We start from the raw sequence: 72,089 nt of genomic DNA on the forward strand, positions 1-72,089 counted from the left end.
CTTGTCTTTCTACTAATGGTGTGGTAGTTTTCAAACTTGTCAGCATCTGCATTTTGATACATAGGGATAAGTGGACAACATTTCCGTTTTCCCTTAAATTACTTGGCTTCCTCTTACACATTACACTGTATTTAATATCTGTTATATCTCTGTTTTGTCTTCTTTTCTTAGAAGTGGTGTTCTTTCTCAGCTTTAAATATTCATTCAACTATATTTTCTTACCTTTCTTCAAAAGTTTCTTTGATTTTCGTATTGCAACATCTCTCTTTCCTTCAACATCTGAACATTGCTCTTTAAGTTATTTCTCCTTATCTATCTTGTATTCTCCGTCAACTCCATTCTTTAGCGGCTGTTCTCCTATTTGCTCTCTGCACATTTTGCACTGTACTTCCGTTACGCACCAATCAAGTCTAGTATATCGTGAAGTTAACCATTGACTCCAAGTTGATACTGCCTCAGTACCTATTTTTCATCAGCTTCCTTACTGATCTCTTTCTTTAAGACTGCCCATTCTTCGTTAACGGGCTGCCTGGCCGAGGCGGTAAAGGCGTGCTCGGTTCGCCCGGAAGGACGTGGGTTCGAATCCCCGTCAGGAGGTCGTAAAATTTAAGAAATGAGATTTCCACTTCCGGAGGTGCTTATGGCCGTGAGGTTCACTCAGCCTACACCAAAAATGAGTACCACTCTACCCCATCAAGTGCCGAGGTTACGGATAATGGAAGTCTTTACCTTCCACACCTCCCAGGGCCTTCATGGCCTGTACGGAGAAGACATTGCTTCTTTGCTTTGCATTCTTCACTAACAGTGCTTCATACACACTATTTAGTAGATGAACAACGTGTTCCTTGAAATTTCCCCCACCTCCTGGTTTTTAAACTAATCAACATCCTACCTCCTTGCTTCTAGCAGCCGACTTCTTTATTCATTCCTACGTCCAGTTCCATAATTTTCCATTACATTTTCCTCCTCCTTCTTGGCTTGTTTATGCATTTGTGTCTCCTATCGCGATTAGGATTTCATCTCAATTTAACTTAACCTATATGATGTAATAAATCATCTCTCTCTCTCTCTCTCTCTCTCTCTCTCTCTCTCTCTCTCTCTGTACATCCATTCCGTTTGTTCACCATCTACTGAAATGGTGAAGTCCGGCTCCATGGCTAAATGGTTAGCGTGCTGGTCTTTGATCACGGGGGTCCCGGGTTCGATTCCCGGCAGGGTCAGGAATTTTAACCATCATTGGTTAATTTCGCTCGCACGCCGGGGGCTGGGTGTATGTGTTGTCTTCATCATCATTTCATCCTCATCGCGACGCGCAGGTCACCTACGGGAGTCAAATCAAAAAAGACCTGCACCTGGCGAGCCGAACTTGTCCTCGGACACTCCCGGCACTAAAAGGCATACGACATTTCATTTCATGAACTGGTGAACAAGTAGATCTGTATTATTGTGAAGGGTATTTCCTTGGCAACTGTCTTGACAACAACGCTCCGTTTGATATATTGGTCATAGTAATTTGCCCGCAGTCCCATTTTATTACTCATTATTAAAGCAGCTAGGGCGTTTCTCCAACAATATTTTGTGATAATTCCATAGTCATCCAACCAGAATTCCTATTCTTCCTACAACGCACCGCGCGTATACCGACTATATCTACAATATTCATCTTGTTGATGGTCACCTTCTCTCGTGTAGTCCTCGCGGGGATATTAGACTGGGTGATTACTCTACCTCCGATAAATTGTATCTGGGAGGAAGCCAACACCAGTATATAAACGATCGTACAGCGAGAGATTACTCGGGAGATTTTTTGTATTTTCCCATTGCTTTCAGCTGTACAATATTTGTATTAACATAACAAAGTCACTTTGGGTGATATTACAAGGTCCTTTTATTTAATTATCCAGACCGCCACTCTAGCACGTGTTCGCTTTGCTAGTGTTGTTCGTTAGTCTGGTATCTTCAACAAATACCCATCCCACAGCTCGATAACATGCTTGAGATCTGGAATAATCTCCACACTAACGAACAGCTAATAATCCTACAATATGCATAACATTCTGTATAACGTATGCCCTTTTCGTAATGAAGTAGTGAAAATACAGCCTTTCTGACACTCCATATGAAATAAGCACATTCTAAAAACAAACAAGCAAATGGCTCTATTTATTCTTTATGACATGAGATGTGAAAGAGGTACATGTAGTTAACGACCGAACGTTGGTGAGAAGTACCTTATGTAACGGGTTTTGCGACGTAATACAGTAGATCAGGCGAGCGGACACATCCGGCAGACATTAGTTAAAATAAGAGACCAGAGGTTTAAGTCTAGATTGTTCACTTTACTCTAACCATCTTAATACTCTTGAAAATCAGCAAACAAGGAATAAGGCGTTGCCTGCGACAATTACATTTTTTGTAGTTTTGGGGCCTGTAAAAGTGCATGGCACGGGGTTTCATTGACAATAAAGTGCTCAAATATTCACAACGAAGACCACCTGCATCCTGTGAGAAAAAGAATCTGCGAAGTGGGCAATATTATGACCATTTCAGTCTCGCCCAGCCCGGAAGCTATTATTTTCACATCATTCATTCTGTTTCTGATACATGTTTTCATTGAATTTGAGATCACGGGCAGACTAAGATCAGTTTGTTCTGCAAATATCCTTGCATCATCACAAACTCATCACTGAACGCACTCCAGGTCGTCCTTTCGTAAATTCTTCTCATAGAAATGCCTTACCGGTACTTCATTTCTACTTCACGCAACATTACTAATTTCATAGAGACGTACAACATGATCAAGATTCTTAGGCCTTGTCTTCGTGAAAAATGCCTCAGTAGTACTTCCATTCTGTATTCTGTACTCATCAATGAGAACCTGAATTTGTGTTCCTCAATTCACTCACAGCTCTGCAGCAGGCCGATAATCTCAAATCGTTACACTTTAATTGTTAGATCCTACTTCATATATCTCCCCTCACTATTTACGTCCAATAATTTCCTTTCACCATACTTATCTGATGCTCACTGATATTTTCAATCCCTTCTCTATGGGATTATAGTCATAAGTTTACTAGTTCATAAAATTCGTTACATAACAGTAGGTTGATCGAGTGCGATAATTTACCGTTTTCCTGCTTAGGATTAATCAGACTATGCGAAATTTGGCGGTATTTTAACTAGGATCAATATATTTAGGAAATAATTTCCAGATTATTAGTTTTGAAATTGAACTTTAAATTATAAAGTAATGGACGTACTTACAATAATACTGGGGGGGGGGGTTTCATCCCAGGATGAATTACATTCTGTTAACTTATCTCACGTGGATTAGTGATGGTTTACATTCGGGAACAGAGAAAAGAATATTGTATTGAATCGTTCTTAATAATGCAAAACTTAACACAAGCTGCATTTAACAAACTTTCGTTGGGTAATCTGAAACAAATTGTATTTTTAACAATATCATACCCTTCCATTTTAATTTTCTTTAAATACAAAGAATATTATAATATTATCATTATTAAATCACCTCACTTTGAAAAATATGTGAAGAGTACGTTGCAATGCAACATAGTTCCTTAGTAAGCAGGGCAATGTATGTTTCTGCTGCAGCCGATCTTTCATTTATGATAACAAGATGTTCTTTGGAAGAAAACAAGTTCCTATAATCTGCGTTGGATCAAATTTTTGGTTTAGTCAATTATGATAAGTAGTATTAAACGCAATATACCACTGGCAACCACGATGCCTTTAGTCAAAGTTAAACACTTTTTTTTTACTAAGCGGAAGGATGATGAACTTAACTCTCGGTCTTAAAAATCATATTTATTAAAATATCGTACTCGGCTTGCTTTACAAATTATGTAAATATATTGATTCAAATTTGAATTATTAGACAAATATATTGTGCGAGTAATGTCCGATGAGAATGAGAAATTTTCACAGTGGTTATGAGTGTGTTTTATACACTCCCGTTTTCCCCATTTCGAAACTATTATCATGTAATTAACTTTTCACATGAAGTATCCATACCACGTGCTAAGTCATGAGGAAAGGCGTCAACTTTCTGTATGAGTTACTCCATGCCTTGTTCGTATATAAAGGCTACTGACTGCAGTTAGTTACGGCAGCAAAATTGAATCATTCTGTGTAAAGCATTTCAAACTACCGGGTTACCTGGCATTAATGTCAATGTATTAACACAATTCATTTATTCCTGCAACTCTCACTGTCATTTATGCTAGATCTGAGAGGTCCATGCTCCGCTTCACATAGAAATCTGATATTCAATTTTTAGATGGTGGTTGCACTATATCTGTTTTATTTGTTATCATGCACATACGTTATATATTCATTACACAGATTTGATGTAGTGCTCGTACATTACTGAACCTTCATTTCATTCTGTTATGATATGGTGTGTTCGTTTAGACATATTTAGAACTATCAAGAAAGGAAGTATGATGAGTTAGGTGATTAATTGATTAATTGATTCATTGGTGGATGGATAGGTAGATAAATAAAAACATAGACACACAAGCCTTTTGCAGAGTTTTTATAATACCGTAATGAAAGTAGGTTTGAGGTTAAACATTGGGTAACCCAGCTCTGAATTATCTTCATTGTCACCATGTCTAGAAACAATAACATTATCTTCATAGATTTTATTTTTCAGGATAGCTCACCAACTTATGCAGTCCGTCAACTGCAGAAAACTGGTTGAGGATTTGTTTCTATCTTCTTATAGCCAAACTTGGATAAGTTTTACCATTAATTGGAAAATAACTTCGTATATTCCCTTCATGTATTCAAATATATAAGCTATCCAAAATATTTAGATATATCAGACCAAAAAGCATGCAAGGAGAAAGCAAATAACTCCTTATCAATCAATTAAACTGTGCACTGTATTTCCCATCATTTCATCACCACAGCTCCGTACGTAGACTTTATGTGACCTAGTCGAGTTTATTTACCTTTTAGCCGTATTACGATATTATTTCCTTACTCGCTAGCAGTTCCGATTGATAACATTAAAATTGCACGATCTTTCGTTTCAAAAATTCCCGCCTGGCCATATTTTATATCCGCCATGCAATGGAACAGAAATTCGCACGGCTAAGCTCAGTAGTAAATATATTGTCTTTATTTCTTTACTTATTGTTTCCTAACTTTGATTATTTCCTTCTGAAACCATTGTCACTTACTAATATAAAATAATATGCTTACAACTTGTACTAAAGTTTATTGTAGTTGTTTAACGTATTATGCTATTCTGGCTTGTTTCTACTAACCCTTCATGCGCTCTCTTCTAGAAAGCAGCAGACCAGTACAATACGAGTTGGACCAACGGGAACACTTGGTGGAGGCGCCCCTGTTAAAGCCTCACCCGAAGCCCTGTCCACGAACTGTTCCCAAATCTGATCTCCTCCATGACCAACAACCACTCCCTCCTCATGAACCTACATTACCCGAGGAACAATTTCCTCCATCCGATGTTTCTTCAGAGACTGTAACAGAAGTTCATGTCCAAATATCGAAATCAAGTACACATATCAGGTCAGACGATAAGAAGAGAGATGAACCTATCGAAGAAGATATTCAAAGCTACTCAGACAGAAAGAAATTTTGGGAGCAAATGACCACAGTGCAAGCTAAACCTGTAAGTAGTTCTAGTCAGGTTCAAAGTGATGTTGTTCTGAAGCGCACTGCTGTTTCCGAAAGTCCTACACCAGTACCTCGCCCGCGATCAACTGTGAGTACATCATCAGCACCACTGATTTCCGTCCTCCAAGAGACCCTTGTAACAAAATCAGAAACAGAAAGTGATACAGAAACAACTACATTTAGTGATTCAACTATTCGTATGCACCCTCCCCCAGCATCTGTAAGCAAACAGTCGACATTCACGGGCTCTTCTGACACTTCGGATCGTGAAGGTTCAGAAACAGAAGCTACAGATACTGCACCAGCGATTGCAACAGGTGTTCCGACTACAGTGAAATCTGCAGTCGTTGTTTTCACCCAACAGCAGCAATTACAGATGGATAAACAGATGACACGGACTGAAAGCAGTGATTCTGAGGCTGAGTATCTCGCCAAACATGACGAAGAAGCAATGGCTTTTGAAAACACAGGTTTTGTTAGCGATGAAGAAACAGACGAAACTCCCGTCAAATTAGAAGCAACTCATGATGAAGATAAGCATCCACTACCCCATGAAGGTAGGTTAGAAATGAAAGAACTAATTTCCCAAACAGAACATCCTCCTTTTGTGAGGAAATCTGTATATGAGCGATCAGTTTCCTTGCCCACAGAAGATCTCGTTCCCTTAGATCAGACAGGAACCGTACGCGCCAAAAAGCGGTACTTCGAAGCACAAATCAAAAAGGAGATGGTTGTCGAGCAGTTGATGACACAATTAGAAGAAGAATCACTGCCAGAATACAAATCAATCCATGAACACACTGGCACTGCAGATGAGTTAGATGGAAGTGAGGAAGTAGTGACTCTGAAAATTCAAAGTGATGAAGCAGATAAATCTTTAGAGTATTCGACATCAGAAGAGAAAGAAACTGCTGTGGTTAGACCACAGCCGTCTTCCGTAAAAGATCTAGCAAGGGGATTTGAAAAAGATGTTTACTCAGAAACGGTAGATAAGATGAAACCAATTCCAAAGGATATTAAAAAGGAAGAAGATGAGTCAAAACCAAAGAGAATCGTTACGGAAATGCTGGAGCACGAAGAGCTTAGTGAAGATCATGTTGCTTTGTCTGTTGTAAATAAAGTTCTCTCTGACGAAAAAGAATCAGAGCAGGAGGATGATGCTGCAGAATGTGATTTGAAACCTATCACAGTTAGAGACATTGCAAAGGAATTTGAGAGAGATTCATTACATTTAATTACTCAAGATTCGTCTAACATAAAAGGTGTTGATGAAATGAAATTTAAAGATTCTAGAACTACAAAACCTGAAGCAGTAAGAAGCTTAGCAAAAGGCTTTGAACCATTGATAAAGAGTACAGATGCAAAAGAAGACACTAAAGAACTAATTACCGGTACTGGATCACCGTACGTGCAAGAAGATTACCAAAGTGATACAAAACCAAGTCCCACTGGCGAGCGAAAGGCAGTAAGAGATATATGTAGCGTGTTTGAAACAAAAGCTCAAGAACAACCACCACAAATACCAGATAAGAGTGCAGATTCTGACACTATCTCTGAAGATATAAGATATGTACAAAAACCATTTGTAGCAGGACTCAAAGAAGAAGAATCAACAGAATCAAAATCAGTAGAAGAAGGGGTTATTCCTCAAGAATACGGCATTGAAAGTGAGGACACTGGAGATCTCCTATCAGGACAGCAAGGAGAATTAAGTGATGAAATAGCTGAAGTTATGCAGTATAAGGCAGAAGCTATAAGCAAGCCTTCTGATTCCTTAGAAGTTCACGTGGACAAAAGTGAAACCGAAGAAACTGAGAAAGCTATAGATGAGGAAATCACTGATATAGAAACCCGCGATGAAAAGCAAGCTACAGAGGAAGCTAGTCGACTCGATTCTTGCCCAGAAGACATAATACCATCAATCACAGTAACATTTTCTGGAAAGCAAAGGACTGAAAGCTATAGTCAAGGAGAAAGTGAAGACACTGCGTCTGAGTCTGACGTTACACCAGAAGATGCACGTGGGGAAGAACACCCCCTGTACCAGCCTGAGGAGCATATCCATGACACTGTATGGGAGGTGCCAGTTCAGGAGCAGGCAGTAGCAGACGAGATGGTGCAGGAGATACCTATCGAGAAACAAGTAATTATTGAAAAGGATGAAGAGGAAGAAAAAGAAAAGGATGTGAAAGAGTTACAGTTAACAGAAGAAGAAGCAAGGTTAATGGCTGAAGAAGTCATTGAAAGTATTGAAGCAGAGGTTGCCAAGCGGACAGATTTAACTCACGGCATCCTTATGCCTAGTTCTCCCCCTGTGCCTCCCCCTGAAATGGCAGAAAGTCAAGTTACTGAGTACCTTAGACAGTTGGTTGGGAAAGAAGACTTAGAGCCACGAGAAATGCAAATAATGGAGTCAGTTCTAGCCAGAAAACATCGCGAAGAAATGAAGAAGTTGTCACGTACAGATACCACCACATCGAGTATGGAGATAACAGATGAAGACTTAAGGAGCAGCGGAGTTGAAACAGATTTATCACCGCTAGAAAGTCAAGCAGGGAAACTCCTCGCTGCTGAAGACCACACATTATCATGCGAACATTTAACTGATATTATTGCTGATGAGCAAGAGAAAGGTGAGATTGATTCAGATCAAGTTACATTGAAGGACAAAGAAGCTGTCGAAAAAACTCTTGCCGAAGTACGCGAATCATTGGAAGCAGCACAAGAGGAGCTCATTGAAGAGCGCATGAAGAAAGAAGAATTAGTTCAAAAGAAAGAATCACCATCAGAATTCGAATTCAAAGTGTTGACGTTTGAAACAAAATTTGATGAGAGCATACAAGAATCGTATACAGAAGAGATTAAAGCCTCTGCTGATTATGCAAGCATTGATGAAGATGGCAAGATATCTAGCCAGTATACTGATATCGATGTGAAGGAAAGGGATGAGATCTCTGGAGAACGCAGAAAGATCGAAATGGAAGAGCTTAAGTTCTCCAAGGATGGTGTAGAACAGAAAGATATGCGAGCTGAAACAATACAAGAACGAGATTTGAAAACTAAGCAGACAAATATCGAAGACATTATCGTGGAGAAGGATGCATCTGCAGGGCATATCTCTGAGAAACGAATATCAGGAACCTTCTCAGATGAAGATGATAGATCAATTGAAGTTAATGTGACAGAAACTGGAAAGAAAACTAAGGAAGGTATCTTTTCTGTCAAAGTAACAGAGGGAAGAGAAAAACTAGAGAGTTTATCTGAGGACAAAATTGTGATTGGTAGGAAATTGGAACAAAAGTCAGAAGGAGCCCTGTTAGAAGAGGAAGATATGAGAAAAGTTGAAAAAGCTGTAAGCAAACTTGAGGAAAAGGAGAGCAAAATTTCAGAAAGTAAATCAACACAAGACGAAGCCCATAAAATAGAGGAAGTATTCATGGAGCAGCAAACTGGTACAAAGGTCATAGAAGAATCTCGTACAGAAACAGTAAGAAGTTCAAAATCTTTTGCTATGCAAGATATGCATGAACCCACTTCTTCTTTAAAAGATTTTATGACAAAGGCTGGTGAGTTTCCAGACGTATCAAAACAGCGGTATTATCAAGACACTTTTGAAACTACCGCGACTTCAAAGACAGAGATGAAAACTGAAGAGGCTACTAAGACAGAGCGAAAAGTGGAAGTTAAGAAGGTTTTTAAAGTGGATTCAGGCATACTAGAGTCCATGATGTCCGAACAAGTAACGCCAACTTTAACAGAAGATAAAAAACTTAAGGAAACTTCACAGGAGTTAGTTCGGTCGATAGGAAAAGAGGAGATAAAAAGAACATCCAGTGAAGAGTCACAGCGATCTCTTTCTCAAGATGAGTCGATGAAGTCACCAGTTGAGACAATTTCCTCGTCCTCATCAGCATCTGGACGTCGTGAGGAAGCTGAAACTGTGCGGGTTGTTGAAAGACCAGACGGTACTGAAGCTACTGTTGTTATCCTACGACATCCTCGACCTCCAAGAACGGGTGACGCAGAGTCTTCTAGTTCTGGAGAGCGTAGTGCTAGTGCTAATTTACGTGCAGATAGACGTTCTGGAGCAGATTTTGAAGCTTGGTCCAGTTCTGGAGAAAGTCACTATCAGTCCTTCGAACAAATTTCTGACAGTGGGCGAACATATAGTCGTCCATGTTCATCAGATATAGAAGCCTTAATGGCTGGTGTAGGAGGTACAGCTGGTTCTTCAGAGTACGAGTCCGCCTTAACATCACAAGAATTTTCAAGTCGATCTGCTGCAACCTCACATGAATATCATACAGCTGTCAGCTCACTTAGCTCAAGAGAATCCATGAAATCTCTTGATTCAGAGAGCTCTGGACATTTAGCGAGTGTTGAAGTGTCAAGCGAAGCATCTGAAACATTAGTCCCTTCAGCTCTGGAGCTTGAAAGAGATATGGATGGTATAGTTGGAACAGTTATAGACGATGACGATCTTGAACGTCGCGAATTAGTTTCTTCCATGGATAAACGTTCAGAACGCCAGGTAATTGAACCATATGATACTGATATACCAGCTCATGTGATAAGAGGTGAATCTTTGGTGTATGACACCTCTTTGGCTAGTGACAGAGATAAAATAGCTTTCAGACATCCTGAGGGAGTTGCCAGCCCTTTTGAAGTAATCAGTGAGTCAGATATTATGGGATTCTCTTCTAAAGAAATAGTATCTGACGATGATATAGACACTGCTGCAGCTGCTGCTACTAAGGATCATCATACAGCTTCATCACTTGATGAGGATAGACCCCACTGTATGAAACGTTCACACGAAATGATATTTCAGCCAGAACCGAGACGAATAATAACTGATAGCCCTTTGTCAGAATCACCTGGTGATTTGCAGGACGAAAAACTAGGTTCTAGTTTAGAAGACGGAAGTATTCTAAGTATGTCAAGTGCATCAGAGACAGCTGCGCTCAGAACAGTTATCGAATTGTCTCGTGCAGATTCAGACCGGATGGATGAACAATTAAGTCTGACTGTATCTGGAACATCAGAACATCTTAGTCTAGATGATATAGAGACAACTACAATTGGAACGACTCATCATCAATTGGTAGATTCAGGAACTTGCACCTACTCTTCACCTGCCTCGTCTCATGATATGCAGTTATCTTCCGTAACTATAACCACTTCATCTGTAGATGAGCACGGTATCCAAAGCGTGTGTACGCAGGTAACGTCTCAATCTCATACTCCAGTACCTGAAGAGAGGGATGGCTATAATTCTGAAGAGGACATTCAACGATCATCTGATTCTGTCCAAAGTAACGGTCCAACACAAGTTGAATACGTTCCAGAATATGACGATTTTGAAGAAGCTCGGAAACGTCCCACAGGACACCGACGCAAAGAGAGCACTAGTAATTTTGTTCCATTGCAAACCTATACCGACAAATCATTTGAACCAATAAGCATCCCAGAAATAAGCAAGATGGAAGTAGAAGGGCTTGAAGACATGGCAGAAAGTGATAAATATGCTGAAACTGGACCTCTCACTCTTAAAGAAGTTCGTAGTGATGAAAAGAAAGATATCGATGAAGCAGAGAAGCTAGACGAAGAATCGTACCAAACGGAAGCTGACCAAGGCTTCCATCGTGATTTGAGGGAGGGGAGAGTATTATTAGAAGAAATTGCTAGTGTGGAGGAAGATACAGAGGTAGAGTTGCGAGAGCTGGACAGCAGTAGACCACAATCACAAGTCAGCAAATCGGATTCCGAGGGAGGACACAGGCCGATGTCATCCGGCTTTTCAGATGATAGGCCTGATTCTGAACTGGCAGAGCTATTGAAACAGTGTTCGTCAGATGGAGGTAGGGACCTCGAAGATCCTATTGAAAGACCACTTTCTCCTGAGCCTGCAGATGAATGTGAACTTAAGGATGATACCCCGGAATTCTCATCTGAAGCTCAAGCTAGTATCGCAGAACTTGAAATAGAGTACTCAGGAGCATTTAGCCGGTCGATGGAATATGCATCTCACGTAAGTCCCATTTGTGAGGAAAGAATAAGTACTCAATATGATGAAGCTTGCAGTATTGAGGAAACGGAGCAATCTGGTTGGGAACAGCATATTTCAGAACGAGAAGATGACATGGCAGAAGCAGAAGCTGCATTTCAAATGGCTCCACATGCCTTTCCAGCAATACAGGTTGCTTTACCTGCCACAATACCAGAAGATGATGCAGCTGAAAAACATGAGCTTGAAACAAGGGAGCTAGTCCTTAAGGAAGGAAAGCGGCATGCACAGGAAGTAATTGTTTCTTCACCGACAGCAATTCCAGATATAATGGTAACTCAGCATATGACACCGTTGGTTGACCGAGGATTTCATTATCCTGATTTAGAATTAGAAGAAGTAGCCCGTTCTGCCCCTCAAACTCCAGCCTCGGTTTCTAGTCGGGCATCATCAGAAACTGAAACAGATCAAGGCAGGGAGTACGTTCTGGAAGAGGAAGACATAGGGGATTTAATTTCAGAAGAACCGGAGATTGAAGGTACTCAAGAGGAAAAAGCGACGGAAACACGATCCGTGGAAGAAGTTTCAGTTGCCGATGAGCGAACTGTTTATGAATCTCATGACCAGGGAGATGCGAAAGAAGATATATCGTCTCCAGCAACAGAATCACCGACCAGTGACTCCTTTGAAATGCTCGAAAAACCCGATATAACTGATGAGTACGTTGTGGTTGAGGAAGTTGGAAAGGAAGCCGAAGAACATGATAGTGAAGGTAAAAGTGTTCACATTGAGAAAAAATCGAGATCATCAAAAAAGAAACTTCCTCCTCAAGAGGATGAGGTACTTATACCTTCGCCTCCAGCACCAACAACACGAATGACAGATCTCAAATATTATCCTGATGCTGGTCCTGGTGAGGACGTTGGACCTTTTCCATTCGAATCAGATAGCCCACCCACTACAACAGCTACAACAACAACTTCAGCAACAGCAGTCACAAAAAAATCCGTCGGTGTACGAACTCAGGATGGCAGTAAAGGCTTTGGTTATGAACAAGAAGAGGGGGGTTACGATCGTGATGTTGAAGCTGGGAAGAAATGGATTGAAATGCAATTTCAGGCAGATCATGTTAGTGGATCAGCTGCTGGGTATGGGTATGAAATGGAATTTGAGAGAATACCCTTGGAGGATATAAAGGAGGAGGAAGTTAATGACTTTGATCAGAGTAGTAGTAAAGTTGGGAGTATTGGCAGTTACCAGGCATCAATCGGAAGTTTCGGGAGTATCAAAGAGTCACTTAGTAGTACACCTGAATATGATGTTCTCGCTGGACGTAAATTTTTCACCCGTTCTGGGGAGCATGACGATGTTTCCATGAGCTCACTGCAAGAATTTGAACATCTAGAAAAACAAATTGCCCTTGAGAATGCACGCAAAAGGTCACACGGATCACAAGATTCGCTGAATGGCAACAACAAACGATATGCGCACAGTCGGAGCGGACAAGGTGATGATATTTCACTATCTTCGTTGAAAGAGTTTGAAGGTCTAGAAACTGCATGCATTGAAGCAGCAAAGATAGAAACACGAGCGAAGGAAGAAGAGGCATTATTGTCAGAGATAGAGGAAGGACATGAAAGTCAAGTATCGGAATCAGAGAGCTGTGAAACAATGTCTGGTGCAGGTGCAAGAGGTGGTGGTGGTGAATCTGTCGATTCTGATGATTATGAGAAGAGAATGTTTGAAATTGACGAAATAATTCGACAAGCTCAATCGAATGTTGAACGATTTGTAGAAACCAAGGATAGAGTGATAGGCGACGAAGGAACGGAAAGTAGTGTCCTAGATAGAACCGAATCAGTGGGACGAGGGGATTCTCTGGAAGAAGTAGCTCGTGTACCAGAATTAGATCTTGATCAGCCATTATACACACAGTCCGTTATCACAAGTTCAAAAATTACCTCATATTCTCCACATTCCTGGCGTGAGCCAGAAAGCGATGTAATGAAAACTAGTACTGATTCGCTTGAATCCAAGTTAGCGTCCGGTGTACAAGATCCTATACATGGTAGTACAGATTCTCTGGACTTAAAGACAGTTGCAGATAAATCTGGAGATATTATGACAGCAAGTGCTGATTCTATAGAATTCCAAATGCATCTCTCGACAGGTGGACGAGCTGATCCCATGACAGATTCTATTGAACTACCTGCTGACGTTGGAACTATGGCTGCCATGGCAACGTCAACTGATTCCTTGGATCTGGCTGCCCCATTAACTGGAACTGCTACTACAACAATGACCGATTCTATTGAAGAGGAAGAAGAGGTATCAATGTTGGGCCAAGGGGAAGGGCAAGGTTCCGGAGGCCAAGACCAAAGCAGTTCGAGTGGACGTGAAGGTGATTTGAGTTCATCTGGAGCAGAACAAGGAGGAGCACCTCCTCCTGGGGCTGATCTAATGCTTGGCAGTACTGACTCCTTGGAACCTTCAAGCTCAACGGCTACGCACGCCACATATCAATATGAAACCGATTCCGTTATGTCTTCGAGTTTCACTAGCGGTGGTTCTAATACTATGGTATCAAGCACAGATACCTTGGATCCAACAGGGGCAGTAGCTGGAGGTCTTGATAGCATGGATTTAGTTGCTGCAGCTGCACGATCCGGCATATGGTTTGAGGATGCAAACAACAGTGGAAGACCTTTTGTGACAGAGGTTATAGAACCCTGTGAAGAAGATGAATTTTCTCACACAGTACGCAGAACAGTAGAATTGCCACCAGAAGTGCGCAAGGTTGCTTTCCGAGGTCCAGATGCAGAAAGAGCATTGCAGGAATATATTGAACGTTTTGCTCCTGGTGAGGATGTTTCCGAAACACAGGAAATAGACGATGAAGGAAATATTCACATAAAACGCGTGGTGCAGCGGCGAGTTGTGGTGAGATCTGAAGATGTCGGAGAAACTCACTTGTCTGGCCCTGAATTGGAAGAATACTTCAGAGATATTTCCCAGGAATCAGGAATAACCGAACCTACTTTAGGGCATCAGACGTCAGCAGTCTCTGATTCTGATTATAGTCACCTTTTATCCTCAATTTCTGGCAGTGAAACAGCATCCTTTCCTTCCCCTCCTCATTCAACTGAGGTCGTAACTCATCGCACATATGTTACACGCCATGTGATCCCTCCTTCCCATGGGGCTGTTGTAGAAACCCAGCAAGGACTAACCACTCCCCACCTAACAGGTAGACATCCCCACTAACTGCTGCAGTAGACAGCATTAGTGTGATATAATGGCCTTTTTTTTATCTTGTTCATGTGTATGAAAATGTAGTCAGAGTAAAATGGCATTACATAAGGTCAGGCTCTAGCTTACGGTATTATCAATGTACGTATGTTTGTATGTATGTATTGTACCTAGGTACGTGTGTATTTGTATGTACGGATGTGTGTAAGTGGTAGAATAGATATTCATAGATTGATATGTTTAAATCTTCAGAATAACTTTACATTGGACGGAATATTTAATATTTTTTGTAATGTAGCTTCTACGCCCTCTTGCATTCAGAACTCTGTCTCCAAGCACTTTCATAAAGCATGGAAACAAAGTACATCGTTTATACACTCTGTAATTCAAATTATACTATATAACATATGGGTTGCAAATGAATATGTTGGCTCTAACATCTATTTTTCCTCATTTTTCTCTTTTACAGCCTCCAGTTTCCTTCAGTTCGAAATTCAAATATAATTTTATTTCAAATTTGTTCATCACCACGGATTGTTATAAATGAATAAAAAATACTTATTCTACTTTTTCTGAGAATTCTTATATCTATAAATATCAGCATCCTCTCAAATGACAGGAAAACCTCCTGTAAGAAGAATGTCATCGTTCTTTTTTCAACAAAGCAGCACAATGCATTGGTACATCTGTGGTTTTTGTTCATTTTTAATATCATCCACTCTTCTAAAATTCATATTAGAATGGAGCTGTTTTCATGCAGAGTTACATAATATTGGACTCTATGCTTGGTCTGCTTCCACAGGACAACTTATGCATAGGGAGTTTGAGATTGCTTTTCTTACATTAATCAACCTATGGGTTCCTTTCTATCTAAAAACTTAATATGTTCATAAGATTTTTATTATAAACATATCATTTAGTGCAAGAAGCATTCCATGCTCTTAGGTACTTTACATAACCCTCTCCATAAGAAGTTCATCCCTAGATATGTTTCCATTTCAGTGAAGAATTGGTGTATTATCATATTGGTCACACTTATTTAACAGCTGTCTTTCTTTATCTATTGCATCACCAAAAGCTTATAGTGACTTGAGAACTATATGCACTTGTTTTAGTGTTTTCCTAATGAAAATATTATTACTTCTCATTTGGTAGAACTGAAATTAATTATTTAAATGTTGCTTCATTTTGCTCTGTAGTACATTATTAGCATGCTGAAAAAAGTCCTTAACAGAATACAGACAACTTTTAATAATGGAAATGTGAAATACTCATTTTGAAAACAAGGACATTGTGAAGTAATATGTTCCTATAGATAAATGCATGCTTAATATTTAAAAACAATATATCATGATTTTTTCCATGCAAGCCTTTGCTATGGATACAGTCTAATTATTAATGCATGGCATCCTTTAACTGACATTCAGTACACTGTATGATACATATCTTTCTGTGCTTTTATTTTTCCACTGCATGGTATAATAAGTTTGATATATTAAGTTTGATAATTAATTTTCACCATATTTGTAACTAACAATTTTCAGCACTAAGTGAAAGAAGTTCTGTGACAAATTTTGAGAAATCTTAATTTGAATACTTGCAATAAAATCAAGATAATTTGTTTATATATGTATATGCATGTGTATGTTATACATGCAAGTAGCCATGAACTTTCCATTGTCAATATGCCTCTATTATGTATACTTCGCCTGCGTACTCTACTTCAGTGATATCATAGATATCATTTTCAAAGATCATACCAGAGATTATTCATTACATTTGTCTTTTCATTTGTAATGTATTATGGTATTCATTTCTAGATCCTTCTGGTTATGAACATTTTGATTATGTATACTGAGTCATCATATCTCACTTAATCTTAAATCTGCTATTGGTTTATCCAAAATCATACAACCTTTCAGCAACTGACACGTTCTCTATCCAAAACAAGAACGAAATTTGATTAATTAACCAACAAAACTTTTGAACAAATGAATTATCAAATTGTGAGGTACCTGAATTTCTTTTCAAAATTTCACTGTGAGAAAGTTTGAATATGGTACCTATGTACATTAGCACTTATTTTAACTATATTAATATCTCACTGGGAAAATTATAGTTGTTGACATAAGAGGTCCTTAAATTCCTCAAAATATATCTTCTCTCATCTAATAAACTAGTTTGTTATTTTTAATGATGTCATGAGCTTACCTGACAACACAGTGACCCATTGGTAACATGCTGATAATTTTAGTGTAATGATCTTTTACCAAATTTTGTTGAAACAGTATCAGTCATTGATATTCAATTTTAGACTGCTCTGATACCAGTATCTTCAATTATTTGCAGTTTTGGTATTAACAATGGCTGTCACAAGACAGTTGACTTAGTGTCTAGGAGAGATTGAATACAAACAGTAGTTCTCGATGTAATATTCAGAGGGTCTAAATAGTACCAGTTTACTGCGCTTCAGTATCATGAAACCAGAGAGTTCTCATAGAATATTTTTATCAGACAATGACATCATACTGAATTACATAATGCATCAGTATTAATGAACCAAATGTGCCATTTTGCAAAGGGAATATCTTTCTTTCAAAATTGTGCATTTTTTTATATTTATCAGATAACCTTTTTAAGGTACTCAACTCTATGTTATGTATCTTCATGGACAATATAGAGTAGTTGTATCCAAATGCTTGTCACATCTTTCAATAGTTATTCCAGTGTTTGGCAAGATGAATATTATGATAACTTCTAAGTTACAGTTAAAATTAAAATTTATTTACACTTACAATTGTTCATATTATCAAGTTTTAAGTCAAAAAGGGATCTAAAGGACATTACTTCTTATTACTGGTACAATGTAGATGTGTAGTTCTTGTACTGTGATTCCACCATACCAGTAATACTCTCTTAAATATCAGGGTTTAAGTTTTTACAAATAAGTACTTGTTTAGTTATATTTGTAGGCCTATATCTAAATATATCTAAATATAAACAATAGGGTATATATATGCCTGAGGATTGGAGAAGTTATACTTAGGAAACATAGAAGTCAAAGAGAAGATCATATTGCTGTTAAAAGTTGCCTACAAGTAATCCGAAATGAGTCTTCTCTTAGAACAATGTCCAGTCCCATGTGATAATTTAAATGATATAGTTACATGTATTGGAAGAATGAACCTCTTTTACTAAGTAAATCAAGTCCAAGATCGCATTAGCTCCTCTTTCAGACAAACATGTTTAAAAGTTTTGCTATATCTAAGTGTCCCTTTCTGCTCTCCCCCACTATCAGTTGTATAGTTCAGATTTCTAATATTAAGTGAATGTCTCCAGAGGGATGTATGTTCCTTTTTTGCAGATGTTTATTTACTAATTTTTTATCTTCATTTTTCATCATTGTTCACATCAATTTCTCTTTTATCAGCTTACTGGGTTCCACTTGTCCAGCTGAACACATCCAGTCCCCAAATCTTGATAATGAGAATGATGATGTATAATATAAAGGGTGAAAGAATGTTGACTATTAGACCTAAGTGAAAAATACTAGGTACATGAAACAAAAGAAGGTTTGCCTGCTTCATAGATTACTGGAGGTTAAGGCCAGCACCAACCTTTCATACAGATATTATGAAAGAAGGAATATGCGCAAAAATATTTCAATTTTTCTATATCACAAAATAATTTCAAACATGCAAAACTGCTACAAAATCTCTGGGAATATTACATGAAACAAAAGAAGGTTTGCCTGCTTCATAGATTACTGTAGGTTAAGGCCAGCACCTACCTTTCATACAGATATTATAAAAGAAGAAATATGCTCAAAAATATTTCAATTTTTCTATATCACAAAATAATTTCAAACATGCAAAACTGCTACAAGATCTCTGGGAATATATTGAAGATAATGTGTTAGGATATAGTAACATATTTGAAGTACTTATTTGATAACTTTTTGCATGAAGGAGCTATACCAAATGAATGTAGTTGCTATAGTAGCCCCTGTGTATAAAGGAAAGTGTGATAAATATAAAGCCAAAAATTACAGGCCAGTCAATTTGACATGTGTAGCATGTAAGCTTTGGAAAAGCATTCTTTCTGATTATATTAGACTATTTGTGAGATTAATAACTGGTTCGATACAAGGCAGTTCACGTTTAGAAAAGTTTATTCCACTGAAGCTCAACTTGTAGGATTAGCAAGATATAGCAGATATCTTGGATTCAGGAGGTCAAATGGACTGTATAATGATTGACATATCTAAGGTGTTTGGTAGGGTAGGTCATGGGAGACTACTGGCAAAATGAGTGCAGTTGGACTAGACAAAAGAGTGACTGTCTAGAAAATAGAACTCAGAGAATTACAGTAGGAGAAGCATTATGCTATACTGAAATCATTAAGAGAGGAATTTCTCAAAGCAGTATTATTGGACATTTATATTTTCTTATATAAATAAATGATACAAATAAAGAACAGGAATCATAGATAAGGCTTTTTCAGATGATGTTACACTGGATAGAGTAATAAATTACAAAAATGTAAGCGTCTGAAAAAGATATCCGCAATATTGTGAGATTGACAGTAGGCAATAATTTGGTGATAAATAGGGTTAAACGTGAGGTTGTGATTTTCACTAATTGGAAAAATCCTCTCATTTTAAATTACTGCATTGATGGGGTGAAAGTTCCTTGTGGGGAGCTCTGTAAGTACCTAGGTGTGAATAAGCTCACCGGACAAAAAATTAGTCACCCCTGGAAAAAACATTACAAGCATCATTTAACACCGTGTAACTCCGCCTGGATTCGGTTAGGAAGTCAGTCCATAAGGTTGTGCAGGCACGTCCTATCCAGGTTAAGCCACTCACTGAGGAGTTGATCACGCTATTCCATCAAATTGTGGGGATTCTTGTGTCGGCGTTTTACCTGCTGTTCCAATATGCTCCACAGATATTTCAATGGGATTCAAGTCAGATGATTTGTCAAGTCAATCGAGATGTAATAGGGTGGGGAACTGTTCATAAAACCAGCCACATACATGTCCAACCCGATGAACTTTATTGTTGTCATCATGAAAAATTGGGGTACCAATAGCATACTTATCATGCAGATGTTGACTGAAAGGCAACACCTGATCATCCAGAATATTAAAATAAACATGCTTGTTGATGTTAGTGGTCACTTCAATGAGCGAGCCCAATCCATGATGCGAAAAACACTCCCCAAAACTTCTCAGACCCACCTTCGGCTTGAACTTGACCTTGCACACATCCAGGATGAAATGCTTCGTTTGGCCTTCGGTGCACTCGCCGACGTGCGTCATTGGAATACAGGCAAAAACGTGATTTGTCAGACCACATTACGTTCCGCCCGTCAGCTACTGTCCACGTTTGATGATTTCTATACCACTGAAGACGCACGCAGCTTTATGCGCCTGTGTGAGCAATGGCCTCTTGCGAGGTGACCGACTCGGAATGTTGATTGCATTAGCTCCCGTCGCAATTTTCTCTCGCTAACAGGTTGGAATGGACTTTCAATTACTGACTGCAGCAATTCCTGTCGGTTTTGGAAGCGATTTTAATTCACAAGCCGTGAAACGCGTCTCCGGTCCCTCTCGGTCAGGATAATTTTCCGACCAAAATATTATTCTGACGTCGTGTTTCGTGGCCACATGTAGTACACCACTGGTTGTAGACACGTTGAACAATCCGCTGCGAAACACCAAGAAATCCAGCAACTTCACACACCGTACGGCCATGGGCACTGACAAACACGATTGCTCCTTTTAGCCACTCTTTCACATCCTTTCATCTATCCATGTTGGCGTACACTGTCCGCTTGAAACATGAACGTCTCATTGATCTCTACTGCCTCATGCTCACGTAAGGGCAGTGTGCGTGCGGTTGAGCAGGACTCGTTCGCTGCTCCATCTGTACAGGCTTAACGATCTATCTGTGCGTGCGCACTAGGGTGACTCATTTTTTGTCCGGTGAGCTTATAAGGGAAGATCTTCATTGGGGTGATCACATAAATGGGTACAGATCTCTTCACATGGTAATGAGGGTAATTAGGGGTTGTAGTAAGTATGTAAAGGAGAGAGAATATGAGTATCTGGTAAGACTTCAACTAGATTATGGTTCCGGTGTATCCCTCACCAGTATTACTTGATTCGAGAACTGGAAAGAATTTAGAGAAAAACAGCTCGATTTGTTCTGAATGATTTCCGACAAAAGAGTAACGTTACGAAACTGTTGAAAAGATTGGGCTGGGAAGACATGGCAGAAAGGAGACGAACTAATCTACTAAGCGGTATGTTCCGAGATGTCAGTGGATAGACTGCGTGGAATGATATTAGTAGAAGAATAAGTTTGAGGAGTGTTTTTAAAAGGAGGGTAGATCACAATATGAAGATAAAGTTGGAATTCAGGAGGACAAATTGCGGAGGGAGAATATTTGTTTATAGGAAGAGGCGTAAGGGACTGGAATAATTTATCAAGGGAGATATTCAATATATTTCCAAATTCCTTGTAATTATTTAAGAAAAGGCTAGGTAAAGAACAGATAGGGAATCTGCTACTTGGGTGACTGTCCTAAATGCAGATCAGTGGTGAAGAAGATTATAAACTGAATAAATATGCAGTGATTGTACATTGGATTGCTCCTAAATTCTTCAGCAGGACACGTCGTTCAAAGATCCAGAAATAGTTTATATAACTCCTCTTTAAGTTGTGCCTGTAAAATGTTTCAAATCTGTACATACTGATGAGTTATAGGAAAAGGGTCCCTTAGCAATAAGTTAATAGTACTGATAAGAGTAAATTTACCTGAAAAGTAAATATATTTCCTAAGCCATGTGAAATGTGGAGTTGAGAAATAAAGTTGTACTTTTCATATCAAGCTGAGTGTGATTTTTAAGTACTCAGGTGAACTTCAGTAGCATTTTCACTCTTAATGACAAACATGTATTCTCATTTCTTTAGTTTCATTTGCATTAATTTACTGATATGCATGCAGGAGAACAGTCAGAATACTGATAGCACAACATTATAGTAATTAGAGCAATGAAAAATGAAATAGCGTATGGCTTTTAGTGCCGGGAGTGTCCGAGGACATGTTCGGCTCGCCAGGTGCAGGTCTTTCGATTTGACACCCGTAGGTGACCTGCGCGTCGGGATGAGGATGAAATGATGATGAAGACGACACATACACCCAGCCCCAGTGCCAGTGAAATTAACCAATGATGGTTAAAATTCCCGACCCTGCCGGGAATCGAACCCGGGACCTCTCTGACCAAAGGCCAGCACGCTAACCATTTAGCCATGGAGCCGGATTAGAGCAATTATAACATGTAACATCACAAAGTGATGTAAACTTTACATGACTGAGTAAACATTAACCGTATTAGTGAGTCTGAAATGGAAATAAAATATGTTTGTATGCATGAACTTTACCTTGTGCCTGTTAAATAGGAATCAGCACTCTAGAAGTTATAGTATCCATTTTACAGAAGGAATATGTGTAAAAATCGAAAAGTTCACTCAGGTGAAGGAAAATGACTGAAATAAAAAGACAACATAGGTAATAAATAGCAAGTTTAAAGAGCTATGAAACCGTTTAAAAAGCACTGCTTTCTTTCAAAATGTCCCTGCATTTATATTTTGTTATTTGTGTATACTTTATTTGTTTATTTCTGAATCAGTGGCTTTTGATGGCCACTTTAATTCCTTCTTACCTACGTTTCGCCTAGCCACACTTGGGAAATAAATGTAGTAATATTAATTACATTTCACATCAGTAATCACGCTCTAATTAGACAACCTCACCAAATAAAATTTCGTCACTTATGGTATGCAAGAACTTCAATTCAGAGCGTTCGCAAAAGCTAAGGGGGTCCTTTTTATAAAAGAACGAACTCTAAAGCAGGACATAATTGTACAAGTGTTACCATATCAATTTATCATTAAGGAGCAGGGTTAAATTCAGCACTGGTTTCCTTCACTCTCAATATGGTATATCCATAGCAATTACTTTTTCCTTTCACTTCCCAGCATAAGTTCAATCATTACTGATCTTTGTTGTTAGATGCCACCACATTTTACACATTAGTTACACAAGTGCTTCAGTTAAACATCATGTGCTTTTTACTTCCATGTTTCCAATCTTCGCTCTCTGAAGAGTGCCATGGCACCCTCCACTTAGTAACAAAGAAATTCAGCCCTGCTTTTCACTTATCCATTGTGTATTATATTTAATCACTAGATAGTCTTTTTCCTAAACTATAAATGATGAAGTAAATACTGACCTATTCAACTTGTCACAATCCCATCTCTTCCAATGTCTAAAATGTGATATGACCGGGCGAGTTGGCCGTGCGCGTAGAGGCGTGCGGCTGTGTGCTTGCATCCGGGAGATAGTAGGTTCGAATCCCACTATCGGCAGCCCTGAAGATGGTTTTCCGTGGTTTCCCATTTTCACACCAGGCAAATGCTGGGGCTGTACCTTAATTAAGGCCACGGCCGCTTCCTTCCAACTCCTAGGCCTTTCCTATCCCATCGTCGCCATAAGACCTATCTGTGTCGGTGCGACGTAAAGCCCCTAGCAAAAAAAAAAAAAATGTGATATGAAGTTCCTTTGTGCCATGCTGAGTGGCTCAGACGGTTGAGGCGCTGGCATTCTTACCCCAGTATGCAGGTCCGATCCTGGCTCAGTCCGGTGGTATTTGAAGGTGCTCAAATACGTCAGCCTGGTTTCTTTAGACTTACTGGCACGTAAAGGTACACCAGCGTGAATCAACTCCAGCACCTCGGCGTCTCCGAAAATCGTAAAAGTAGTTAGTGAGACGTAAAGCCAATAACATTATTATTATTATTATTATTATTATTATTATTATTATTAATATGTATTAGTTTCTTTCTGCTTGTTTGATTCAACCAGTCAGCAAGCTGCTAAATTATACAGCCATCAATATTTTGGTTTCTGTGAAATTAAATTGTAATCATTAGGAAATTATGTTGATGCTTGCTTGCTTGCTTGCTTGCTTGTTGTTTAAAGGATCCTAACATCTAAGGTCATCGGCCCGATGGAAATTATTTTCGTTTACTATTGAGTTATACCCATTCGTCTATAATTTGAATTTTGTGGCATAGATTTTATTCACTCATTGATAGAGCAAAAGAAGCCTACGTGGCTCAGTAAGTAGTACCACGGTCTTCTTTAACTAAAATACCACAACATTTAAGGGTGTCTCAATGCAATACCGGTACGTAGTTTTTGCCTAGTAAATGCACTAAAACAATAAAATGACTCCTGCTGGCATAACATTTTGGCATCTCAGGAACCCAGGTATCTCTGAGCATATAGTTATTAAATTATATTTATAAATAAAGCTATATTTCAGGGCCTCTCAAACGCCCAAAATCTCACGCGTGCAAATCGAGGCGCAAGAGCTCCGTGCACTGTGCATCGTTCCCGCTCGGTTCGACTCGGACCAACGCTTCGTATCTAGGCTACTCGGCTAAGCTCGCCTAAGCTCGGCTCTACTCGACGCAACTAAGCTCCAATTTGGAGCACGACGTAGCAGGTGTGGAAGAGGGAGACAGGGGGAGCGAGCGAGATAGGCGTGAGGAAAGAGAGAGTAAGCGCTATTGCTCCAAATCGAGGAGTGGGGGTCTGTACTCTGGTCAACCAAGCCAAGTAGGGAAGGACTAATGGTGTAGAGATAATATATAATGGCGTATGGCCTCCGGAGAGGCCTGGTGCAGGTCTTTTTCTAGTAGACGGCCTATTAGGCGACCTGCATGTCTATGAAGATGAGGGCCCTACCTAGGATGATTTCTAATGTTGAATACGCCACACACACCCAGCCCCGAGCCATTGGAATTAACCAATTAAGGTTAAAATCCCCGACCCGGCCGGAATCGAACCCGTGACCCTCTGAACCGAAGGTCAGTACGCTGACCATTCAGCCAACGAGTCGGACAGGTATAGAGATAAAGCCAAGTAAGAAATGAGCATATAGCATTTTGCTGAGTGAAGAAGTCTGCTTAGATGTTGCAGCAATTTAGCATAAATAGACAACAGAAATTTTCATGGAGAATAATTGTCAGGTGATAAGGGTAAAAGAGGAATACTTATCTGATTATTGTTGGGTACAATTCCCAATAATTTCTGGTCAGCAGTGAAGTATAGGTGTTTGTGTCCTGCGCTCAAGGTTGTAGAACTGAGTTCTGGTACAGTCAACTGATATAAGAAAAGAAAGGCAGAAAAGTTAGCCTACTAATGTATTAAAGAACACATTCTTAGGACAAAATTATAGCATATCTTTAAATTCTTATTATTAGGAGCTGAATGGGCCATTATTATTATTATTATTATTATTATTATTATTATTATTATTATTATTATTATTATTATTATTATTATTATTATTATTATTATTGCTGTTGTTGTTGAACGCATATTTATCCCTTAGTCCCGTGTACTGGTACGGGATCGGGGATGAGGCGTAATTTTATGACCGGTTGCCCTTCCTGACGCCAACCTCAGTTGAGCAGCTAATGAAGATGAAATTAATAATGGTGAATGAAAATGGGTAAGGATGTGGAAGGAATCGGCTGTGACCTTTGAATAGGGACTGCCCCGGCATTTGCCTGCAAGTGAAAATGGAATACCACAAAAACCATTCTCAGGGGGATCGAAGCCACTCGGTTCTCGAATGCAGAGCCTGGTTTGATGCAGCTTCCATACCACCTTGTTCTGTGCTAATCTTTTCATTTCTACGTTACTGCTGCATCCTACGTCTGCTTTAATCTGCTTGCCATATTCATACCGTGCTCTACCCTACCGTTCTTCCCCCCTTCAATTCCCTCAAAAACCAACTGAACAAGTCCTGGGTGTCTTAAGATGTGTCCTATCAGCCTATTCCTTCTTTTTGTTAAATTTAACCAAATCGATCTCTTTTAACCAATTCGATTCAGTGTCCCTTAATTCGCGATTCGATCTACACATCTCACCTTCGACATTCAATTCGACATTCCATACAATGCCACGCTCCAAACGAAAGTTTTTAAAAACATCTTTCTAATTCCTACACCAATGTTCGAAGTGAGCAAATTTCTTTTCTTACGAAAGGCCTTCTTTGCTTATGCTAGTCTGTATTTTATGTCCTCCTTACTCGGTCATCGTTAGTTATTTTACTACCCATTTAACAATATTCATCTACTTCCTTTGAGACTACATTTCCTAATCTAATATTACCTGCATCGCCTGTCTTCGTTCGACTGCACTCCATTACTTTTGGTTTGGACTTAATTATTTTCATGTTGTACTTCTTACCCAAGACTCCGTCCATACTATTCAGCAATTTCTCCAGATCTTCTGCAGTCTCAGATAACATAACAATATCATCGGCAAATGTCAGGGTTTTGATTCCCTCTCTCCAGATTGTGATTCCGTTTCCAAATTCCACTTTTCTTTCCTTCACTGCATGTTCTATATGATTATAATATAAAAACCAAACCCCACGGCACTTACGCCCTTGAAAGGGCCTTGGCCTGCCCAGCGACCACTGCTCAGCCCGAAGGCCTGCAGATTACGATGGGCCGTGTGGTCAGCACGACGCATCCTCTCGGCTGTAATTCTGAGCTTTCGAGACCTCGGTCGCCATCTCACCGTCAAATAGCTCCTCAATTCTAATCACGTAGGCTGTGTGGACCTCCAACCAGCCCTCAGGTCGAGAGAAAACTCCCTGACCTGGCCGGGAATCGAACCCGGGGCCTCCGGGTGAGAGGCAGGCACGCTACACCTACACCACGGGGCCGGCGATTATAATATAAACATATATTTATATATACGTTTACGATCATCAGAGACCACAGTAAGCAACTGTAAAATATTTTTAGAGGCCTTCTTTGCAGCCCAGTATGGTTGCATTTTCTCTCTGGCAACCTGTCTCATTTTCGCTGTCCACCCGCTGTTCTGCTGTTCTTCTTCACGAAACCCCTAGAAGTTACTGATCTACTGCCGGAATTGCTTCTGTTAGCAATGTCTTCACGATTTAGTCTTTCTTTTTTTTTCTGATCTTTCCTGACCTTTCCTGACCTCCCTGAACCACTTATCATGTGTTAGGTTTACTATCGAGTATGGTAAAAAGTATCTTAGCCAACCGCTTGTCAACCATTCTAAATAGGTGATCATTGAACTTCAGCCGTCGCTTCTTGGCGGATTCCATCAGCCGTTCGTTTTTTTATACAGTTCCCCTCGTCCTTGCAACCTATATTGTCCAGCCACAATCTTTGGGCCCATATCTTTCGACAGATCTTTCTCCCAAACTTCTCAGCTTCTCTCAGACCAGCCTTTCCATTAACTCGGAGGTATTCACTCCCATAAAGACCCATAGAGACATTCGGTTTTAATCACCGTATTGTAATGTCTGAGTTGAGCTTGCGTTGACATTGCCGTTTTTGTACAAGTTATGAGTTCTGCGAAACGCTGCGGCTATTCTATCTCGTCTACTGTTGTTAGCTTCCCTTTCATTGGATCCCATCTGCACAATCTCATAGAGATACTTGAAGTTGTTAATTCTTTCAGTCTTACCATACCTTGTATTTAGTTATCGTGGAGCTGTGAGGATGTTAGTCAAATGTTCTTTGAACCTCCAATATACTTGATTCAGTAAACCTCTTTTTTTAGGTTCTTTTTCCCATTCACGGATACAGTAGCCTTCTCTAACACGTAATTAGAGTCGGTAACAGTCCATCCCGCCTTTGCTGGCAGGACCTAGTGTTTACAGTGCACTATGTCTTCTGGTATAGGCTAGAGCAATTTTGTTACTTTCATAGACTTGTCTCTGTCTTATCCTTGGCTTTGACAATATGAAAGTGACTGAGGTATGAGCGATGCTGGTAATGCCAATCCTTATGCAGCCAGTCCCTGCTATGAATGGTGTGAAAATGTTGCTCATAGGGCCGGTTGGTGTATGCATTTCATTGGGCTTCGCAGACTGATATGTAATAGCAACTCTGGCTCGGTGAGGAAAGCAACGGGAAACTACCTCACTCCTCATTTCCCTAGTACGCCTCTTCAGTGATGCCTAGGTCATCTATGACAGCTGATGGCAGAGCTGTTGAGGATCCCACCAGCGGCATCGCTGACGGACTGAGCATACATACAACAGTCCATCGCCCTGCCTTACTCCTGTTTTTATGTCAAACTCTTTGGATAATTCACCCATGAATTTTACCTTAGAGCGGGTAGAGTTAGGATCTGTTTCATGATTTTGTCGTTTCGTCTTTCACTCAATATGCCAATTAACACTTCGCAGTCGACTGTACTGTCATTATTAACAATAAGAAGCAGAAAAAGGAGAACTCTTTTGATGCGCAATTCCTTGAAGATTAAGACAGATTACCTCTTGTTAAAGAAATTATGGTGCAGACCTATGTGATATTATTTTATAGATCTATCAATATGAAACGAAGTTCTTATTCAATCAGCTCAATGTAACATCCAATTCAAGTCTACAACTATAAATAAACTTAATCACTATGCAATATACCCTTAATTGAGAATGAGAACAGTATCACCATGGTATTAGCTATCACCAGTGCGTTACATATATATGGGAGATAAAGACATTAAGATGACAGTACTTTTGAAATACGGAAGCTGTAATTGTGTACCAGTATATCAGATATACTTCAAAGACAGTTTCATTTCAATCAAAGTATGTGCCACACCACTGTAGACTTCAGAAAAGGAACTCTTGGGGTCTGCATACAGCTTGTAGACAATAAATCCCTACTCTAAAAATTACCTACTTACGACATTGCAAGAATGTCCCTATGTCATTCAAAGACACAAAACATGTAAACTGTGAAATCCAATAGGGACTTCTTCGTAAATATCTCTTATCTGCTGTTTTAAACTGCATTAAAATATGTGTTGATCCAGGGAAATAATGCAAATATTTTGCCTTAAATGACATTGAAAGGTGAACTGTACAATTTTCTGAAGCTTTTGTGGCTTGGTGACTCATTGATAATTAGATTGAGTTTGACTTGCAGATGTAGGCACAGCTTATCCTGAAAGTAAGGAATATTTCTGAGGTGTCTGAGATGATAAAACAATGAATTTTGTAATATATTCATGATCAGCATGTATTCATTTGCATACACCAATATTATTCTAAAATTCAAATTGAAACCAAGAGGATATATTCAGTAAACATGTATGTTGTCATTCAGAAATCTACTTATTGTAAGTTTCTTGAGTGCACATGATTGTTTAGTACATATAAAAGTTGTCCTGTAACTGGCCAAAATAGTACAACGAGTTTACTAAAATTCCACTGTGATTACCAACAGCAGTTCTTATCTCAAATATTAGAGGATGTGTAATTCTGCACTTTCTAAATTGGTTATTAATATTTTTAATTTATATTAATTCTTGTGACATTTTTGGCCATCAAGTATTTTCACATTTTGTGGAGTGCCATTTACCTTTGTTTTACTACACCATGCATATTACTTCTTTCATTTGAGCCACGTACAGTCAATGTGCTTCTAAATATGGTGTGACAAGTGAGAAAATTTTTATTTGAAAACTTGTAATGTATTATTTCGTCTGTAACTTATGTTGGAATGTATATGACTTTTTTTTTGCCACTTAGCATGCCCAAGATGAGAATGTTCAACCCTTAAGTATTTCTTAGAATAGTTTTCTCAATTATTGGTGAGCTTCATATTTAATTCTCACATTCTGAGATTTGATATGCATGTTCCCATACACTTGATTTGTCATTTTGGTCTTGCTTCCCCAAATTTTAAATTAGACAAAGTTTATCAATATCACTATTAGTTCATGCTTCACGATGTAGTGTAGTGTCATAGTTCAATGAATGCCCTCTCTATAAAGGATTCTAATCTTAGTGATTTACGGTACTTTAATTGCATGATTTCTATTGGCAATAAAAAGTGTTATTCAGGAGAATAAATCATGCACTGAGACACATTAGAAAATTAACTAGTGTGCCAGTTAAAGTAGTTTAGATTACTTAGTCTTGATTTGCATATCTCAGGAAATGCAAGTGGTTGAGGCGACCATCTTTAAATAGACTCTCGTTGAACAACGTGCATTTTTACATATAATTATTCAATATAATTTGATTCCTAGCGTGGAAAAAATGGAAAAATGTCACTATATAACAGCATTGTCTTTTTACTCTTCTCACTGCCGGATGTTACATAGGTGTTTCAAAAGTAGTACTGTTTAAGTTATTGTGTTAACCTTCTAGTCCAAAATAAAACTATATTCGCAGCTTTTATATTAATCATTTAATTAGTAATTCTTTTCTGCTATTTTCTTCCTTGCTTTTCACATAGATGAAATAGCAGCTGTTGGCAGAGAGCAGCAACATTCACTGTACCAAGAAGCACCAAACCGAGGTTACTATACTTCTCTATCAATTGTTGTTCATGATGTCATGTTGGAAATGTAGTTGTTCTCATTTTTATATACCTATTTTCTATATTTCTAAATGTCCTTTGACTTCTGAAGACAGTAGATGTGCTGAGACGTTTCAACAATAATGATATATCTGTTAAAATTACTTTTCTAGGAAGCTGTTGTCACTTACTTATGCACCAGTATACAAAGATATTAGTAGTAGTTCAATGTTGTCTCCTTTCCTTAACCAACACATAAACAGCGATTTAGAATGCTGATATAGGATTCTTTAGCCGGCCCTGTGGTGTAGGGGTAGCGTGATTGCCTCTTACCCGTAGGCCCCAGTTTCGATACCAGGCCAGGTCAGGGATTTTTATCTGGAACTGAGGGCTGGTTCGAGGTCCACCCAGCCTACGTGATTAGAATTGAGGAGCTACCTGACGGTGAGATTGCGGCCCCGGTCTAGAAAGCCGAGAATAACGGCCAAGAGGATTCGTCGTGCTGACCACACGACACCTCGTAATCTTTTTGCTAGTGGCTTTACGTCGCACCGACACAGATAGGTCTTATGGCGACGATGGGTAGGAAAGGCCTAGGAGTGGAAGGGAAGCGGCCGTGGCCTTAATTAAGGTACAGCCCCAGAATTTGCCTGCTGTGAAAATGGGAAACTACAGAAAATCATCATCAGGGCTGCCGACAGTGGGATTGGAACCCACTACCTCCCGCATGCAAGGTCACAGCCGAGCGCTCCTAACCGCATGGCCAACTCGCCCGGTAACTCGTAATCTAGTCTTTCGTGCTGAGCAGCGGTCGCTTGGTAGGCCAAGGACTTTCAAGGGCTGTGGTGCCATGGGGTTTGGTTTGGTTTGGTTTGGTTTGGATATAGGATTCTTTAATTTTTTCTGACATGGGAAGAAAAATGAATGAGTCTGTGATAAAATAGGCTACAGGAACACTTAAAATACAGCTTGAAAGCCATACACAAAGAATCACAGTGCCTACAACTGCAAAATTAATACAGCATCTCTAAGTCCTGATCACATTGCAAAACCTTATTTTATGATGTATTTTAAAATAATACCTAACTTCTATTATTGTGATCCTTCCTGTGTTCCTCTTTGAGAATGTGGAAATGTTCGGATGCAAGTTGTTCTATGATATATAAAGAATTCATTGATAAGGGTGACCATATCGTTATTAATAATCTGTAGATAACGGAAAATATGTTTAAAATTTGTTGAATTGTCAGCTGCTATTAACAACGACAATATCACCTGTACAACACTTACTCTACTGCTTGCAGACAAGATCTGTAGATCTCTAAAATTTACTCTGCATAAAATTATGACCCTCAGTCTATATCATATGTAAAATACACTTTACAACACAATTGCTTATAGTGGTTCATCTTATATTCTATCACATGTTTCCTTATAAAGTGTATAACATGGTAGTTACTGAAAACTGAAATGAGAGAAATTCCCTATTGAGTTTAACATAAAACATTTTTAATAATATGGAATTTCATGTTAGGCATTAATTGTTTGATTAGGCTACTCGATTCCCAAAGAAGAGGAAGCAGGAGTTCCCAGAACCCCAGGAGTTCTAGCACATTCTGAACCATCAATGATGCATCTAGGTCTGAACTTAAAAAGATAATTTCAAAAGAACTTTAAGTTATTTTAAAACCATAATTCATTCTCCTGTTCTAAGATTAGAAAATTGAAATAGTTTCCTACTTTCTTGATCAAGGTGACTAACACCATCGAAAATTATTTTCTCTCACGTACTGGCATCTTCATTAGAAATTTCAATGAACTATTTCCTCTTTATGATAAAAAATGTCTTGGGTTTCTTCATTAAATATTGAAATTTCACGACCGCATTGTCATTACTGATGACACTGACATGAAACAAAATGTAATATCTAGATACAGTATGCTACAAACAGGTAGCCATTATTATGGAATTAATTCCCATACTAAGTGTGAATGGTTCATTAGTCAGTGCTATGTTGTCTGGGTCATCATTCCATAGACTGATTAGGCTACGAAACTTCTACATTCTACATCTACGTGAATTTGTTTGTCATAGTTATGCCTTGGTATACCCCTACCGCTCATACCGCCTACACTTCCCTCAAAACTAACTGAACAAATCCTTCGTGTTTCATGATGTGTCTAATCATTCTATCGCTTCTTCTGGTCAAACTGTTTAGTTCTGACAATTCAATTCAGCACCTCTTCATTGATGATTCAGTCGAATCCATATCACCTTTAGTATTCTTCTATAGCACCCTATTTCAAAAGCTTCTATTTTCTTTCTTACTGAGATAGTTAATGTCCGAGTTTCACTTCCGTACAATGCCACGCTCCAGACGAAAGTCTTCAAAAACCTTTTCCCACTATTCCTGTACCAATGATCAAAGTGAGCATATATATTTTTTCTTTAAGACAGGCCTTGCTTGCTTGTGCTAATCTGCATATTGCGTCCTACTCACTTCTGTCATCGTCAGCTATTCCACTGCCCAAATCAAAATATTCATCTACTTCCTTTAAGACTTCATTTCCTTATCAAATATTTCCTCCATCACCTGTCTTCGTTCGACTGCACTCCATCACTTTTGTATGGGATTTATTTATCATCATCTTGTACTCCTTCCCCAACACTGTGTTCATACCATTCAGAAATATCTCCAAATTATCTGCAGACTGAGATAAAATAACAATATCATCGACAAATATCAGAGTTTTGATTTCCTCTCCTTGGATTGTGATTCCCTTTCCAAATTCCTCTTTAGATTCATTTACCGCTTGTTCTATATAAGCAATGAGAAGGAAAGAGTCTAAACCTTGCCTCACTCGTTTCTGGATTGCTGCTTATGTTTCCTAGAACACGTTTCTTATAATTGCACACTGCCAGGTTGGTGAAGGTGTAGTCAGTCCTCCGTAAGATAACTGATGAAACCCTGAAGGTGGTGTGAGTAGTTATGTGGCATAAAAGTGCTAAGAGTGTTAAGTCATAATCAGCTGTCCATTTCACATGTGTCATTATACTCATTGTCAAATTGACTTTAGCTCAAGACTCCAGAAAACATTCATTCTATTTCAAAATTAAAATAGATTTCTTGGATTTCTCCATGCTGGCAGTTAGCTGCTCTTTTTGAAGTTGATTTAGCTGCTGTTTGAAACCCAAAATTTCATGTCTGTCCTTTATACATTGCTCTCTTAGCCTTCAATTTCATTCTAAAATAATATTCTACTTTTAAATCAGAATTTCATACCTGCTTTCTTTGGTTTGTGTGTGTGAGTGTCATTGAATTTATTTCTAGCCCACGGTGCCTTGTCGTCTGATTCTTACAAGAGGTCACAAATCATTGCTATTTGATTTCGCTTCTTTAGCTTCAAGGAAAAACTTAATCCGAATGAGTATCATCGGGCAGCAAGTTGAAAGCTCACACAGCTGAGGCGCATTCATAAGAGATTTGTATATTTTCATATCTAGGGAGATCTTGTTACTAAAAACAAGTACTTTACTTGAAAGTTTGCTTTTAAAAAATGGGACTTTAATATGAGATGCTACTCTACTGTATATTTCTCAATGAACAGCTACCTTAATAGACATTCTTTGGTGCCCTACACTTAACCACCCTCTATTTGGAATTTTTTTTTACCGCGCTCAAAACATAGTTGCACACTGTCATATTGCAAACATCAGGCAACATTTTTTGTCAGATAATGGTTTTTTGCTAGTATTTTTAACATCGTACTAACGATTTCTGTACCGGGCGAATTGGCCGTGCGGTTAGGAACGCGCAGCTGTGAGCTCGCACCCGGGAGATAGTGGGTTCGAATCCCACTGTCGGCAGCCCTGAAGATGGTTTTCCGTCGTTTCCCATTTTCACACCAGGCAAATGCTAGTGCTGTACCTTAATTAAGACCACGGCCGCTTCTTTCCCACTCCTAGGCCTTTCCCGTCCCATCGTCTCCATAAGACCTATATGTATCGGTGCGACGTAAAGCAAAATGGCAAAAACCAAAAAAAAAACAAAAGATTTCGACGGTTGTTGGCGACAATGGAGTGCGAGAGAACCATGACTGGAAAAGTAGCGTCCGCGGACTTACATAAGGTGACAACGCGGCATTTACCTGCTGTGTAGATAGAAAATAATAGCAAATTATCGTCAGGGTTTTTGACTGGGATTCGAACACACCATCACCTGAACGCAAACTTACAGCTACGTGACCCAAGCCATAAGTTCGGTATATCAAAGAATAGACCTATTAAAGGGAAAGATAATAAATATCGAATTCCAAAAAAGAGAGTATTTAAAATAATTGTACTATTTGCGTCAGTACATGTCTGAAATTTCCTTGCACGCTATACAATCGTAAATCTTCCAATATATTTAATGATACTCCTGTTATTTATTAATATACTTTACTACTACCGAAAGACTCCAAAATCCGCAAAAGTAGTTAGACGTAAAACCAGCAACATCACTGTCAATGTAGGTCTTAATTTTCTTGGTCTCCTTGGTTCGATTTTAAGAAGCTGAGTTCTGTAGTCAACTTCAAATCGTCCTCTTTAAAGTTAAGAGGGCATACTCTTCTGTCTGGGTTGAAATGTGCTTTTCCTGCTTAGGGGGATAATCCATTTCTTACGTATTTCTTTCGCTTTTGGTACCATGAAAAATGGAACATTTTGTTTTTTGTCTTTCTTTTTATTATAGGAAATCCCACAGACAGCCATCGCGCACCTTTGACCTGGCATATCCTTCACGAGTATGTCAGTACTCAACTAAAGGCGAATTCTCATAACTTTTAAAATCTCTCATTTAGGGAAAGTTTCTTTCGTGGCTGTTAATTGAAACTGTGGTTATGAGTGAGAGGAACAATCTTATAGAAGCCTGAGAACCTCCGTTTTAAAGCATACAATGTCATCACAGTGTATTTATGGACACAGTAGAACGACTACCTATTCAGAAGAAAGTAAAGGAACTCTGCATCTAGCGCGTGCTTTGGTTTCCTGGTTAGTGATTCATTCAAATGTCCGGCTCCATGGCTAAATGGTTAGCGTGCTGGCCTTTTGTCACAGGGGTCCCGGGTTCGATTTCCGGCAGGGTCGGGAATTTTAACCATAAATGGTTAATTTCGCTGGCACGGGGACTGGGTGTATGTGTCGTCTTCATCATCATTTCATCCTCATCACGACCCGCAGGTCGCCTACGGGTGTCAAATCGAAAGACCTGCATCTAGCAAGCCGAACTTGCCCTCGGACTCTTCCGGAACTAAAATCCATACGCCATTTCATTCATTCAAATAGGCCCCATGGCTGGCGAACGAAGCACGTTTAAAGGCATTCATTTTCTCGAGAAGTAGTTGGGTTTTGAAGATAATTACACCATTGAATGTGTAATACCCATAACTCTAATGTTAGGTGTAGTAAACAGTGTAGTTCCATTTTAGGAGACAAAGTTGGTACCGTGATCTCAGCAGGTACCAACAGGTCGATAGGAGAAACATATGGGAATTTTTTAAAGGCAATTATGATCGAAATAAAATGGTATATAAAAATGTAAACACCCTATGCAATGGGTTTAGAGTTATTTTGAGGAGTGTGAAAACAGGTGTGTACCTTTAGAAGTGGTAAGGAATTGTAAAAATGAAAAGGCGTATGGCTTTTAGTGCCAGGAGTGTCCGAGGACATGTTCGGCTCGTCAGGTGCAGGTCGTTTGATTCGACTCCCGTAGGCGACCTGCCCGTCATGATGAGGATGAAATGATGATGAAGACGACACACACACACAGCCCCCGTACCAGAGGAATTAACCAATGAAGGTTAAAATTCCTGACCCTGCCGGGAATCGAACCCGGGACCCCTGTTACCGAAGGCCAGGACGCTAACCATTTAGCCATGGAGCCGGACGGTAAGGAATGGTAAGCGCCCATTATATTATAAGATGAAAACAAAGAGATTAAGAAGGAGGTGCAGATTAGAAAGAAATAGAGTGTGCGTTAGGAATGGTTGCCGGAGTAAGGAGTGATTGAAGGAACTTACTAGGAATTTCAATTTAGCAAAACAAATCAGCTAAAGATAACATGATGGCAAACATAACTGTCAGCCATATGAATTTTAGGGAGCAATGGAAGGATATGTACAGATACTTTAAGGCAGAAACAGGTTCCAGGAAGGACATTCCAGGGATCCATGGGAGTGTATATGTGAGGACTTACAGATGGGAGAAGTATTCAGTCAGCGGTATGTAGGCCTAAAGGTAGTTGGATATAAGGATAACATCCATATAGACAAGGTGACTAATACTGGCTAATTACTGAAAGTTATCTGTGGTAATAAAGACATTTAAAAACGATACAAAAGTTGAAAGCTAGAAAAGCAGCTGTGATTGATAATATTTCTGGAGATATACCATATTAAAGGCAGTAGATTGGGAGATAACTGTCATTTCTGAAATACTTACTGTATTTGATTACTGTTTGCATGAAGAAGCGATATCAAATGAATGGAGAGTTGCAATAGCAGCTCCAGTGTACAAGGGAAAGGGTGATAAACATAAAGCGGATAATTAGAGGCCAGTCGCTTGATTTGCGTTTTCTGTAAACTCTGGGAAAGCATTCCTTCTGATTTTATTAGACACGGTAGCAAAATTACTAACTGGTTTGATAGGAGGTATTTCAGGGTTAGGAAAGTTTATTCCAGTGAAGTTCAACTTGTAGGGTTCCAGCAAGGTATAGCAGATATTTTAGATTTGGGAGGTTAAATGGGCTGTATCGCCATTGACCTGTCCAACGTTTTGATAGGGTAGATTACGGGAGATTACTACTAATAATGATGTTATTGGCTTTACGTCCCACTAACTACATTTTACGGTTTTCGGAGACGCCGAGGTGCCGAAATTTTGTCCCGCAGTAGTTCTTTTACGTGCCAGTAAATCTACCGACAGGAGGCTGACGTATCTTAGCACCTTCAAATACCACCGGACTGAGCCAGGATTGAACCTTCCAAGTTGGGGTCAGAAGGCCAGTGCCTCAACCGTCTGAGCCACTCAACCCGGCCGCGGGAGATTACTGTCAAACATGAGGGCTACTGGATCAGACAAAAGAGCGGCTGAATGGGTGGCTAAATTTCTAGAAAATAGAACTCAGAGAATTAGAGTAGGTGAACTGTTATCTGATCCTTTTGTGATAAAGAGTGGTTCCCACAGAGCAGTATTATTGGACCTTTATGTTTTCCGGAATCACAGATAAGGCTAATTGCCGATAATGTTACAACCTGTGACAATAAAGTTCGGTGAATGAAGTCAGAACGGTCAATCCGGCAACACTGACGACACACAACGCTGCACCTGCGTAGCAGCAGGTTTTAACCACCTGCTCCCAACGTTGTTCAGTTGAACATCGTGTGTGTATCGTGTAAGACCTGTTTGACACAGTGCGTGTTTAGTGCGTTGGTTCTGAACTGCGAACAGGAACATGAACGACCAAAAGATCAATGTACAGTTTTGTTTTAAGCTTGGCAAGATACCGTAAAAAACGCATGTGATGCTGGTACGTGTTTATGAAGATCAAGCACTGTCCTTGAAGTGTGTGTACGAGTGGTTCGCCCGTTTTCGAGGAAAGTGTTTCTGACAACCCCCGTAGCGGAAGACCGGCGACCGCCGTCAGTGACGAAAACATTGAGAAGGTGAGGACATTAATCACGAACGATCGGCGATTAACTGTGCGCATGATAGCGGGTGAACTGCAGATTAACCGTGAATCCGTGCGACAAATCGTTACCCAGAAGTTAGAGAAGAGGAAAACGTGTTCTCGTCTGGCAAAAAAGGGGGTGGTGCAACTTGAACATCCCCCATACTAACCAGATCTCAATCTCCAGGCTTCTTCCTATTCCCACGACTCAAACTCGCTTTGAAAGGAAAGAGATTTGACGATATTCCTGACATTCAACGAAACGTGGACGAGGCTTTTGAACACCATCCCAAAGCAAGCCTTCTTGCGAAGTTCCCAGGACATGTATCGCCGATCTCAGCAGTGCATAGTTATGGGAGGGGACTATTTCGAAGGACAGTAAGGTCACTACCGTGCATTGTTCATCTATGTTGATAGTACAGGACTATTCACCGAACATTATTGTCAGAGGCTGTATAATATATAGAGTAGTAAACAAACGGTGAATTCAGAACCAACGCACTAAACACGCACTGTGTCAAACAGGTCTTACACGGCACACACACGATGTTCAACTGAACAACGTTGGGAGCAGGTGGTCAAAACCTGCTGCTACGCAGGTGCAGCGTTGCGTGTGAGCGACTGCAAAAAAGACCTCGACAATGTTGTGAGATGGGCAGCAAACAATGGTATGATGGCAAACGGGATGAAAAGTCAGCTTCACCAAGCGGAAAAGTCCTCTCAGTTTTAATGACTGTGTTGATGGGGTGAGACTACGTCATATGGATCACTGTAAGCACCTAGGTGTTAATATACGAATGATCTTCATTGGGGTAATCACATTAACGATGTTGTAAAGAAATGGTTATGAGAGTATTTAGGGGTTACAGTAAGGATATAAAGGAGAGAGCGTGACTTATAAGTCTCTGGTAAGCCCCCAATCAGGGTATGGTTCCAGTGTATGGGACCCACACCAAGATTACTTGATACGAAAATTGGAAAAGATCCAAAAGAAATCAGCATGATTTGTTCTTGGCGATTTCCGACAAAAGAGTAGTGTTCCGAAAATGTTGCAAACTTTGGGCAGGGATGACTTTTTTTTAATGACTGATTGGGTACTGACACCTTAGAAGAGTACTGCAAGTCCCTTAATAACATTACTGATAGTAAATTTTTTTTGCTAGGGGCTTTACGTCGCACCGACACAGATAGGTCTCATGGCGACGATGGGATAGGAAAGGCCTAGGAGTTGGAAGGAAGCGGCCGTGGCCTTAATTAAGGTACAGCCCCAGCATTTGCCTGATGTGAAATGGGAAACCACGGAAAACCATTTTCAGGGCTGCCGATAGTGGGATTCGAACCTACTATCTCCCGGATGCAAGCTCACAGCCGCGCGCCTCTACGCGCACGGCCAACTCGCCCGGTACTGATAGTAAAAAACAGATGTTCGATATCTTTAACTGTAGACAAGTAATCCGAGGTGAACATTTTAACTGTATGATGTCAGTTGCTGGGATCTTTGGCCGTGTAGAAAGCTAGACAAGTGGTGGCGACAATGCCGCTCCGTACTCGAGCATGGTACTGTTCCAAGCGATCACATAACTCGAGTCTTCACAAGCAACATACCGTACTCCTGATCACACTCTAACACGGTGGCTTCCGAACAGCGCATAGCCACGCTGACACTAGCAGATAAGCTGCCTCTCTCTCCCCACGGGAGATGGTATGACCCATCTAGCACAGCCAAGAACCCAGCAAGTGACAGTACGTATAGCAGCAAACTGACACTTCTCAAATACAGCAATAATATTCCATTATAACTGTTAATCATTTGACTTAAAATAATTTCCAATTTTCAAAATATTACTCAGAACTACAGTTAGAGTTCAGCCGAAGGTTCTTATTTAATAACTTACATTATTCCCACGCCTCTTCACTTACGTTTTACAATTAATAAAACGCATCTTACAAAGGAATCTTGTCGTTCATGAGATACCGTAAATAATACGATTGGTTTCCCTATTTCGATATAACTTTTAGTGTTGCTGTTTGGGGATCCAACCAACCTTTCTAGCTGGTGACCTAACAGACAGACAAATGAGTAATTATACACCATAATTACTCTCAGTGATATAACGACTTAGACCAGAGTTGCACAGCAGGACGCTCGTCGAGACTAACCCAATGTCGCTGGGCAGGCTTGACGTAACTGTGGGCAGCTTACGTATCAACGTATTAAGCGTACGTCACAGTCAAGGGAGAGAGCGAACGACAAAGGAAGAGTGCCGTTCGATTTTGACTACAGAGCTTTCCTCGCACTTTTTTTGCTAGTGGTTTTACGTAGCACCGACACAGATAGGTCTTATGGCGACGATGGGACAGGAAAGGCCTACGAGTTGGAAGGAAGCGGCCGTGGCCTTAATTAAGGTACAGCCCCAGCATTTGCCTGGTGTGAAATGGGAAACCACGGAAAACCATCTTCAGGGCGCCGGCAGTGGGATTCGAACCCACTATCTCCCGGATGCAAGCTCACAGCCGCGCGCCTCTAACCGCACGGCCAACTAGCCCGGTCCTCGCACCTTTCAACGAAATGTTGATTACAGTACAGCATAAAGAAAGTGACTATAATCGCAAGAAAACCCTTTTTTAATATTCGTATGCGATTTATACCGCGCTCGTTATTAACAGACATGGTTTTATTTTCCTATATTTGCACATTCAAAGAAAGCTGGCACGTTACAACTTTTGTTACAACGCACAGTCAATCGAAAAGAGAATGAGCGCATGGTATTTTACATTTAATATTTTATCAGACTTAATTTTAATTATTATCATAGTATAATTCGTCTACCGTGTAGATAAAGAATGACTGTGCAAAGATAGAGGGTTGAAGGGTGCAAGCTACGAGTTACAATATTTTAGATGGAAATGACAAAATTTCCACTAAGAAAAGTTATAATAATAATAATAATAATAATAATAATAATAATAATAATAATAATAATAATAATAATAATAATAATAATACTTTTGGTTTTACATCCCTCTAACTACGTCTACAGTTTTCGGAGAGGCCGAGGTGTCGGAATTTTGTCTTACAAGTGTTCTTTAATGTGCCAGTAAATCTACCGACACGAGGCTGACCTATTTGAGCATCTTGAAATACCACAGGACTGAGCCAGGATCGAACTCACCAACTTAAACTAAGAAGGTCAGCACTCTACCGCCTGAACTACTCAGCCCGGCACTAAGAAAAGCAAAATCTCTATTCTCCATTCAGTAAAACGTAATGTATCATTCAGAAAGTTTCATGCTTGATTTTGTGCAGTGTTCTAGTGTTTTGTGCCTTTCCCTGTTCGTTGAATTTCTACAAATAGTATTTAAAATCTATCTTCAACCAATGTTATTACAACATGCCCTACAACAGCATCATGCGAATGAGCATGTTTCGCTTTGTGGTAGCGTTCTACATTATACCGTTTCGATATAACAGACTGCCCTCATAGCAGGCATTTTGCACGGTCCACTGTTAGCACAAACAAAAATACGAAGAAATGCTGTTCTTACCACTGGCTCTCTGCAGTGAGATTCGGCAAGACCCTTCATTTTCCATTAGATGCTTCCACCATTTCGAACTCTGGGTTGCGCCGCAATGATCGAGTCTGACTAGCACATCGTGGCCTGTGACGTAACCACAACGTCACTGTGGCTGATCACCTGCTCGCCCGTGTGCCCGTGGGACGAAATATCCAGCGTGAACACCTCTGTCGTAGACCATAAGCATATTTCAGTTTTTATTTACAAATTATTTTACTTTATATAATATACATCCTTTCAATTAAAACTTGCTCTTGAAATACCGTACACATAAATAAAAGATTAACATTTTATTATACCATCCTTCAAAAAGAAGCTGTTTTTGTATGAGGTAGATAATCTGTGGAGTACCAGCAATATGCTTCAGAATTCTGTAGACGAACATTTACACAAACTATTTAAAATCATCATTTGTACCATACCTCCATCATGCAGGGAGAAAAATTCTCCACAAATGAAAAATATGACTTTAAATCTGTTCTCATTTTCGCAGACATAAACATTACCATTTCTGATATTCTCACAACAGTTACGAATTTCATAATCAACTGCCAATATCGTTATCAAGTCTATGCACAATTCTCTTTCTACCGAAGTTACTATGGTGCATTCTGATTAACTATACACCAGGTCGTTAGAACAGTACGTGCCAAACTTACTGCGTGTTTTTACTTTTGTATTACACACGTAGGCCTATGAGTCATTCTCTTAAAGTGACTAAAATATGCAACAAATACGTACCTAAATAAATAACTTCTTTCCCTTATTTATTGGGGTCAGCGCTTGTGGATTTGTCCCAATTTCACGGTCGAATGCCCTTCCTCATCCCAACCCTATTCGTAGCGATGTATTCATAAATGCGTGTTTCTGTGGTGGTTGGTAATGTGATGAAATGAAATGTATGGCTTTTAGTGCCGGGATGTCCCAGGACGGGTTCGGCTCGCCAGGTGCAGGTCTTTCTATTTGACTCCCGTAGGCGACCTGCACGTCATGATGATGAGGTAATGATGATGAAGACAACACATACACCCAGCCCTCGTGCCATTGCAATTATTAAGAAAAACACAAACACCAGTCTCCGAGACAGATGAATTAACCATAAACAGTTAAAATCGTCGGCCCGGCTGGTAACCGAAAGCCAATACGTTGACCATTCAGCCAAGAGTCACGTGAATAAATAACTCATTCGATGTATTTGGTTATCACTCAGTACATTAGAACAAGCTTATCGAGGACGCTGGAAACTACGAGCGGGTTGCTGCAATCATGGCAGTCATGGCAAACAGCTGCTGGTGATGTATCATGAAAACCTCGCCTCACGCCACTACTTTCCAGCGGTAGCTCGGTGTCTATTAGCGACTTATAGGATTTACTACCTCTACTGCAGCCAGAGTTGCCAAATCGGCTACTGCTCTCTACACGAAGAAAGGGTAAATACTACAGAGAGTGAGGAAGGAAGTGATTTGGCAGCCTCTCCAAAACAAACAAGGATCACTTAGAACTCGTTAACTCAGCAGGTTGCAGGGTGTGATTGACTACTAGCTTCCAGCTCGCTTTTAGAAACTGAGGCCGTCATGTTTGTCTCCAACTATACTTGTATAGGTCAGTGTGCTACACGCACAGCCGTCTCTACCGCATAGAGAACATTATAACCTTGGAATATTTGTAAATGAAATTTCTTACGTTTTATACAAATTGTACGTAAAATGAAAGTCAATGATAAGAAACATCTTCACCTGCCCCAAAAATTTACGATAGCATTTAAATAGTAATTGGAACGAAAGATGGTGCGGGGGACGTGTGTAAACCGATTCATATTTAATATTTGAAATTATATTGATATCATAAATAGCATACTGTAATTATTTTCTTTGACGCATAATCACAAGAAAATATCTAGGTTGCCAGGAAAAACGAGAATATATCCACAGCCTGTCTCCAGTCATTCGACGGGGTCAGGAATGGAATGAAGGAAGCCCCCACCTAGCGGCGAGGATAGGAATTGTGCCGGCTGCCGAAGCCTGTCGCACTCCTCTGGGGCAATGATTAATGAATTGAAATGACATTGGAGAGTGTTGCTGGAATGAAATATGACAGGGAAAACCGGAGTACCCGGAGAAATACCTGTCCAGAATCCGCTTTGTCCAGCACAAATCTCACATGGTTTGACTGGGATTTGAACCACAGAACCCAGCGGTGAGAGGCCGGTGCGCTCCTGTCTGAGCCATGGAGGCCCAGGGAAAACGAGAATAAGTCAGAAAATGTTCTGGACGGGATTTCGACCTTTGGTCTAAGTAAAATCAGAACTATAAAGTCAGAACTAAGCTATATGAACATTTGGTCTCAATAGTTCAAGTAAATATGTTAATATCTATCTAGGGAAGAAGGATAAAAGTCATTTTTTGACTTACACTCCTTTTTTTTCCTAGCAGCGGAGATATCCATTTCACAATGTTTCTCTTAGAATTAAATGACTACGGTATTAAACAAATGTCCTTCAGTATTCACAAATAAACTAGATTTAACTTTTATTCCGAGTCAGGTAATAGAAGCGTTGTTAAATGTAGATTAATAAATGGGCTGTGTACAAATATTAACTTGAAAATAACCTTCCTTTTTTTCGATTTAATAAATCTTTGAACATTTATCTTTATATTGACTTAAATATAGCCATCACAACAAAAGACTTTCTTGTTCCACTGCGATTTGCGGTTTACGGGAGAGCTAGAACAGTTTGGCAACAGCTGTGGCAACGCCATCGACCCAGATTGTCATGCCTGCATTCGAGCAAAGACACACATCCAAGCGAAAACTGGAACGTTTATTAAGTTCCAAGCGTGTAACGTCAACTTTCTTGTTAATTAGCAACGAATATTTGAATGTGACATTTTATGAGACTACATCAATGACAGGGAGCAGAATAAGCGTATCAGCCCATTCATAGTCCGTCTCGTTGGCTGAACGGTCAGCGTACTGGCCTTCAGTTCAGAGGGTCCCGGGTTCGATTCCCGGCCGGGTCGGGGATTTTAACCTTAATTGGTTAATACCAATGGCACGGGGGCTGGGTGTATGTGTTGTCTTCATCATCATTACCTCATCATCATGACGTGCAGGTCGCCTACGGGAGTCAAATAGAAAGACCTGCACCTGGCGAGCCGAACCCGTTCTGGGATATCCCGGCACTAAAAGCCATACGACATTTCATTTCAGCCCATTCATATAGTTATTTGATTACATGCTTTACCGTCCTTCGATACGTTTTCGTAATAATTGTTCGGTCGATCAAAAGACCAAGCAGAAAATATAGTTTTAGCTTACAGAAGATACAAAATGTCTATAATGTTGTACATGGTATTACATCAGTTCCGAACAAATCTCGCCATGGGCTTTTTAATCGATAACTTTAAGGGTTACCACAATCAAGCATCAACAAGGAATTATTCTTTCTTTGGTAAAGTTTTACTCTAAATAAACATTCTCTCCAATTCTGAAGGCAGTAGAAAAACGAATATTGCGTAGTCCGAAGGTGAACCAAAATTGGAATGTCTAATGTAAGTTGTCAAGAAAATATATGTAATACTTGAACGTTATTGTGGTATAGGCGTGATGCTGATAATGTCTTGTGAAGCCTCCTATAATATTTAACATCATGTACTGACCCATTTCTACCCCAGAGCACGTCGAACTATCTAGAGATTGCTTTTGAATTATTGTTATTATTATTATTATTATTATTATTATTATTATTATTATTATTATTATTATTATTATTATTATTATTATTATTAGTCTATTATTAACAATAATAGTAATATTTGCTATACGTTCCACTAACTACCTTTTTACGGCTTTCGTAAACGTCACGGTGCCGGAAGTTAGTCCCGCAAGAGTTCTTTTACGTGCTAGTAAATCTACCGACACGAAGCTGACGTATTTGAGCACCTTCAAATACCACCGGACTGAGCCAGGATCGAACCTGCCAAGTTGGCGTCAGGAGACCAGCGCCTCAACGGTCTGAGAGACTCAACTCAGCATTTTGAATTATTAAGAGATAGTGAAGTCTCCTCCATAGAAGAGACTGTACTACGTTTCAGTTGCATTAGTTACAGTTATATTACGAACTAGTGCAGATCTTATTCAGTGGCAAAATACTGTTGATGTAGCCTACAGTAATTTAATCCAAGCTTCTTTAAAATGAGAGATGCCAACAATTGTTCATGTTTTCTGAAGGAGTTGCTATTTCTTAGAAGTATGTTCGAAATAAAGTAGCGATGGAAATCGTAACCCAAAGTGTAAAATGTTACTGGAGACCTATTTTTGTTAATCAAAGGATGAACACTTAAGAATACCGTACGTATCAGTAATTAAAACCGAGAGCCGTTGTTGGTCACTTTTATCCAAAAATTTAGTGGCTCAACGAAACTTGGCCGTCGGCAATCTGGACCTTTTTCTTTTTTTGCAATTGGCTTTACGCCGCACCGACACAGATAGGTCTTATGGCGACGATGGGACAGGAAAGGCCGAGGAGTGGGAAGGAAGCGGTACGGCCCTAGCATTTGCATGGTGTGAAAATGGGAAACCACGGAAAACCATCTTCAGGGCTGCCGACAGTGGGGTTCGAACCCACTATTTCCCGGATGCAAGCTCACAGCTGCGCGACCCTAATAGCATGGCCAACTCGCTCGGTAATCTAGACCAAATACCTTCTGCATCCTAGCAGGCCCTTTAAAGTTTAAATCCTCAAGCTGCATACAAACATGTTCATTTAAATAACTCCAGTAATAGTCCAAACCAAACCAAACCAAACCCTATGGCGCAACAGCCCCGAAAGGGCCTTGGCCTACCAAGCGACCGCTGCTCAGCCCGAAGGCCAGCAGATTATGAGGTGTCGTGTGTTCAGCACGACGAATCCTCTCGGCCGTTATTCTTGGCTTTCTAGACTGGAGCTACAATCCCACCGTCAGATAGCTCCTCAATTGTAATCACATAGGCTGAGTGGACCTCGAACCAGCCCTCAGGTCCAGGTAAAAATCCCTGACCTGGCCGGGAATATAACCCGGGGCCTCCGGGTAAGAGGCAGGTACGCTACCCCTACACCACGGGGCCGGTCCAGTACCAGTCAGTCTTTTAAAATTAAAAGTTTAAGTAAATGCTTAATACGCCATGCGTTAAACATATTTTCATACCTGATCAGCTGGTCGTGCTTCATTGTCCGCAAAATATATCTGTTGGAAATGCCGTAGAGTCATTCTTTGTCCGTACAGATACCATGGGGGTATGAATTAAAGTTCTGGTGGACCAATATTCTTCAATATCGGGGAGTCTGTCAACTTATGTCATAAACACAATTCCCAGGTTTCTCAACATTTCATCTAACGCAACATTCTTGAGCTGAGGAACTCGCGTACGTTTCAATTGCGATTGAATTCACAAAATTATCGTCTAGGAAATGTTTGAGAAAAGGAAATGGTCTATTTTTCCAGTCATATCAGTTTTTATTACGGCATTATCTGTAAATGTAACAATTGTTGGTAAAACGTCGCTGCCTGTTCACCCAGTTGACGTAAATTATAAGGCACCGTGGACACTATCGCAGTTTTTTTCTCTTTTTTTTTACTATCACGGGGATAACTTTCTACCACTTTACCGCTAATCTAATTCTGAAATTATCATTTCACTTTTGTCATCCAGCAAATTTCATTTTCCGCACTTTCAAACCGATCAGCCGGGATGAGTCGACAGTTGCTACGTGTAGCCCTGCTGACACTGAACTTACAGAGAAATATTTGACTGGTATTTCCCTTGTTGGAGGGGTCTTAACAGATGCGCGGCCAAGGTCAGACATGTGGAGCCTCACATTTAAAAAAAAAATTAAAAAGTCGTAAACATGTGCTTCGTTGACGACTTTCTAAGCTACTGGGGAGGACCAATGTGGTGAAACACGCCAAAGCCAGGGAGCGGGTGGGTTTGTGGCGGGCTCATTTACACGCCCGCGCCTTCAAAGAGAGAGTACCCACTGATCGAGCAGTCTCAGCCGGAGTGTATTTGCGGTAGGGTGAGTAGTCCTCCTCTAAATCCAGTACGAGGATTGTGTGTGTATTCATGCGGTTATTTATCACGCCCAACGTCGTTTAACTTAGATCAAAACGGTTCCCATGTTTCGAAATGGCTAATCAGGCTTAGAAAATAAATTCTACCGAGCAAGTGGCCGTGCGGTTTAAATCACGTGCCTATCAACTTGCATTCTGGAGATCGTTAGTGGGTTCGAACTCCACCGTCGGCAGCCCTGAAGATGATTTTCCATGGTTTCCCATTATGATACCAGGCAAATGCTGGGGCTGTACCTCAATTAAAGTCACAGTCGCTTCCTTTCGACTCCTATCCCTTTCCCATTCCATTGTCGCCATAGGAACTATTTGTGTCGGTGCGACGTAAAGCAAATTGTAAAAAAATAATTAAATCTCACACAATTGGCAGTTATTTAAATAGAGCACCTGCTTGTCATTTTTGCTTATCTCCGCATCACATTAACATTTCTAACCCAGAGAAAAACATCATGCTCAATATTTCACTCCGTTGGATTGTAACAAGACGTTCTATGTCAATCTAAAACGTATTAATAGTATGCTTGCAAATATTTTATCTGTGACCTCATATTTTGCAAATTTTAGTTTTAATGGGGCTACTTGGTCATCCAGGAAGGTCTATGCGTTTTCTTTGAAGGAAATTAAACAAGTTGTATGTGTCATATAAAAGTATTTAACCACGAAAGTAACTTCCATTTTCTGCCGTCGGTTTTAAAATTCGGCCCGCGTAGAATTGATATGGCTAGGAAGTGAAATAGTTAACCAAACACTTAATGTCATTGTTGAAAAGAAATGGAATCCTCTTGTTTTTTTTTTTTGTTTTTTTACATTCAAAAGTTAGAAGCGGAATACGTCTCGAATTCAAGCGCATTCTACTTTTTTTTTTGCTAGTTGCTTTACGTCGCACCGACACGGATAGGTCTTATGGCGACGATGGGACAGGAAAGGGATAGGACTGGGAAGGAAGCGGCCGTGGCCTTAATTAAGGTACAGCCCCAGCATTCGCCTGGTGTGAAAATGGGAAACCGCGGAAAATCATCTTCAGGGCTGCCGACAGTGGGGTTCGAACCTACTATCTCCCGAATACTGGATACTGGCCGCACTTAAGCGACTGCAGCTATCGAGCTCGGTAGCGCATTCTACAGCATAATATGTTTCTTAATATATGAAACAGATAACAAATACATACGCTTGACTTTATATTCTTCTGGCTCCGAAGTCACAACGTTTCTAAGTGTTCGAATTCCTATATATTTAATTCATTGAACTGAGATTTCACTTCACCTAAGGTAAACACTTCACAGTTCCTCATCCAAAAAGGAAAAAACCCATGGCACAACAGCCCCGAAGAGCCATGGTCTACCAAGGCGCAGCCCGAAGGCCTGCAGATTATGAGGTGCCGTGTGGTCAACACAACGAATCCTCCTGGCCGTTATTCTTGGCTTTCTAGACCGGGGCCGCCATCTCACCGTCAGATAGCTCCTCAATTGTAATCAAGTAGGCTGAGTGGACCTCGAACCAGCCCTCAGGTACAAGTAAAAATCCCTTATCTGGCCGGGAACCGAATCCTGGGCCTCCGGGTAAGAGGCAGACACGCTTCCCCTACACCACGGGGCCGGCACAGTTCCACATAGCTCGTCAAAGATAATTGAAAACTGAGTCTAACCTTCGCGTCTTGGTCTCCCTCTACTTCTCTTACCCTCCATGTTGAGTCCATTATTCTCCTAAGTTACCTATCCTCCTCCATTCAACTCACATAACTCCACCACCGAAGACGGTTTATGCGCACCACATCATCCATCGAGTTTATTCCTCATGTAAACTTTACTTCTTCTGTTCAGGTATCCTTCTGGTGTCGTTCCCACCTGCTCTTACCAGCAATCATTTACCCAGTCCCCGAGCCCTCTGGACCAAATACCGGCGCGCTAACCATTTAGCCATGGAGCCGGACAATGTTTAATTATAAGTGGAAAGGCCTAGTATCTTCGTTTTCATTTGTTTTCGAGTGTCTTCACAAGCACTTCAGGGCGGCATGTCGTGTGCATGTATGCTGGAGTACTATGATAACCAGACAACGATGCTCACTGTCCTGATGAACAAGATATCTTTTGTTATATCACTGCATAAGTTACAACGATCAGGAGAATGTATGCACTTTAATGATGAAAACTCTTTCGACACTTGCTAGCGTGGATGGAATTTTCGTGCTGCTCAAATGTACCTCCAAATTCCTCCCATGATTAAAAACCAAACCCCATGGCACTACAGCCCTGACGGGCCTTGGCCTACCAAGCGACCGCTGCTCAGTCCTAAGGCCTGCAGATTATGAGGTGACACATGGTAAGTGCGAGAATCTTCTCGGCCATTATTCTTGGTTTTCTAGACCGAGGTCGCTATCTCACCGTCAGATAGCTCCTCAATTATAATCACGTAGGCTGAGTGGACCCCGAACCAACCCTCCGTTCCAGGTAGAAACCTCTGACCTGGACGGGAATCGAACCCGAGTCCTCGGGTGAAAGGCAGGCACGCTATTCCTAGGGCGCACCGCCGGCTACTCCCATGATTTCCCTAGAAATAAATTAGTCTGTATAAGGCTCGCATTAATATTATTACTGTATATTCTCAACAATTATCGAACGCAGATACAACAGAGTTCGCTTCTGTGGTGTAGTGGTTAGTGTGATTAGATGACATCCCCGGAGGCCCGGGTTCGATTCCCGGCTCTGCCACGAGATTTGAAAAGTGGTACGAGGGCTGGAACAGAGGCCACTCAGCCTCAGGAGGTCAGCTGAGTAGAGGGGTTTCGATTCCGATCTCAGCCATCCTCGAAGTGGTTTTTCCGTGGTTTCCCACTTCTCCTCCAGGCAAGTGCCGGGTTGATACCTAACTTAAGGCCACAGCCTCTTCCTTCTTCTTCCTTGTCTATCCCTTGCAATCTTCGCATCTCCCTAGAAGGCCCCTGTTCTGCATAGCAGGTAAGGCCGCCTGTATTACGTACTGGTCCTTCTTCCCAGTTTTATCCCCCCGACCTAAACTCTCACGGTCCAGGACACTGCACTTGGGGTGGTAGAGGTGGGAGGGATAAACCACCCCTGGAGGGTAAACGGATTAAGAAAGAAAGAAAGAAAGACAGAAAGAAAGAAAAAACGATACAACAGAGCAAAGCATAGCACAGTAAGCCTGCGATGTATTATTATTATTATTATTATTATTATTATTATTATTATTATTATTATTATTATTATTATTATTATTATTATTATTATGTACAAACCTTCACCACATGCAAACAGTTGTTTATTATGCATCTGGAAGTGTGTGATGTTCGCTGATATTCAAAGTACCGGTATACAGGATTTGCTTCCTACCCATAATTATCATTAAAAGCTTTCATTCCCCACCCTGAAAGGCCCTTTCTCTGGCCGAATTCCTACCCATTTTAACTTGCTAACCACAGCTGTTACGACTGCAGCACGACTAAAAAAGTTGCTGTACGCCCCCACTACGTAACAAAACAGCAGACAGCACAGGCCTGTGCTTACCTCAACGAAACAACAAGCAATCCTTCGGAAGGGCTACTTACGGTATTATACCGATATCTCGTTTATGTACGTCTGGTACCGGTATGCAAGTTCTATTACGACGTAATACCGGTATTAACGATTTACGGTTTCCTATAGCAGTACTGGCAAATACCGAAATAATACCAGTATTTTACCGATATTTTCTGCAGCAGTACGGTCTCTGATTACATGTAGACCTTTTTCTTGGATTTAAACACGTTGCTCAGTGTTTTGTCATACTATCTTGTATCATTGCCAATATCTTCATAAACTACATACTTGTACAGCAGTAATTGTTTTTTTAATATCCATTCTTATAGCGAAGACCTGGTTACTATCTGAGAAAAATACGCCCACGGTATTGAAGATGATGAAACTAGTTGTTCACGAATTCCTCAGCTAATGAAATAGTTCGTTCAAAAATTCTTCACGATTGATTTATATTGCATTGCACTCTGTAGAGTGATTTTGAACATCGACTTAGAACTTTCAGTCAGATGGCAGTTCACAAGACAATAGTTTCAACGTACAGTGTTGATTTAGCAGAGGCGTTGTCTCTGTAGAATTGAATTGATGATGATGATGATGATGCTTGTTGTTTTAAGGGTCCTAACATCGAAGGTCATCGACCCCTATAGAATTGAATTATATTGTCAGAAAGTCATTCTAAGTTCCTGTGTACATCCATCTGTGCTCTTCTTGATTTGGTGGCGGGTTAAAGAGGAAGAGGAGAAGAAGAAGAAGAAGAAGAAGAAGAAGAAGAAGAAGAAGAAGGTTTCGGCTGAGTAGCTCAGACGATAGAGCGCTGGCTTTCCGAACATAAGTTGGCGGGTTCGATCCCGACGTAGTCCAGTTGTATTTGAAAGTGCTCAAAGATGTCAGCCTCATGTCGGTAAATTTACTAGCACGAAAAAGAACTCCTGTGGGACAAAATTCCGGGACATCGGCATCTCCGAAAACAGTAGAAGTAGTTAGTGGGATGTAAAAAAAAAACTGTTAAGAAGTAGAAGACTGAATGACAGAACAATCGGTGTTCTAATCACCTGACAGCAAAATGTACGTGGAAAACTGGACTCTCTTCTTGGTAAATCGTGCTACCTTTAGAATCTAGAATCATACAACTACTTTTCTGACATGAACAGTTGATGACCTTTACAATTGTCCTTAAACATACACGCTGTACATTTAAATGGTAAATTATATGTGCTTGTGTGCCTATTGCATCTTTTAAATCAACATCTCAAATTTATGTGAAATGTTGGTACAAATATACCCAAAATAATTACAGCATTAGTTTTCTCTGATTGATACTCTCTGACCGCACAATAAGAACTAAAATAGTTCCGTTTCGAATAGCAAAAAGAAACTGGTACAGTGTAGCTCAGCAGCACAAGTTTATTGAGTTCTAGCTGTCAATAGTTCAGAAACAGTGAACTACTGTACGTATGAAAAATTTCGTGCAAAATTGTGAAATGTTGAGAAAATGTTCTTGATTAGGTAATATTGACTGTTATCCTTTGGAATTAACAGAACCTCCTTAACTGAGCACACTGGCTGCATGATTAGGGTCACGTAACTATGAGCTTGCATTCGGGCGAGGGTGAGTTCAAACCCCGCGGTCGGCAGCCCTGAAGGTGGTTTTCTGTGGTTTTCCATTCTTACACCATCCTGTACCGTTATTAAGGCCACGGCCGCTACCGTCGTAATCATAGCCATTTTCCATCCTTTCGTCACCGAAATCCTTTCATGTGTCAGTGCGGCGTTAAACCACTAGCAAAAGAAAGAAAGAAAGAAAGAAAGAAAGAAAGAAAGAAAGAAAGAAAGAAATGTATTGATAAAACCAAACCACACGACACTTGACGCCCTTGAAAGGGCCTTGGCCTGCTCAGTGACCGCTGCTCAGCCCGAAGGCCTGCAGATTACGAGGGGTCGTGTGGTCAGCACGACGCATCCTCTCGGCCGTTATTCTGGGCTTTCAAGACCGGGCCGCCATCTCAGCGTCAGATAGCTCCTCAATTCTAATCACGTCGGCTGAGTGGACCTCGAACCAGCCCTCAGGTCGAGAGAAAAATCCCTGACCTGGCCGGGAATCGAACCCGAGGCCTCCGGGCGAGAGGCAGGTACGCTACCCCTACACGACGGGATACAAATATGAAAATTGAGTACATTATAGTATTCCTTTTTTACCTTTCCTTCGGGTTCACAGATCTCTACTACGGTTTAAAAATCCCGTACTCGGAATAATTCAAGCAAAATTTCATAATGAGGGAAAAATGAAACGACGTGTGGCATTTAGTGCCGGGAGTGTCCGAGAACAAGTTCGACTCACCAAGTGCAGGTCTTTTGAATTGACTCCCGTAGGCGACCTACGCGTCGTGACGAGGATGAAATGATGATTCAGACGATACATACACCCAGCCCCCGTGCCAGCGAAATTAACCAATTATGGTTAAAATTCCCGACCCTGCCGGGAATCGAACCTGGTACCACTGTGACCAAAGGCCAGCAAGCTAAACATTAAGCCATGGAGCCGAACTACAGTGAGGAAAGATAGTAAACAGCCTGTTCCGCTTTACAGATTATCCGTGGATTTCCAAAATACACTGAAATACGTGTTGATTTCGTCAACAGTACATCGTCTACGAACGAACACAACTAAATCCCAGGTTATGTTTTGTTTTTTTTTCTGTTTCAAAATTCCCCAACTGGAAATCGCCGCTGGCAACAAAGTATACAGTAAGGCAAGGAAAAGAGGTAAAAGTAATTGTGAGGAGTTGATTTAAATATTGATTAGTACATTAGACATGTGTGGTTTCATTAAAATGTTTGGGAGATATGGGTCCTCAGGATTTGGATTGAACATTTCAAAGCCATCACTTAACCTTCTCTTATTTAATTTAATTTAATTTAATTTAATTTAATTTATTGCTTGCTACAGGATTTTCATCTCAATTACAGCAGCATTTTTGTGATACGAAGTGAAATTACAAATAATTATTACTTCATAATACCTAGTCTAACGTACTATCAGCACACTTTATCTTGGTGCATTTACACCCTAGTGCTGAATCGGTCGACCTCGGCAATCTTCGAGATTCGTACTGGCAACCTTTGAAACCCAAACTATGAATCGCTTAAGCATCGTTGTGGGACATCTGGCGTACACTTTACGTACTAGTACTGTTGTTGTTTACACAACAAAGCCTAACTATAGAATTCATGCTAGGAACAAGATTCGCATCGAGAAATGTTCTATAATGTTATATAATGTGTATGTGACATAGTTGTTGGCTTAAGATAATAACGGTTTAGAAACTTCATATCGATCGATCATATTCTCGATTCAATTCAGATTTCATTTTCATTCAGTTGGCAGCACTATCGGCTCCGGGACAGCTCCCTCCTTACTCCTCACCGCCGTACACAAATGCACCAAGATAAAGTGTGCCGATAATAATTAAATCTAATCTAAATTAATCTCAATCTAATCCAATATATTTAAAACTCGACGACTTTCCAGACATTCTGGATTGCCACAAGGACAAAATTTTACTACATAAAGAAGTATCAAAATTAAATGTTAACAATTGATAACACAGTATATAGTCTAAAGCATTAACATCTGTACATACAAAAAGATTATATTAAAGAACAATACACTGATTATTAGGACATTAACGGGAACTACTGTGAATATAGGTGTGATTTTAAAACCGCAATGATCCTCGTAAAATGGCGATTACCAAAATATTGATTCTGGACTACTATAAGCCGTATCTGTTCCAGAAATTCGTGAAAAACCTACTTATAGTTAGATTATAAAAACGGTGGTATCACTGAGTGATACTAGTATGGCTTTACTGTTCAACAACAGAAAATAACTATAACAATATTCAATATGAATGTGATCTCGGTTAAGTTGTGAATATGGTAAACACATTCTTTAGAGTAATTATACATTCTATTCAAGCGACTCCGATTTCGCTCTATACCCAGCAGATCGTTCTACAAATAATCACTCAGTACTAGGAGTTCAGTCTAAGCCTGTGGACCATCCTAGAGGAACAGATTAACACATCCGACGTAAGAACGAAGACTGTAGGTTCAAATACGGAAGACAGTTACAACTTAATCTCTGCAAGCAGCACCTGTTTCGAGATAACTTATTTAATTCATAGGTTTTAAACTGAGTCAGGCAAGCAGTTGAATATAAATTCGTCTTCTACCATCAAGGTTGCGGGATCAAATACCGGTTGGCATTTGAAAGTAATTGCAGCAGTGGATCCAGCCGCATGTAAATGAACCCTTTATCAGGTAAAATTCCGGCGCTCCTCCGTATCTTGAAATGTAAGGTAGCGAGCCCATATTTCGTCCCCTTAGCAGATTTGGACTTGTAGAAATTCAAGAATATTATGGTCAAGGCTAGAAATTTCTGTGTATATATATATATATATTACTGAATATATTCTCCACTCATGGGCAAGTCACAATGAAACTGTTATAACGTAAGGTAATCAGTATTTGAATGCGACGTAAAGCCCCTAACAAAAAAATAAACATTACAAGAACTAAATTACCAAAAATGTGTTCGTAATTTTGTCCCCCACCAAACTGATGAAAAGTACAATTAATTTTAATATACTTTTCCTTTCTAAACTTACCAAACACTTCCCTGTAATGAATTACTTGAAGGCCATTTATGAAAAATGTTTTCTTGGTATTCATTTCATCACAGTCTTTCATTGTTGTTCGTGGTAAGTTGAACGCTTTATTTGCACGTTTGTAAATCATTATCTTGTCCCTCACTGACTTAATAGCCTTTATCATAGCCTCCTTATCCCACTGCTTGCGTTTTCCCATCTTAAAATAATAAAAAGCTTCATAAATAAGAAATGAAATGAATGGGGACGAAATTACGAGCATTCCCTAATTTTTTGTTATAATGGCCGCTACAGTAACTCACGCCAACCACCTCACTGTGGCGATTACACGCCAGAAACTACACCACACGACCAAATTCAGTCTATTATTTCATACACATATCAATGCTCACTCTAGGAATAACAGGCTCTTAATTTGAATGCTGAACTAACTCAGCTCAGCATGAAAAATGAATCCTTGTGCACGGAAACTAAACGTGGTGCATGCAACCAACTCTCGCAACAAGACAACGGGATGCGGCTACGCGTGAACGCGCGGCTGAACATTAGGTGCCAACCGTGCAAACTAGAAATACCTAGGAAGACGAAATTAGGTGCGGGGACTGAATTTGTCCCCTTACCTTACAGTTATGAAAGGTAGCTTAAACAAGTACCATGCTTTGTTATTTTTGCAGGTCATTTCCTGAAATTTTATCAAAATTCAGGTCAGATGTGTGAAGTTTCTTAAAATAGCCATCAATTCATGACGGAATAGAGAACTCGAGCTTGGGCCGACAGGATGGGTAGGTCCACTTTTAATCCAGGCTGACGAACTATATTCTATCATATTATGATATGCATTATGGTATAGCTGCCTTAACAGATTAACTGGCTTAACGTCGAAATTCTCAACATATCTCAACAGAAATGTTATCCCTCAAAAATACATAATTCATTGAATCGGAATATTTATTGCATAAGTCGGTAGTTCATTTCCAAACCAGCACCGTGGGTGGGTGTACTAACTTGAGCTCCATGAAAGGATTGTGACAGTCAGGGATCTGAAGTTTGAATCCCGGAGCTGACAGTGGCTATCCTGAGCATAATTTTTCTATGAATTTTCTATACTCGCTCATTTAAATGTTTCGGACAGTGCATTTGATTAAGTCCCGAGGGATCGTAACTGAATCTCAGAAATTAGTAGACTAAAATAACTAAAACTGTACATACTTTAATACATCTCACAACTAGAAACAGGTTAGTCTCAAAGTTGACTAAAACGATCTAAGTCACGAATCTATAAAAATAGACTCCATTAATAAGATGAAATGTTCAACCCGAAGGTTTGAGAGTAGGGATAAGAAGCAAACATAATTAAGCATTTGACAATTACGCTTTCGAAAAACAATCACACAGGAAACCCAGGACCGAGCTCGATAGCTGCAGTCGCTTAATTGCGGCCAGTATCCAGTATTCGGGAGATAGTAGGTTCGAACCCCACTGTCGGCAGCCCTGAAAATGGTTTTCCGTGGTTTCCCATTTTCATACCAGGCAAATGCTGGGGCTGTACCTTAATTAAGGCCACGGCCGCTTCCTTCCCACTCCTAGCCATTTTTTCCTGTCCCATCGTCGCCGTAAGACCTGTCTGTGTCGGTGCGACGTAAAACAACTAGCAAAAAAAAGGAAACCCAGGAGCTTTCATTTGTATATACAAATCAATGCCAAAAAGTGATATACTGTAAAGCAAATCATGTCTGGTTAATTCAATCTAAAATAACTTTATAATCAACTTAAAACTTAACAAATATAGGCTATAGTAAATATTATATGAAGTAAGTTAATCACTTTTTCGGAGGACTGGAAATAATTAACATAAATCATTGACATATACTTGAACGCCATTCCTTAATCGTTCGTACCAGTTTAGTTAATTGGGCCTTTTAAAAATAGAAACATGAACTCTTGCTATAAATCCCGTCCGGAATGTGATTGTTATAAAACATAAATTATAAGATTAATAACCTATATTCCTGTTTCAAAAACGGATGTTATGCAAAACAAAAATACAATATAGAAGTAATTTTCAGATTAAATTTGAATGTATAAATACCGTCATAGAGGCTGGAGATAAAAATTCAACGAAACTTACATTCACTTCATTTTACAACCTAACTAAATATATCGCTAGCATCAAATGTACTTTTGTCCATCGACTAAATTTCCCAAAGTCATTTCGTATGTTTCTGTTACAAATAGACCATTGGAATCTCATCATGTTTTATGGTGTATGAAACTGAGGTTATTGAGAAAATTCATGACACTCAGGGAGTAATAAGCATCGTAAAACATGTAGACTAATAAATCAGGTTGAATTTACTGAACATATAATTTTGAAACTAAATAAACCTCTCAGGATTGCCGTACCCGACACCTTTTCACTGCGTGTTGTTGAATTACAGTATATCGTCAGTACAAGTCATGATTTTTGAAATTCACAGTTTGAAGGAATATGAATTGTACAGAAGATAAACAGTTTGTGATTATTATTATTATTATTATTATTATTATTATTATTATTATTATTATTATTATTATTATTATTATTATTATTATTCCCACTTTAAGAGTTAATATGGATTCCTGAAATCTCAGGTCTGTGTTGAAAATATAATTTAACTTGGGAAGTTCATGCATCTTAAGTTTATAATCCTATTTAGATTTATGAAGGTTGTCTTATTATGCTATTTAACATCATACAGCACGAGTTTTGGTGTGGAAATCAAACAAGCCCATTGTTTTATATGGAGTGAAGCAATGTTATTGAGGCAAAATTAGGTCAATAAATTATTGTGTATTTTTACCCACTGTCACACAGTATCATGTTCACTGGGCGTTATATTTGAAATCATTTTAATGAGTCGACATTTTCCGAACACCTGTAATTATTAATTAACTGCACGAACAACACATGATAGCCGCTTTGTCAAGGTCCCAGAGGAGTATAGTGTAGTGCTTCTTTAAATTCTGAATGCTTGGCCATAGCTGTCAGAAATTTTTTTACAAAATATGATTGGAAACATCTCATTTATCTCCAGCGCGTCTAAGATTGAACTGACGTTTAGAGGATATTTTTCACTCAATATAGTATTCAAACTACCTAAACACACTGATAAGAATGTGTATTATGTTAAGTTGAACTTTTACTAATTACTGATCTACTTATGCTATAAAAAGTAACTTACTTTTCCCTCTTACATTCTTAAACAGAATTTATTGTCACAACAAATCAGAAATTGACCTACATATATTACATATTACCTTAGCTTAATTGCCACCAAATTCACTTATTGATCTACGCATCTTACACATTTCCTTACACGTAATTGTCATCAAACTCATTGATCTACATGTCTTAAATCCGATTTAATTTTCAGTAATATCACCAACTAATGTACATGTCATATATACATACTTTCTTAATCAGGCTAAAATTGTCTCCAAATAATTGCTAGTAAAATGCATACCCATTGCTTCTGCAGAGTATTAAAGAATGACGGGAAATTAACTTTATTCACTGTATTATTCTGTTACCATGAATTAATTATCAGGTAATTTTGAAGTGCGTAACAGTCCATAATAAATTGTTTAAACAAAAATAAAGTGACTCTAAAACGTTTTCCAGCAATAAATGATATAGCTGTAGCCAATATGTAGCCTTTGTCATAGAAAGCTTACTTTCATATTGTAAAGGCTAATCTACATGTACCAATTTGCAGAGTAGCTTCTTATTTTAAATATTCTTCCTGAATCTTTGGCTGCATTGCACCCATCTATTTGAAGATAATTTTATTCTGGTTAGTTAAGAATAAATTTCTATTACCATAGTATCTACTGCCATGTACAATGATTATATAAGAGATTTAAAATGATTGTGGCTTTATAACATTTCGAATATGATATTTTTTTCAACTCTTTCTTCCTACGATGTCGTTTATTCCTCTCATAATAAAAACATACATCAAATAAAATATCCTATTCTTCAAAGAGATTTATAGTAGCAATGTTATCATTGCAAAGGTACAATCATTTCGTAGCCGGTTTCGTGGCCTAAATACCAGATACGACAATCTTTTGGGTGTGTACCGTGTGAACGAGGACAATTTCCCAAAAGACAGTCGTGTTTATTACAATTTAAATTTCAGTTTACCTATAATGTTTATACTACACGTTTATATTTGACGCAGATAGAATTAAATCTCGTTTAGTGCCTAAAGGCTGGTATGGAGAACTTCGTGAATTTGAACTAACTAGTAACCTATAAACCCTGAGCATGATGTGTCCTGCTTGATGCGTCTAATGCCTCCATATGCGGCCTTATAGATAGCGTGCCCTGCCGACTACCACTGCACGACATTAGCATTGATGATGACGAGGCCGAAATCGATCTCCATGAACATGATTGGCGGTTCCAGCACCATCATCCTGGTCAGTCTGAATTACAATTTCCTTTCCTACCAGCAGATTCGGTGTTTTCTTAATTATTATTGTAGTAGTAGTAGTTACTGTCGTGTGGCTATAGTTATAGACCCAATCAGAAGGAAGGGAATAATAAGGGAGCTATTTATATAAACAAACAATTTACAACATGCAAGTTTAAGAACCGATGGTCAAGTTCATATATGGCATATCCTGATCATGTTTGTTTGTTTGTTTGTTTGTTTGTGTCTGTTGGAGTTATTGATTATTTATTTCATCATTTGTTGTTTTTAGTCCTTGTTCATAGCACGGTCAATTTTTCTTACATGTCTTCTGCATGGATGTACGTAATAAACAGCATGTGTTTTAGTAAAGGGATCTGCATGTACAGGGTCTCTCTTATCAAGCCAGACCGAGCACACGGTGTTTGTACTCTGCGCTACAGCAGCTGCCTTGCGCGCTGCCGTCCTTCTTTAAGCGTGTATACAATCTTACCTTATAAAAAATGCTGGAAGTGTCATCCTACATAATGAGGGGCTTCACAAACACCATTAGGATTTTCTGCACACCAATAGCGAGAGTTATGACTGTTCACACGACCATTAAGATGAAACCAGGCCTCATCCGCAAAAAAAACACAAGCTGTGGGTCGAATAAACGATCATTCAATGATGCAAGATAGCACTTACAGTATCCCACTCTCATGGCTGGATCAGCCGGTTTTAAACAATGGGCCGGTGTGTTTTGTGTGCAGATGAAACCGAAAGCCCTACTTGTGCTAATTTTGTGAGTGATATATTCGCTGACTGTTCAAGATTCGCACCAATGTCATCTAGCTTTTCCTCTGTTAAAACTGTTCGTGTGCGCGCATGTTTTTTTATTGAGCACTGAGCCAGTAGTTTCAAATTTATTTACAATTACGTGAATCTGTGCTCGTAAGGGTGGTTTTTCATCAAGAAATTGCTGAACAAATGCATCGCAGACCCGTCGAGCCGACTCGTATTTAAGATAACTTTAAGATACGAAAATACGGTGTTGCAATGATAACTGTCTCACCATGTTAACAGCTGAGATTCAGACTGGCTACTAATGCTAGGTCGAACACGTGCACGCACCTTGCAGGGTCAAGAACTATGCACGTGCCTCCTGTACAGCTGCTTAGGTCTCCGAGAGTAAAAACGCTTCTGGACGGTCAGGGTTTATAAGAGAAAGACACTGTAGTTTCCGACTCATATCCACAAAACACAGCTGTTCTTCATTTTAAAAATGAATATTATTATTTTTAGTCTTCAGAAAGATTCTAAATACGACCATTGTTTCTTGCAATGACGTAAAGAGATTACTTTATACGTCCTGATCAGTTTGGAAGATAGCACCCATAATGCACTATCAAAAGTTTGAAGTACTGTACAAGTGGGGTCTATGCAATGTTCAAAAGGGCTTAGTTTTTAAATAGCAGTTTATAGTATGATAAGACTGTGTAAGTAATACCGTGATTATCCTCCTGTAAGTAGACCTAAAAGAGAACCCAGATATAGAAGGTGAACGTAGTATCTACAAAACCTGTACTCAATACGGACTTCATGGATAGTGGAGGGTACACTCTCGGCTGCCCTACAACAAGAGTTCGCGATTACACTCGCAACACCAAAGTGAATAGGAATACTTATATATACTGATAAACACCCATTACGCGATTTGATGCCGGAACACTTCTTGTTTTCTCCGTGGTTTCCCTGTACCATAATTAAGGCCACGGCCGCTTCCTTCCAACTCCTAGGCCTTTCCTATCCCATCGTCGCCATAAGACCTATCTGCGTCGGTGCGACGTAAAGCCCCTAGCAAAAAAAAACTTCTTGTTTCACGAAATTTGTCAACCAAGATATGATTCGTATAAGACATGGAACTCGAACACCTGAGAATTCGTCATGAAATAATCTCTTCACAGCACGAGAATTTTGTACTAATAGGTACCTATAACTGAAGCGTAAATGAACACTCGTTAGGGAATAGAATAATTAGAGCCAGTAATTTCCATTTCAGTTTTCCAGCAGACTGCGAAACGCTTTCGAATTTAGTGTAGACTCTCGTAAGATATTGTATACCTTATCCTTTATATCTTGACTCCCCTCCTACGTTATGCCAGCCAAGGCTTCGCCACAGTCTCACTGAAGTTATGCCAGTGTTCGCTCCAAAGATAATCCTCTCACACAGCAGTAAACAAATAAGTAGATATATCTTCATCATGGACTGTTATGCCTCACAGTGTTCAGTCTGCAAACCTCTGTGAATTTACTAAGCGGCTTCACAATCCTCTATTTGCAACTAGCACTCAAAGGATCCCAATCGAAGCCGGTTAATGCGTACCGATTCATCCATCGATTTCATTCCTAACTTAACCTTTATCTCCTCATTCCGAGCACCCTCCTGCCATATTTCCCGCCTGTTTGTACCAGTGATCATTGTCTTTACTTTCACATCTGTTACTTCCAACATACAAAGACGATATCACGAGTCCCTTCAGCTTTCGTTCCCGTACATGAAAGGTGGTCTAAGAACACACCGGCGTACGAGAACTCACTTCGTTCTAACAGAACACAGAATGCTCACGGCATTAGCTTTGTTATACCTTGATTAAAAATTGTTTGTTATACTGTCGTCCTCAGAGAAAACACTCCTAAGTACCTGAAGCGATCCACCTATTCTAGTTTCGTATTCCTGGCCTGATAGTCCATTCTCTAAAATTTCTTCCTAAATGACATCACTTGAGTCTCGGAAATGTTAATTTGCTGTACCTCTTTTGCAGCTGTGAAATAATAATTTGCAGGCTTTCAGCACAGTCTGCCATTAAGACCAGGTGGTTGGCATGGGCCAACTCCTTACCAAATGTTCCCCAACTGAACCTTCTGTGCCATTTTATACCTTTCAGTAACGATGAATAATAGTCCCTGTAACTACTTCGAACCAATAACTCATTCCACCCTCGAATTTGCAACATAAAATTGTCAACATAAAAGCCTTTGACTGTCTGCAGTAACCTCTCCCTGATTCCATTATTTCTCAATATGCCTACCATCTTTTCCCATAGCACTCTGTCATACACCTTCTCTAGATCTAATAAATATAAAAATAACCGTCTATTCTTCTCTTAGCATTTTTCTAATACCTATTCGACGTACATTGGAAATCTGTTTAAAATTGGTTAAAAATATTAAACATTTTAAATCCTTTTAGGCTTAACATTGTGTTATCACCCTTAAATATGGATTTAGTGCCTTGACGAACATAAACACCACTTAAATAAAGTGTAGAGAATATTATATGTATTACAATAGGACCAAAGATACAATTTACTCTCCACGATTGATCGCAACCTCTTTTCGAAAATGTCTGTGAACACGTTGCATGGTATGCTGATCAAAGACCTCGATATTTGCTTTAGTCCTTCCTCTTCAATTCTTTACAGATAGGTGCAATTACTGTTTTCGTCCAATCAGAAGGCACCTTATTAAATTACCATGCTAATCCTATTCCACTAACGGCTTCGCTGTTCCACATCTTTACACACAGTTGACCCAGAGAAAATAATTAATATAAGGGTACGTCATTAACAGAAAAATCATATGCTGTATATTGCAGTAGCATTTTCTCTCGTATTTTCAAATTCTATTACTCAAGAGTTATATAACCAACCTGACAATGACTACATTAGAATTCCAACTTACAGCATGAAGAAGGACACACGAAACTAGATAATAAATAGCGACATTCACAAAGATTACAGAACCAACCGATGCCACAAAACTTCAGTTTTGTAAGAAATTAATTCCTTATATTAACACAAAATGTTCAAGGAAAGAATGTAGCTTATGTTACTTTCAACAAATACCGTTCGCGAAGACTTTTACTAATTCTAAAAGGAGATGTTGAATTAAAGAAAGGTTAGGGAATAAAGTGTTAACCATTTAAATCCTTTTAAGCGTAACATTGTGTTATCACCTTTAAATGAGGACTTAGTACAGTTAAAAGCATCAAAATTACTTAAAGAAGTTGTAGGGAACATTATACACTGACTGACAGAGCAAATGCAACACCAAGAAGGAGTAGTTCGAAAGGGATGAAAGTTGGGGAAAAACAGAGACGGCACGGACGAATAATTGATGTTTATTTCAAACCGATATGCAGGTTACACAATGCGCACGGCATCGACTCAGTAGGATGTAGGACCACCGCGAGCGGCGATGCACGCAGAAACACGTCGAGGTACAGAGTCAATAAGAGTGCGGATGGTGTCCTGAGGGATGGTTCTCCATTCTCTGTCAACCATTTGCCACAGTTGGTCGTCCGTACGAGGCTGGGACAGAGTTTGCAAACGGCGTCCAATGAGATCCCACACGTGTTCGATTGGTGAGAGATCCGGAGAGTACGCTGGCCACGGAAGCATCTGTACACCTCGTAGAGCCTGTTGGGAGATGCGAGCAGTGTGTGGGCGGGCATTATCCTGCTGAAACAGAGCATTGGGCAGCCCCTGAAGGTACGGGAGTGCCACCGGCCGCAGCACATGCTGCACGTAGCGGTGGGCATTTAACGTGCCTTGAATACGCACTAGAGGCGACGTGGAATCATACGCAATAGCGCCCCAAACCATGATGCCGCGTTGTCTAGCGGTAGGGCGCTCCACAGTTACTGCCGGATTTGACCTTTCTCCACGCCGACGCCACACTCGTCTGCGGTGACTATCACTGACAGAACAGAAGCGTGACTCATCGGAGAACACGACGTTCCGCCATTCCCTCATCCAAGTCGATCTAGCCCGGCACCATGCCAGGCGTGCACGTCTATGCTGTGGAGTCAATGGTAGTCTTCTGAGCGGACGCCGGGAGTGCAGGCCTCCTTCAACCAATCGACGGGAAATTGTTCTGGTCGATATTGGAACAGCCAGGGTGTCTTGCACATGCTGAAGAATGGCGGTTGACGTGGCGTGCGGGGCTGCCACCGCTTGGCGGCCGATGCGCCGATCCTCGCGTGCTGACGTCACTCGGGCTGCGCCTGGACCCCTCGCACGTGCCACATGTCCCTGCGCCAACCATCTTCGCCACAGGCGCTGCACCGTGGACACATCCCTATGGGTATCGGCTGCGATTTGACGAAGCGACAACCTGCCCTTCTCAGCCCGATCACCATACCCCTCGTAAAGTCGTCTGTCTGCTGGAAATGCCTCCGTTAACGGCGGCCTGGCATTCTTAGCTATACACGTGTCCTGTGGCACACGACAACACGTTCTACAATGACTGTCGGCTGAGAAATCACGGTACGAAGTGGGCCATTCGCCAACGCCGTGTCCCATTTATCGTTCGCTACGTGCGCAGCACAGCGGCGCATTTCACATCATGAGCATACCTCAGTGACGTCAGTCTACCCTGCAATTGGCATAAAGTTCTGACCACTCCTACTTGGTGTTGCATTTGCTCTGTCAGTCAGTGTATGTATTACAATGGGACCAAAGATATATTTATTTGTTCTGTATGTCTAGATAAACTACAAATTCACGTTCGAAAACAAAATGTGTCGGTGAATGTAATGAACATCTTTACTCAAGGAAAACTTTCACTTCGAACCAAGGGCAATCAACTGATTAATACCATGTAAATTGCGTTTGATTTGAAATTCATATTCTCATCGTTCATATTCTCGTCTGATTTGAAATAATCAATAATGAATATTTCTAAAGCTTGCCATATTTCATATGATTTCCGTTACTGAACATTATTCCAGTCTTCCAGAAAAGAGAAAGATATCGTTCTACTTTAAGGAAACAAGCATTAAGCTGTTTCCGCGAACTATATAGCAATATAGCTTATATATATGGAGCGTAGGGTTCATTCTAAGGCTAAAATTACCACATATTTGTAAGAATGTTTGCTTTTGGAGGTGCATATGGCCCTGAGGTTCACGCAGCCTACACCAAAAACGAGTACCAGGTTAATTCTTGGGGACAAAGGCGGTCGGGCGTAGAGCTAACCACTCTACCCCATGAAGTGCCGAGGTTACGGAGAGTGGAAGCCTTTACCTTTCGCCCCTCCAAGGGCTCTCATGGCCTGTACGGAGATGACGTGGAAGAATGTTTACATCACCATGATTCGCGAACCCGCTTTCAATAACTTGATTACCCCTCACCCATTTCACGGGATATTTGACGCTCGTCATGATCGGTGGCATCCGTAACAGTTGAAAATTAGATACCGAAGATTAGGATAGAAAAATAACATCCCTTGCACCCGCAGAAGAACCTTCTTTCTTCAATATATTTGACGTTATTAAGCTCGTAGCCATCTCTTAGCGAACACAGCGTTTCTCACAAACATACGCAGATTTCCCGTTGATTGTCGCTCAAGAAATGTTCTACTCACCTATCTGACGCCTTTGAGATCAGCTTTAACTAGCATAGCCTCCATTTTTCACTATTTATTTCTTAGCAGAACTGGCCCTGGTACAAAATGTGCATTTACTCAAGGATCCACACCTATCCCTAAACATTCTAACTCTGTATGATCGTTATACATTTTCTTCACGTTCATACTGTAATTATTTCCATAACTTGAACTTCGTCATTATTAGCACGCACCGTCTCTTCGCATTAAATCACATTTAGCATTAGCAAGCCTATTGGTAATGGGGCTGATTATTGCTTAACGAGGAAGTGCACTACATAACCTTTCTCTGCAAGGTTATTTGTTCTAATTGATTATCCTTCTATTTTCTGCCAGTTGCAGACACGTGATAATCTTCATAGAATTGGAACGAACTGGTGTGTAACTTTAATTCATTATACACTCAACTTATGTACTCTAGTTTCCAGGATATGTTCACTGCTCGCTCAGGTGGTGTTTATGTGCATTCAGTACGTTGATCAATTATTTTTAAGGTGAAATTATGTCTCTAAAAGCAGATAACATTTGAAGAGACGTTAAACACATATTAGCACATAATATTATTAATATTATTACTTTTATCATTGCTTTAATGTGAGACCTGTGTCAGTAGATTAACTGTCATGTTGAAGAACCCTTTCGAGGTAAAATTAACGCACTCGATGTTGATTCATTTCGTGAAAACTAAAGTAACTTAGAAAACTGTATAGAACTAGCCTACGTGTATTATGAGTTACAATAACGAAATTAATCACTGCACATACAAATTAAATATTGTAAACAAATTGGCAACATCTCAATAATGTCTATCCTTCGTTTCGAATACTTCCAATAATATCCAATATAATAGTATTGTGTTCTTCGTGCCGTCCTAAACCCTATTCTGTTTCACCACGTTCATATTTATAATATATTTGAGTTTCTGATTTGTTCCTAGCTGATTTGGCATGGAGTGAGGAGTGAATAGCTACTGGTAATTGTTTGGTCCTGAATTTTATAACTTTTAAAATTGGCATAAAATTGTATCACTTTTCTTGATCTAAACTTCAGAATGGCATCCATCATTAGGTGTGCTGAATTGTGAGGTTGTCTAACTCAAGGAAGTGATCCTTTATAACCCAAAATCTACATCACGGAAAATGGCTAGTTCTTTCCTTCCTTTCCATTATATCCTAAGTTATCATTTCATTCCACAACCTCATCTGCCAGTCAAGGTCAAGCCCATACCTACAAGATCAAAGCTTTATTGTTTCATTCGCGGACTAGTTCGTATTTCTTCACTTGTAATGCAAATAAAGATTTCATTGCTACATCAGCTTTTGTATTAGTCATTCATGAACGCGGACTGTTGAAAATGTTAGATTCCGTCGACCTGACTCTGGATTCAGTACTTAAAACTCGGGCAATAATAATTCTTGATTACAACACAGTTCAAAAATTAAAGGCCAAGAGATCATATAGAATAAAGTGACTGATTTACATACCGTCATTCACCAAGCAATGAATGTGCCGATCATAGCCAATATTGAACAATGTATATATTTTTGAATCAGTACCTTCTGTCTGATCAATTGTCCGGATGCTTGGCTGAATGGTCAGCGTAGTGTCCTTTGGTTCAGAGGGCTCGGGATTCTATTCATGGCCGGGTCGTCGATATTCATCTGAAACGGGTAATTCCCTTGGCTTTTGCTGTCTCCAACAACTGCAACACACTCACCACACACAACACTGCCCTTCAACACAATAACACGCAGTCTCCTATACACGGCAAATACAACCTACCCACGTCGAAGGGTCTGCCTTAAAATGGCTGGACCAGACAGGCAATAGGCACACGCAATTAAATTCAAATTTGGTTTAGGTATCTCAACAATGTGCTGAATACCCGTTGATGTTGTTGTAATCGCTTCTACTTCGGTGTCATGTTCTTATTTCTATAAGCTTTGTTTTTATTTGTCATACACTTACCATTTACTTATTTAAATTTATTTTATTAAAGTCTATACGTGTTACATTATGAACATAAAATTTTAGAGTTAGTGCTTATGCTTGATGTGGTTTAATGTTTTTAGGGTCAGTATTTTGTACTACTGGATATGCATGAACTGATTCCTACTTTCTGCATTATTCAGGAATCTGTGCATCTGTATTCTCTATTATAATTTAATATTGTGACTCTTTCCTAAAAGTGTAACTGTAATGTACGTATTTGTATAGTTTTTGGGAGAAAGTAATATGAATGAAAGGGTATCATGCATAAGGAAGGGTAAAAGGAAGTGCAAAACAGTAACAGAATATGGTGTGCCAACATTGAATCAACCGTCCAAGTTCAGCTTCGAGATAGGGTGGAGTTAAAAGGAGTTAGGTTTACATCATGGTCTGGTTCTATCATTCTATTCTGAAACAGACTTCTTGGAAATGTACGTGTGTTACAGAAATTATTTAACGGCGATTGTCTACAGGAGAGTAACGAATATCAATGAAAGATTGAAAATACAGAGATAATGTTAAACATATTCGCGAATTAGAATTTACAACGCACATGGTGTTTCCTGTCTACTAGTTTGATTATTGTATACGTGATGGATCGAAAATGAATGTAATCGATAATTGATTACGATTATTATCATTGTTGTTGATTTCATGCGGCCCTAGCAGTCTCTTAATCTGACAATGCTACTGTTAAATCGCTTTCATCCTGAGTAAAGCGGTACGTCTTTTGTTCTGTGGTCCAATGCTGATGCATTTAAAAAGACATATCAAAACAATAAGAAGATAATCTGCACATACTGTAAATAACACAAGGTAACTTTGATATTAATGTCAAATCAGAAAATACTTTAGGTAAAGCAAATGTATCCATATTGCCGGTAATCATAAATGTGATTTCCAGTCAGTAAGCGTTAAGAAGCGAGTGGGTCTTCATCCTTCACCAGTGAATCAGGAATATTGGAAGCACCAGCAAAGAGCAAATGTACAAAACAGAAATATCCCAGAAAAACGCTTTGCTTGTGAAGGGTACAACGCTGGTTTATGTATAATGAAGAGGAAAACCATCACTGAAACGAGTATGAAGTGCCAAAAGTCGACAGTTAGAAAAATAAGTTAATATAGAAAATGATGAAAACTCAGAAGTTCATTTTTGATAGCAAGTTGGAGTCAGTAATAGCCATGATATAGGGGACACAATGGCATTAATATATTATTGATTACAGGAAGAATAGTTATTCGAATTTTTACTTTAAGCAAGTGAGAAATACTTTAACTCGTGTTTTATAGTTGAAATACTTGATGTACAAGCACAAGAACAGAGAATATCTGGCAAAGTTGAAGTTTGGAATAATTATGGATTTAGCTTTTTCATGTTCCCATTAATCTAATAATAACAATAACTTACTGCAGCTTAGTCTTATGTCCGTATAAATCATAAAAAATGAATACTGATTTCCTATTTCTTTCCTTTACTGCTCTTGATTGTATGCTAAATGGTATGCTTTTATACCTATTATAGACGCCCTGTTCTTTTATGTCATATAAGACTATTATTTTTAATAAATATTAGTATAGTTTGCGTGATCAAAAATTCATAAACGTAACATTTCTTTGAAAATTCATTATTACATTTAAACGAATCTCTATTAATGCAGTACAACCAGTGTGTGTGTCACAATGATTTATATTAATTGAAGGATTCACTTAATATGACAATATGACAGTGCAACCTGTGAAATAACATTGGATTTAGAAAATGGCATGTTCTTATATATTATTTTCTTTCCAGCTGAACCGGAAGATGAAGCCACTCAATCACCCCATGGTACAGCAAGATCTTCAATCCAGACAACAGAGAGAAGGTATTATTCCAATATTATTTGCGGTACGATTCAAAAGAGAAGGAAAAATTTGTAGATAAAAATAACAAAGTTTCAGAAAGGATTCTCTTTCATAGTTCTAAAGTTCTTGGACTAATAAATGACAATTTACAAATATATATTTTTATTGATAGACAACTATTAGTTTGTCTGTTGCTGATGCACCATGTTTAGAGCAGAATACTTTGAAAGGTTATTGATAATTTCGAATAGTTTTCATTGCATAAATACAGATTCGGTAGTGGAAATGTGCGGTGCAATTGTTACCTTCACACAAGCTGTTTAAAAGATAATTTTTCGAACCTAATGTATGACAACCTATTGTGCTGTACCTTAACAACGCATTTCTGGCAGAGAAAAAACAAATTAAGGAAGTTAAAGTACCAGTAAACTATTTCAATGTTCAGCTACTTCGTATTTGGATTTGACTTTCAAGAAATCAGTTACCTTTTCTTATACTATCATTATGTTCCTTAGAATTTGAATCACAAGGCAGATCCAATTATAGACTAAAATTCATAATAAAAAGAATCAGCGGTCTCATCAAAATATACAACAATGCATTGAATTCTTGAACCCATTATTATATAGGATGTATCGCTTTAAAAGATCATATCCTCTAGAGCATCTCTTTCGTCAAAATAGTTTGCAGTTAACTCATATCCTTGATAGACCACCATGAAATATGAAGTTTCGGTTTATGTTTACATTACATCATCACATTACAGGTATGCATGAGGTCAAAAGCTGCATGCATATATACAGCAAATATAATATTTTACAAAAACGAACTGTCCATAAAGTAATTTTGCCTTGGAAAAACTTCCAAATCAGCCACCTTACACAGGATCTCTTCCTCACATACGAATAAAAATATAACACTATATCAAAGTTTAACTTAATTAAGATAAATACGATAATTTTAAAATGAGAAATTACCTTTTAATGTCTCCACAAGTATAACGATACGGAAATAGAGTAGAAAGGCAGCAATGGAATTTCTTGCCATTTTAGTTTGAATAAGCTTTATTCTACTTTCCCTACAATTCTGATGGTTACAAAGACTACGAAATCTTAAAAAATTAAGTTGCCCTGTTATTTTAAAAATCACAACAATTAATTAAGCATTTACAGCTAGAGATGACAAGCATGAGCGGATAGGACTATACAATTCACCAGTAGTCCATAAACCGTTCAAGTAGAAGTTATCAATGGGACTGGGCTTACATGTAAGTAGGCTAGCATGTTACTTCACAGAAATTTCCCGAGAACATTCAGGATGTGTTAAGCAATCTCGGACCTATGAAGTGACGCAGTTCCACTTTCATTTAACAGGCCAGGGACTCCTGGGAAACAACTTGACAGACG

The sequence above is a fragment of the Anabrus simplex genome, chromosome 2 (genome assembly GCF_040414725.1).
Source record: "Anabrus simplex isolate iqAnaSimp1 chromosome 2, ASM4041472v1, whole genome shotgun sequence".
Taxonomy (NCBI): domain Eukaryota; kingdom Metazoa; phylum Arthropoda; class Insecta; order Orthoptera; family Tettigoniidae; genus Anabrus; species Anabrus simplex.